Genomic DNA, 72089 nt, shown 5'->3' on the forward strand with positions numbered 1-72089 from the left:
CCCCCGTGCCCCATGACAGCCCCAGCACCCTCCTGCCTGGTGGGAGGGCAGGAGAGCTGTGTGTCCCGGGGCAGGCCTGCCAGCGGGCACAGAGCAAGCGGCGGTGGGTCAAAACTTAGGCTTATCCTCAGCATTTGTGGAAAAGCAGCTGAAAGCCGTGGGTCAAAAAGGCCACCTTCTGCAGACCATATTATGCCTGGTACTCACATACTGACTTCATTGCGGGGGGGGGGGGGCAAGAAAAAACTGAACAAAATGGTGATGATCTGTCCAAGTGATGAGAGATGTAACTGATCTCCCTGAGGCTAATTCTTTATATAAAGTTAAATGTACGCTTAGAAGGTTTCCTGGATACTGTCAGAAAGTTCATTCCCTTGCAAACTTGAGAAATAGTAATTGACAGCTCTTTGGTCTGACTTACTTTCTGACATTGCCAGTTGACTTCATTATAGGAGCAGGGACTAAGGCACAACCCAAGTTCTCAGAAAAGGGACTGTGTTCAGAGTGCTGGATTTTGTGGTGAATTTGTATGATCATAGCCTTAGACAAATCTATTTTTGTAGTTGCCATATGTGACAGCTTTTCATAATTGCCATCTGTGGAATGAAAGGCAATTCAGGCAAAAATGTGCACAGTCGCAAATATTAGAAAATACGGCTATTATAAAAAGTCATAAGAACTTTATGCACATGTTCCATCCACAATGGAAAGGCCAGATTCTAATATCATCTATGATACACAGTAACAGATTTTTCTTAGGTATGCTGAGACGCCTGCGCTGTGTCCGAGATTAGAATCTGTCCCAAAAATGGATTATTGGGATATGAAAGAGCCAATGATGAGGAAAATCAAACTTTACTGTGTTTTTTTCTCGCTCTTACTATGTGAGATTTGCCTTTCAGCATAGTTCTCGATCTTTGTAATTTGTTATGAAAATCGCCAATAAAAATAATGACAAAATGTAAAAAATCATTTTCCTCCTTAAGAAATTCACATCATCAAATTAGGATAAAGAAGTGATCTTTCTACACCCAGTTGCTCTGAGCAACTAGAAAATTTTGACTACATGAAGCATTAGCTGAAGCAAACAAGGACTCCATTACCAGGGGAATTCCCCTGAGGTGGTGTTATCAGGTATTGGTAGCACTTTAGTTCTGGTGTTGTGGAGGTTGTGTGCAGGTTAATTTACTCTGCAAATCCTATAAATAGTGGCAGTATCTTCATTTATTTAAATCCCAAACTTTACTGTCTTTATTTTCCCCATATCCAGATACTGTCTTTTGTTCTTGTCTCTTTATAGAGAAGGTAAATGAAATTTAGATGCGAGCCATAATTATTCTGGGAAAATCACCCTGTGGCATTGATTTATATGCAAAATCTTGCCCTGCAGCAGCTTGACAGCTACACAAGGCTAGGGAGGCAAAGGCTACAGAGCTTCTCTCCTTCTTAAATGATATATTTATGGTCCTTGTCTCTTTTCTTTAATTCACAGTGACCCACGTTTAGCAAAAGAAGTTGGTACAGCTATCCCATTCTCATCTCCAGAGTAACCCAGCGCTGGCCAGGTAAGAAACTCCCCTTGGATAGGGGAGATTTGATTTGGTAATGTCATGGGAAGATAAGGGGTGCAGTGAACGCAGCCCTCGTGCGCCACTCGGGCAGAGCTGAAGAAGCCCTGGCAACACTCCACAGTTAGAAAGCCCCTTGTGACTTTAGACTTCTTCAGTATTGAATAGCAGCTGCAGTAGGGTTTCCATGATTTTGGATTAAGAGAAGTTTCTTGGAATGCTATTTAGAGTGCAAAAGGGTGGCTGATGTTTTGAAGTGCAGTGTTCCTAATGACTTCCATAGAAATCACAGTATCAATTGGTTCTGAAAATGAGACCCCTTGAGACTAAATGGCCAGGTACGAAGAAAAGGACCAAACCCTTCAAAGTAAAGTGTTTTGTTGGATCATTACTGTATACCCATGTTACTATATCTGAACTGAACGGGTTTTCATTCAACAGAGGATTGTTACTTTATTGCAAACAAATGCAGACAAATTCTAATAGCAGATTCAGCATTTTTAGCAAAGACTACAAACACAAAAATGGTCACTGCAAATGTTTTTCTAATCTACAGCTTCTCTGTTTTTTCTGAGAGCAATACCCTTGTGTTAGTGATGCTTCTAACACCAACTGAGAAAAGCTATAAATCTTTATAACTCACAAGTGAAGCAATAAAATTTCAGTGGCAAAATGTTTCTGTCTTCTGGAAAAGTTTCTGTCTTCTTGAATGTGTGGAAAAATATGCCACTGTGTAGGGACAGAGAACTTGTGCAGGAAATATTCGTTAAGACTGACTGTGAGTATTCAATAAATACCCTGAAGTCCACGTAGTTTTAAAATGTTATTTTTAATCAAGATTTTGCTTTTCGAATATTGTTGTAACTAACCATCTATCTTCAAATATTCTGAAAATAGAAGGATTTAATTTGTCATGTGTAAGCTATATAAATGCTAGCTAGATGCTGTAAAATGGGCTACTTTTTTAGGCATACATATTAAGGTATTCCTTTTCACAAGGAGTTCTGAGTATAAAAATTATATATCTGCTCATCTTTATATAATATAAATTCCAAACTATTTTTTTCTTTTAAAAACATAGCAGTTTTTACCAGAAATATCATGGAATGTATCTGTAGCTGTAGATTTTTAAGCTGCAGCGTCAACAAGCAAATAAGAGTTATATAGGATACTACATCAAATGAAACTTCAGTGCCGTGCATCACCAAAACGTATGTTTCACATCTCACTGCATCCTTTCTAGTTGTGTTCTAGTTTCACACAGGGACACCAAGACCCTAAAAAAGTCTTATGCATGCAGATAATTAATATGCTGCCTTGTAACAAGTACCGAGGACACCAAGGGGTCAGTCTGTACTGATACTTTGTTTTCATTCTTTTGCAGTTTCAAATTAGCTGAAAGGTTATTGGTGTCAAGTCGCTAGTTCAAAATCTTCTACTATCCCGGCAGTTTTAGTAAGGTTTTGAAACTGTATGATACTGTTGCTGATGCAGCAAAGGGTTAGAATGAAGGATCTTGTTTGTACAATATTATGAACAATAATTGGACTTCGATAGTGGACATGAGGATCCCAATATCGTCTTTGCTTTTTTGTGACTTCTCTGACCCTTATGTCCTCTGCAGTCACACAAATCTCCATGTGTATGGGATAAATAAATTCCTTCATTGTCATAAAAGAAAATAAGAACAAGGGATTGGAAAACACTGTCATTAATTACAGTTCCCTGCTTCATCAGAACAACATCATGTAGTCACTTCTATGGAAGTTACTCTACACAACTGTAAATGAAAGTAAATTTCTTGTTGCACCATCTCACTTAAAAACGTGTCCCAGGAATATAATGGAGGAATAGCTGAAGTTATTTTTTCTTATATAGCCTTAATGTATGTATGATCAATTCACACACATTTGTCCTTGGAATTATTTCTTCTCTGGTCCTGAAACAGCAGTGCTTCTCCCTCCCTCATGCTTATCGTAGTGTATTTATGGACAGCAATATTTTCCTCTCTTAACTTTGTAAGTCTTGTAAAACTGGCAATGTACAGTAGCTAGACTCCTTTGCTATCACTGGCTTTTCTCTCCTCTAGCTGTCTTCCACTGCACATTAATGCTTAAATTTATTTGCCTTGAATGTGAGGATCAGAACTCTGCAGATTTTTGCAGAATGTGGTTGGCAGTCTGAATTTTGAGCTTCACAACTTCTAGTTTCCATTTTCTCCTTTCCCCTGCCCTCCCCCCTCTTTTTTTTAACCATTGAGTTAAACAAAGTCAAGTCAATCTTAGATTATGTTCTATTAATGTATCATTTTGCTATGTATATTTATTTTAAAATTAGGGCAAACTTTTAAAGAAAAACTCATCTTCTATATTTAGTTAAAATTCTTATAGAAAACAGTATTCAACATAACTCGAACATAGAACATGCTTTGATTTTCAGGTTTTCATTAAATCAAAGAGTATAATTAATAAACGTAATTTCACATCAGTATTAATTTCTCTGACGTAGTTGATGTGCAAGTGTTTTCTAAAAGTAAAGGCAATACATGAAGGAAAAGGATATAACCGCTTCAGAAGTTGTGGCAACTTTGAAAGACAACTGCGTGGGGTTTTTCATATTTTCTAATCTTTCTTTTCTACTTTTTTGTGTTTCATTGGTGTTGATGTCTGCAGAGTGTAGCCTAGCTTTGTATAGAACATGGTAGTTAGCAGCAGCAATCGCTGTGTAAAGTAGTAGAACATGGTTGAGGTCTTCATGTTAGACTGAAGGGGAGAGAACGCTGAGTCATAAAGATCTGCCCATTGCTGCTGAGAGCTTCACTGCACAAGTGGTCTATTGTCCACTTGTGTCTTGGTCTGAAAGCATCTACCTGATGCAGTACTAGCCACCACATGTGGAAAATTGACTTGAATGAGAGGCAAATTAAATCTTCCTGTTGTCTTCTTTTATTTCTCTAAAAGATATACTGAATCATGCAAATGTTACTCTTATGTCTGAGTTACTTCTTTAAAATGTTACAAGTGGCTGTAGAAGTGATTGTACTTCAGAGCTGCAGAAGCTCTTCTGGGGCCCTGTTCCAGCGTGCACCACTTTCTGCTTTCATATTGGAGCCACTTCAGAGAAACTTAAATGAAACTAAATCATGAGCTTCCTCCAAGGAGGGAACAAAATAAGTTTTCTTTTAATGCTGGTTTTGTGCCAAATGCTGCATACCAAATTTGTGGTATAAAATCCAGGGGAAATGGGGAGGAAAAAGGTTGATGTTAGGTGGTACTTTTCTTAAGTTTACTAGGGATAGAAAACATTTATATGGGAGAATATTTGCACTGGATCCTTGTGTCTGACAGCAAAGCAAGCACCCATGCCTTTTTTTCTTCTGACATTCTGCTTGTTGCAAAGTTAGGTGTATGTGTTGCTTAATGCACTACAGCTGGAGTTCTGTCTCTTTCTTACTCATTCTGAAACAGGCAACAGCTTTAACCGAGTCAGAATTTCATCTTTATTTTCACCTCACTAATCTCACATTTTTACCTGGTTATCTGATTTCAAGGTAGGACCACAGCCTAAGAGTAAAGAATGCTATTCACCCCGTCATTGTCCCTTCAGCCAGGACTTTTGGTGCCTAGAGAGCTTCAAACAGAGCTTCCTATGGCAATATGGAAAAATGCGATTGTTACTGAAGCAGCCTAAAAGTAAGGCCTTCCAACCACTACTAAAGATAGAAACTGCTTTTCTGTGGAGGTAATGTTGCTACATGATTCTCCTGTCAATTTCCAAATGCTTTTTCTTCAGTATTTCTCTTAATTTTCCATGCCATTCATCCCTGGTATGTTGTGAAAAATAACTGATACCTAGTTTTGCCTGTGCAAGGCTGGAGCCACACTTCCTCTTAGGGCTGACTGGAGCTGAAAACAGCCAAGCTCCCTCTGGCAGTAGACTTCTAGAAGCAGCAATTAAGTAATCCTTCAGATAATGGCTTTGCCATTGTGAAAATATTTTAAGCCAGTGACAACTTCTGTAGTTGATGGGGGAATGAGGACTGGAACGGTTACTATTTTACTCACCCCAGCAGCAGGATCTTTTCCAGGGTTAAGTTCCTCTTCTGCTCCGTCTGCCCTTCTCTGTGGCCCTGATTTGCCTCTCATCTTCAGAACAGCAGAGCCTGGTTTTCTCTGCACCAGCGGGAAGCATCCAGCTGGCTTTCCCTCCTCTCTCTGCACCTGGGCCCCTTCAGCGGCAGCCCTGAGCCCTCAGTCTCAGCCTCTCGGGTCCTGTGCATGGTGCTGGAGCTGGGGAGTCTCCTGATGTGAGGAAACGTTCCCCATCAGGTCTTGTAGCTTGATGCTGAAGGATGTTCCTGGCAGATGGAATCTGTAGGGAGTTTAGATAAAAAAATTCTATTAAAAAAAAAAGCTTACAAATTGGTTAAAAGCATCTCTCAGATTTGAGTAATCCAAGTATCTGGCCTTCCATGTTTCAAGCTTTTTTGTCTAGATTACGGTGATGTTTGAGTGTCATGTAATTACACCAATTAAATTATTTTTAACAAGAAAAAAATATTTTGTCTTAATTTTATACTTCAAACTGACTAAAACTTTTTTTAAATATTCCATTAAATTCAGGTGTAGGATGTACTTGTGGTAATAAATAGCTAGATACAAGAGTTTATAACAGGAACCATTAGACAGCCTCATTTTATCTGGGGAAATAAGTACTCTTTTTCACTTTAAAAGAAAAAAATAAAACATCACAAAGTGAATTCTGAGCACACTAAGTCATTAGAGAAAAATCCAGTTGAAATCAAACTCTTATGGATTGGCTAAACAGCAAAGGGCATACTCATATCTGTAGAAAAATTATTTCAGGCTAACACAAATTTATTGAAAACATCTGCTCCTCTAATTAGCATACTGGGTACTTATCATCTTAGTTGTTCAAAATGCCAGACTGTTTCATTACAACAGGAGTTGTAATTGTGATGTAGAAAAGTTCAACCAGGACTAAAAAGCAGCTATTGCTATTGATTTTTTTTTTTAAATATTAATATAATTTTTTTGTGTTTTATTGTAACAATAAAAAACAGTAGTACTAGTAGGTCATTTATGTCACGAACAACCTCTGCCAAAGCATGAAGTACAAATCTACAACAAAATTTTCATCTAATAATAAAATTTCCAACTCTTTCCTAATTGTAAATATCCAAAAAGTATCCATTAAACCCTCCAATTCCTATTTCAATGGAATATTTTGAAAATGTTTTGTTTCATCCTGACAATGTTTTTTACACTGCCTGCAAGATACAAATTCCAGAGCCCTGTCTGTTAATCAGCATAATCTGTTTACCATGAAAAAAATGTCATGGTAATCTCTGATTGCAGATAAACACCTTCCTTTGGAGAATTATCATTATTAACATAGCAGGTTCAACTAACATTTGTGGCAGCCACAGAGAGAGTATAGCTGGCTCAATCCCTCTTGCTTTTTCTTGCATCTTCATATTATTTGTTTTTGTTGTCTCAAACCCTAGACTGTGGCTTTTCAGCGTTTCAGCTATTTGCTGCTCTTAAATGTTAGCAAATATTGGATACTTTCGACTGAAGTTGAAAGCAGCTTTGAAAACAGACATGACATTCTAACATTTAGGGCTGCACACCACTTTCTCACTTGGGACAATGTGGAATGAACCAATGGCTACAGATAGAAGAAGAATGTGGCTCTGCTGAACCCAGCCCAAACCTCACCATGGACAAAGTGGGCTGAGCCAGGGTGATCTTGAGATCTGTATCATCTCCACTGAGGACTCATATTATATCTGTAGGCAACTCATTTCACTGTCTCTGGATCAAATTCTTCTTTGTTGTAAATCTATGAAGCTTTGTGCATTTCATGGTATGTGTGTCAGCTGAGGAATTTACCCAAATTCTTTTGCTGGAGTATGTCAAGCTGGTGAATGGACTCAGCATTACTCCTCTAATATTAAAGGTTCATAAGACATTTTGGGCTTTAAAAATTAAAACCAGTCTGGTAAAAAATGGTTGCTTGACTCCCACACTACTGCTTTTAAGAATAACATCAATTTAATTTTGAGTAGGAATATATCAATCTGACCGTAAATGAATGCAAATGAAAAAAGTTTTGTTACCAAACAAGCACAAAGATATGTTTGGCCATTGGTTAAGGTTGTGCTACATTTATGACTGTTTCTTTCCACAGCTCTGTCAGGGATATAGTTTCAGAAACTTTCTATATGCTAGATGTTCAGTTGGTTTATTTTTCTTTCTCTCTAGGCTTGCATAGATTTTAGACTACTTCCCTTAAAAGAAAAAACTCTTTGGAGTGAAATATTATGGTAGATTCAGTCATGTCTATTGTAGTAAGAAAATTTGTACTTGATAGCTCTTCTTGTTATTATCAGTTCTTTCAGCACAATGTGAATTTTTTCTTGACTTTCTTCAGTAATTTTGTTTATTGTGAATTACATTATTCTAAATTATTGTGCTGTCAGGGGGAAGGGCTAAAAAGAACTGTCAGTAAAAGAGAGGTCGACTGTGGTTCTCAGGCATTACATTGGTGTTGCATATGCAAAATCACCTTTGCTAGGGCTATGGGTGACACCGTACAACTCTGAATGTTCTTGAACTATTGCTGTTGTGGTAGGTAATAAGGGTAGATATAAGGCTCTTCTGGGGTGAGGGAAATTTACTTCACTGCCTTTCCCAAAAGTTACTGCTTTTGGAAGTGGAGCATGGTGGAGCCAGAAGGTTGCTTTATTCTCTGATAATAGTATCAATTTAAAAAAAGTCACGTCCAAGCATAAAAAAAAAAAAGCCTAGTTCTTGGACAGTGTAACTGGTAGCAGAAGCACATTGCTAAGACTCCATCTGTAAAACATACCTTCTATGGCTTGCATATAAATCCCATGGCATGGGAAAGCAGAAAACTGAAGACAGTGTCAGACTGCATTTATTTTCTTTTTTTCCTCTGTACAATTAATGCGAGTTAACGGAAGGAGTGACTGCTCCGGCATCCCCTTCCAACTGCAGATTTTTTACTCCCAAAGGTGTCTCTGGAATGTGAGGGAGCAATGCTGCAGGAGCCGGTAAAAGCCACTAATTAGAACTGTAATTAACAGATAAGGATATGTGAGGAATCTTCTCCTCATATGGGATTCCAGTACAGCATTTCAGCTATAGTTTCTGTCAGTGTTAGGTCCAGCATTAGCCTCCTTGGATTTTGCCTAGAAGTAGAACAAATGTTCTCTGTAGAATTAACAGTAAAGCATTTTATGTGCAGCTGCATGGAAGCTTTAAGGCAATTGGCTGATCAGACTCACCTCTATCTGCTGCAGCTAATTCTGCTGTTGGAGGAAATGAAAGTTCAGGGATCATATGGTAGAGCTATGCGATGACGAAGGGCTTTTGAAAGCGGGGAAGTTTGCCTTTCAGGGAGAATAAGATTTGTAACAGGAGAAGGGGAAGAGCCTGAGTGGAAGTTCAGGGAAAGAAATTCTGGGTAGTTTGATGTCATTTAGGGGAGGTAGCCTGTTTCTTCAGCAGCTCCCAAGCCCTTGAACAAAGTTTTAAGGGCATGGAGGCACTCATTCCAGCCCCAAAGAACTGGTAGCAGGAGAGCTGTGCACTCTGAAATATGAGCAATACCTTGACAAGGTGCAACTCCTAGCAAGATGCAATACCTAGATATATAATTTTGGGAGGAGGAGATTGTGATTCTTAACTGGATGGTAGACAGTTCACTGGCAAATTCAGGTAGGAAATAATAACATGCTGCAGGGGAAAAAATAAAATAATTGAGGCCGTATGCTGCATAAGCATTGGCTAAAGTGCTTCCACGGTAGGAAGGGAAAATTGAAGGGGTAATTAACTTAATGCATTACTAAAATGTGTCATTCGTGTTTTCATACATTGCTTTCTCCTTTTCAGCATCCCAAAAAATGCCAATATTGGTAAGTTTAAAAGGGTGATGAAATAGTCACACAATATCTGTATATTCCTAATACTTCAAAATATTCACCTGACTGATACACTAGTTAATTTAGTCAAGACAACAATCAAAGTTTAATGAATGCGGCATTTGTGTGATGTTTGCGATAGCTTGGCTAACAGTTGCCTTGGGAATCAATAATGATGCTTCCCCTTTGAGTACCAAAAAGCCAAAGGATTTGCACTGGACATGCTTGTGACGCTCAAAGCAAGACTGCAGCCTAACAGGGTTGGAGGAGGGGAACTCCAAAAAGATCAATTGAATGGCAAGAAACATTTCTTTCTGCTACTGTGGCAAAGATTCTGTAAACTGTTCTGTATGCTACTGGTTTGCCTTGGTGAGGGCTTGTTAAGCACTAAGGCAGGGTTTGGCAGTGCTCCTGCAGTTCAGCAAGCAGCGCACCGGGTGGGAGACTGTAGCCAGCCCAGGGTAGCTATCAGCTGAGATAAGCAATAGAGCCCCAAATGCCTCATTTTCAGCAGTGAACTAATGCTAATAATATCTGTTACAGGAGTGCTGTCTTCTTGAATTTTTTGCTTCTTATTATTTAGTGGGGAAAAACCCTTGGCTTTGTAGTCTTTCCTAGTGATCGTTCAAATATGCAATAAAACCAGCAGTGGGCTGAGCCTAATTTGTTCCAGTTCACAACTGCAGCCCTTATAGATTCAGAGAGTAACTTTCTTCTTATTTTGAGACCTCTGGTGATAACATTACATCTTTCCTTACTGCTGTCTAAAGGTTTGGATCGGTGCTTTACTGGCCATGGAACAATATAATCTTTCCAAGCTGTGAGGGAGGTTTTGTTCTGTTGCATAAGGGGGTTTTTGATGAAAAAGAAAACTCTTTGTATGTTTTGTGGAGGCATGCTGCTGCCAGTGCCTTGATGAACATCTGCAAATATGAGAGATTTGATAGGTTAAATATTGCAGTGCTAAGAGCCTCTCTCTGTTACAGTTTAAACTTTTACTTACAACCTTAATTAAGAGGCAAAGCTAAAAGTTCCACAACCTAATACTTCTAAAATGGGTGTGCTGGAGTCTGAACCGAAGCTTTGCTGCTTCAGTAACTACACAAAGGTACTTATTAGACTAAAAATACTGTGTTGAACATCAGGAAGTCAAGTTATATCAGCTTAATTTTAAATTATGTTCTTTCATATACATCATTATCTCCTACCATAAGCTGTGCAGCTGTTCATGAAATCTGCACCCAGTCTATGGTTTGTGACATCTTGAACAGATATTTTATCTAAAAAGCCACCATGTCTAACCTTGTAGTCATCAATTTAGAATTTCTTACATTTACCTGTTAATAAATGTATACCTTCCTTTATATATGCATTCCAGCAGTGTCATGTGTATGTTCTAACAATTACCCACATTTAATGCTTCTTCGTGACCTTTATGCATGTAAGGAGCAATGAAAATGCACTTGGGACTTGCACGTGTCATGGTCGAGTTTAATCTTTCATGATTGAAAGAAGCTGAGCATGGAAGATAGAAAATAGTGCAGTAATTGTTTCTTATTCTGGAAAATACTGTTCAGATTGTATGTGCTGGAAATACCATCATTTAGTGCTTTATAGAGGACTATCTTCAGCCCCATCGTTGGAGGTATTGAGGTTTTTCCATCACAGGAAGATGATCACAGTCCTCGAATTAGTAGCACTGCTCCTTGGGTTACTGTATGCCTCTGATTTTTCCAACTTATATGTGCACTGTTTTTTAAAATTAAAATGTTGTCCTTCTGGTAGATTATTGGATGCAGCTCCCTGTTAATGGAATTACTCTTGGCTGAGAACTAGAGAGGAAACAACTGATGAAGATTTGCTGAATTTTCTAGAAAAACGTAGATACGTGACTTCAAGCTGCACAGTTGGTTCCATACTGAAAACAGTATCTTTGAAAACTTAAATAAAGTTTAGATATATTCAGGTATCACATGTGAATATGAGAGAACCATTTTTTCCCTAGGATGCTAAATCCAACAGGTTTTGAAAATTATACCATTCTTTGCCTGAAGACTGGTTACTCTGAAAAGCATACTTAGAGACTAGTTGTAATTCTTGCTCACTGACTGTGAATCATGGCATTTTCTACCAGTAGTCTCATGTTTCCGTCTCTCCAAGAGCTCTAAGGAAAAAGGAAGGCAACATTCATCTGAAGAAATTGCTTTCCCCCCTCTCTGTGTATTAACTTCACTAGTTAGAAATGAGTTAAGAGTTTATTAGTATTCAAAGTTCTTCACTATTCAAAAGGTTTGTTTCTGTTTGCTTTTGGCTTCATTTATAGTAGAAGAATAGTGGAAAGCTCATTTTTAGGGATTACGCTTCCTTGTTCTCCCTGACATGTCATAATTGCATAAGGGTTGAGACATTTTCCTCGTCCTGTTTTTTGGATGGGATCCGCAGCAATGTAACTGGTAAAGAAATGGCATTGACTCTGGCTCTGGAATTAGAGGGACAATTCTTATAAGAAGAAATGGTCATTTATTCAGGGGATGAGCCAGTACCAGCTGTAGTGATGTATTTTTCTGCATAGGTAAATGAACTGTGAAGTAAAGGTTCATTAAGCAAAGAATATCAAGTATGCAGAAAACTGTAGAAGTTATTGAATACAATGTAGACGAGCAGGAACTGAAAGGACTTAGAAAAGTGATGACATCATAGAACTGATAGATTTTCAAAAACAAATATTTGAGCTTTAAAAATAGTTTTTATTGCATTTCTTAAGTCTCCAAGTATTTCTTAGTAACCTCTTACCTATTATAATTGCTTAGTTGCACTGAAATTGTTGCAAGGTTGGCAAGTTTCCAGGGTAGCATCAGCCTGGTTTCCAGAGGGAGGTGGACACCTTTATATTGTTGAGACTTGGGCATTTCAGTGGGACCTGCGAGGAAGGGTAATAGCTAGTGGGAATGAGGATGGTGGAATTTGGCCCTAAATTAATGCCTGTTGTAGCCTTGAGGGTCTGTGTATATTGCCAGCCTAAGCTATTGCTTCTAAGGGCTTGTTTTGTATACTGCTTACAAAGATTTATTTTAAACAAATCTCTGATAGTCATTGTAAATCAGTGCTTTAACTTTTAATTATTTTCTAGGCAGCTGTTTTTCTGAATTATATTCAATGTCACAAGTATTTATTTTTTTTCTTCAGAATTCCAAAAAGTCACTTTTAAATACAAGGTGTCACAGGTTCACTTTATCTGAGAAATGAGAAATCTGAGAGGATATAAGGTGTTTCAGTGATAAGGTGTCAGAGAGAGACTAAGATAAGAGAATTAAGTAATTCAAGTTACATATGGACTGATACATTGACTTCAGATTATGAGCCACAATTTCTTCTTAATTTATTTTTTAACATTTTTTTTCTTCTCAAGGAACACATTTTGCAGGCAACAAAAAAAAAAAAAAAAGGAATGTGGTAGTGCTTTTACTCTGTAATATTAATTTGGTTCAATTAGTATGAGTTTTTAGTATATAAATCTGCATATTAAAAAAGTGAAAAGGCTGGGATTTACATGTTTTTTCCTTAAAAAATCCTTTAAATTCTCCTCTGGTTATTACAAACTAGCCTTGCAGTTAAGGTTTAAAGGTTAGCTAACAGCTTTTTTAGAAGATGGGGAGGGTTTGGGGTCTAACACAGACTTTAATGAAAACATAGATTAATTGTTGAAGGTGTATTTTTACTGATAGAGTACACATTTTTTTCTTTCTCTTTTTAAAAATCGAGCTAGGCTTAGCTAATAGAAACTGTTAAAGTACAAAATTTAACATAAGAGAAACATTCCTTCCTACAATAAAAATGAGAATTATGATTTATCGCTTTTAGCATACTATAATAGTATCTTGAAACAATCTGTATTTGGAGAGTTATGTGAGATAACTTTGCAAGCATTCTGGAATCACACTGTGAGAGTCCAGTGAGCCCAAATGGTCATTGAAGGCAAAATGGCAGGTTGGATGGAATGAATGAGATTGTGTATTTGATACACTTCATATTCAAAAGCTCTATGCACACTGTGCCGTACATAACTTCGCTATGGGCAGATAGGGAACATACCTTATATGCATAGCAAGGAGTTTATTGTTAATCTAATACAAGAATGATTACTAATCCAGATCTACTTATAGAAAAAGAATAAAGAAAATAAAAGAATGCATTTTAAGGAACATGTCCTACAAATGAAACAGTTGCAACTGTTGCATGCTCCTTAGTACCGACACTCTTCTCTCCCGTGTATTACCCTTGCCCTTGCATGGCTTCCGTGAATCACAAGACTGGGTGCTCACCTTCCTCAAGAAAGGGGAGGATGTTACATGAGCCATCTGCAGCCCCTGGTTCTTCATTAAGAGGAGAATTTTGACTTTGGGCATTTCCTCTACCCTGCTCCTGAGTCCAATAAGTTAACTAGTGAGAGTCATTCACTTTTTCTTTCTTTGTGGGTTCCCAATTTCACCTTACGCACAATTCTTTATATATACATATGTACTCCTTGTTCACATTATTATCCATAAGCCAGTTCCGTGGTCACATTCCTTTTGTGACAGTAATTAACTATTCATGATTATATCCCTGGGGCCTCTAGTATCATCCTCTGCCTTTATTTGAAGGCCTCTGCCATCATCTCATAACTGTCAATAATTTTGAGAGCAGTTTGGGATATCTTATGAGTGACCTGGGGATACTTAATCGTAACTTGACGTTAAATTTAGGACATGGCCATAGCACTTAGCATATGGTTCTTTCCTTTACAGTTTGGTACTGATCCTGCATTCTAGAGGCTATTTAATTTTTAACTCTGTGTTTTCTCTACTGAAATTAAATAAGTAATTCTCTCACCTCCGAAACCAGCCGAAAAAATAAATCTAAAAGTACTGGTATAATACTTGAATCAAATAGTACAGAACAGCTGCAAAACTCCCTTATAATTGGTCCTAGTGATTGTCTTTCCTGGAGACTATCTACTTCATACATAAAACATGCATGTGTGTATCTCCATTGCTACCACAAGGTCTTGGCAGGTCTGTTTTTCTGTATATCAAGTTAATGGTCTGAGATTTCTTTCATAACAGTTATTTCAGTAGTTTCTGAATTTTCTTTTATCTGTAATTTTTGTTCCCAATAATTTATTATTTATTATTATTATGAAATAATGTTCATATTCAAAACTTTGGATACAACAGAAGCAAAGTATTGAGCAGCTCATGTTACCTTCTGTTGAATTCCATGTTTACGCAAAATCATGCCGCAGAAACTTAGAGTAGTTGGCAGTAATCAGATATCTACAACACAATGAAATAATGTCTTAATAAATGGAATCTTTCCTTAATTCAAGACAGCAAGTCAGGTCTTAACATTTGCTTCTTCTAAGCTAAAATGTCGGATTGTGGTGTACAATTTTTAACAGGTATCTTTCTTACACCATGAGGAAAAAGTTAGAGAAAACAGCAAACCAGAGAAAATATTTATAAACTTTCATAGGTAAAATGCCTCATGTTTTTATAAAATGAAATGTCTACTTGGAAAGGCATTAATTTAAGAAATACAGTGGAGTATAAAAAATTCTCTTAACATTGGGGGTTGGGTTTAGAATACACTTATGTGCCCACCACACTGCAGACACTGTTATAGAGCTGTACTCTCGGGATTCTCTGAACTGCTGAAAGAGAGGATCGTACTCATTTTAAATCCAGAGTTAAAAAAGCTTACTTCAATAAGATACTGAGTTGTGTCAGTAACCGATGAAACTTTAAACAAGATATACTGGAATGGTATGTTACGGTTTAACCTCAAATCTGTCCCTGAAATTTTTATTTCTTGCATCTGTAAGGAGGGGAGATATTTGTTAGATCAGTGGATTCACTTTGCCCCTGCCTGGGTACACAGTTCTATTTAAAATGTATTCCAAGATTTTTCAGTAGCTGTAATCAAAGTCCCATATCACTTACACAAAGCTTCTGAAGTGGATGCCATGGAAGCTTTGGCCCTTCTGGTCAGTATATTCTAGTGAGTATTGAAGAGAAATTTATTTGAATAAGGTAATCAAACTCATTTTGATCATGATATGATCAGAGATATATTTTTCCAGATGAAAACTGAAATCTGTAATTCTGCATGGCTCTAAAATGAATCCTATTATATCTGTTGATGTAACTGTCTTGCATATAAAAATATTCATTATGAGAAGTAGTAAACAATTGTACTAGTGGTTTTACTAGAAGATAAGTGAATGTAACAGGTACAGCAACACTTAGAAAACCGATGAGTTGTGTATAAGAACATTTATCCCTCCTCCCAGTACTGCTTTCCATTAAGAAATGAATCAAATACCAGAATTCCCCTTTCCAAGCCCCAGTTAACTTTGCATTTCTTTGATTGGATCTCCCTAACTATACAGTTTATAGAGTGGCAGAAAAGCCATTAGAATGGTTGGTTGTTTTCTTGTTGGCTAATGATGCTGTTCTTCCTTTTCCTGAAAGGGCATTTTTTAAATCTCTACATATTCTTATTCCTCCAATCTGGCCTGCTGAATGGCAATCACAGCTAATATCTCCCTTCAGCAAATCATACCTCTGTCTTTAACTTTACCTCTGGAACAAATAGTCAATTTAAGTTTGTACTAAATGTGAGTTTTGGATTGGATTGTACAGTACTCTTCTAACGTGAAAGCTATGACTTTATAGCAGTCTTCATAAAGCATACCTCCATAACTCATCACATGTTCTCCTTTCTCTACATTCCAGGTATATGTATTCTATAAATCACTTTACCTTTTATAGTCTCTATACATCTCAAAATAAATTGAAACCTAAAATTGAAGTGTGAAAGTAATTTATTCCAGAAAAAATCCAATTGGTATTTATTATGTTATCCACTTGGTGCTTCCCCTTTCTTTCCAGCACTCACTGTTTACACTGCCATCCTCCTTGGTCTATTCTTCCAGCTTAATATTTATGTGTCATTATTAAAGAGAACAGTCTTCTTTCAGATGCTTTCCATAGCACCATCTATGCTTGGAATCTGGAGGAAAACTTAAAGGAGTATTAAGGTAATATACCTACTGCTTACGCACAGTATCTTAAGTTTCACATATTAAGAAGTTGTTCAGATTTTCTTCATACAGTCAAGGTCACCATAGGTACTTTATTGTCCACATATCCTGGTTGGAAAGATACGCTTGTGTGTTTTCATTATACAGTATCAGATGGAAAAGTACTTTATTTGATATTTCCACTGCTTCCAGGCTGGGTAAGGACCTTGTCTCCAGTAGTTGGGATTTTTCTGTTTAGAAGCTCACTGAAGGAAGGGGCCATACTGCAACTGTAACCACGTGTTGTGCTCTGCCTTACTAAGTCAGACTCTTCTGGGTGGCAGCTGGCCCTTTTTCTATGGTCTGCATCTTGCATGCTTCCATCTAGTAAGCTGAGAACAAGAGTCTTCTGCAAGTGGTTAGTCGCAATCTGACAGACTTGATCAGCTGGATCCTCTCATGAATCACAGTCTTTTTCACATGGTTACATTTTGTGATTATCTCATTCTTAATGTGGTTTTGCCAATATACCACAAGCAGCTTGTTTCCAAGAGTAGCGGATTTTTGCCAAAAGCCTTCTTTTGAGAATCAGGGTTGATGTTACATATATCATGATCAAACCCATGGAAAATGTGCATAGCTTGAAAAGCCTGAGCATTTTGTGTCCCATAAAAGTTCATACCAGCTTCAGATCATTCAAACTGATTTGCATACCAGCTGTATTTCTCATGATCTATGTGGGAGCAATTTTCTGCCCCTCAAAATGCAAACTCTTATTCTTTTTGTTTAGGACATCAGTGTGTCCGTGAAAATCAGGGGCCCCCGTGCAGTGTGCACTTGCTGCAGGACTGTTGGGCGCCGGGACGTCGTACTCCACACTCTGAAGCTTGATGAGGAGGGTGTTGAGTGATGTTGACTCTCCCTCACTGCTGGTAGTTGCTGTTCTGCAGTACTTATTAGCTCACTGTTGACTGGGATTTCACCTCTTTGTAATTGCTTTTCAGCAGGGTTAGTCATCTGGAAAGCCCACAGTGTATCCTAGCCCAATGTTTTTCTGAAATCAGGCTCATCCTCAGGCACCAGTTGCAGAAGTCATCAGAAAACCTTCTTGTCAACCTTGCAGTTGTCTGTGGTTAGCCTCAGGCATGGGATTTATTACAATGTCTTTCTGTCTCTTCAGAAAGCAGAATAGAAATCTTTTCTTTCTGCATTTTGAATCTTCCCAAGAATAACAAAATTTTTGGCTCAGGCAAGATATTTCTGAAGTCCTCATGATACCTTTTGGGCTATTATCATCAGAATCAACTTCCTCACTTACTGGTGATCTTTATATAGGTATCACTGCATAGCATATGCCTGTGTCAGTCTGTTCAGATCCACTACTCCCTATCCTAGGGCATAGCATATTCCTATATCAGTCTGTTAAGATCCACTACTCCCTATGCTAGGCCCTGCTGATACACCATCAGCTTCCAGTCTTAATTTCTTAAGCATCTGATCAAAGGCACTCTGCCTTTTCCACTGAGATGTCACCATTCTTGCTACCCTGTCTAAGCTAGGTTGTAGTTTTCTGGGTTTACATCACTTCCTTTGGCTTTTGGTCCACCATCCAGCTTTGCCATATTTATTGTCTACTCCACAAGATTCTTGCTCTTTTTTGAAAGTATCAGGATGTATTTTTCTTTTAGTACAGCATCTGAGATAGTCCTTCTGACTGATCTCCCCTTTTACTCTAATTGTGTTTCTCACTTTGGAGACTCCCAGGAATTTCCTGGTACTGCAAGAGTCTTCTGTCAGCTTCTTCATAGCTGCTGGTCCCATCTCCATGTCACTGGCTGAAAAGGTCCTCTTTCCTTTGGCTTTCTGCTTTGAACTAATCAGCAGAATAAGTCTTCTGCCATCTGTGCTTCCTAGCTACCCTCTTGCAGTACCCAGTACAAATGAAACCACCCATTTTTAAAGCTCATGTAATCTACTATTTCAGGAGATCAAATTTACCATTCACCTCATATTTCTTTTTTACTTCAGGCTATTCCAGGACATTGCTTCTGGCTGGACTTCTCAGCAGCTCAAGTAGAGTTGCTTAAATGAAGCCGCGGTATTGCAGGTGACAACTGACGAACTACATGCTTTGTGAAGGCTCTGACATTGAAGTGCTGCAATTCTAGCTAATCTAACAGGACAACATCTATTGTGTTTTTGCAGATACGATAGCAAATTTGAAGGGTGTTCCTTGGTCTTTTAATCTGGTCTGGAAGTTCACACGGTGTATCTGGAGAATATGGGATCCTGCAAATGGTGCCCTTCATGTGTCACAGAGCTTTCTGGTGCTGTACCTGAATTCGTGTAACTTTGTTTCAAATTTTTTAGCAACCATTGGACCACTGAAAATTTCACCAGCTGCTCGCCTTTAGCTGGAGATAAAGCACATCTTTTTTCAGTAATTTTCCCTTAGAGCCATGAATGCTAGTCGCTAATAAGTGAGGAGAACTGAAACAGATGCCAGAAAATTAAAATCAATTGATTTTATGCATAACATTAAGAAGGCATTTTGTCTTGGTGACAAACAGTGCTATCTTAAGTAAGCATTCATTTGACCTAGTGGCTTTGATACCAGTTGCTATTAATATCCATGTAGCACTCATTAACAAGCCTGGAGCTTTCAGGGGTTTAGCCGAATGGTAAGTAAAACTAGATGTGAAAATAAACTGACCTGTAAGCAGTCTTTTTTTTTTTTCTTTTTTTTTTTTTTTTTTAGGAAACAAACTAAACAAAAAACAAAATATATTAAAGGTAGTCCAACAGAATGCAGGAGATTAATAACTGTGGGCATTTAATGAATACTGTCTTATAAATAGAAAATAGATATTAATGATGAAGAGTTTCTAAAATTAAAATTTGTCTCAGATGAGATATTTAGAATAAGTTTATGGAAGTCATGTTATGTGGACATAGGAGCAAATCAAACAATAAATGGCTGACAGGCATAAATGCATAATTAATGCTATGCATCAAAATGAACTGTACCAAAGCAGCCTTCATTTTCCCAGAAAAATTGAAGGAAGCTCTCTAAAAGCAACTAATTTGCAATACAGAGCTGATGAAGTAACATTTGCAAATGTTTCTACTCTGTTGGAAGGCTGAAATGATACTTATAAATTCCCCTGGATTACAAAGTAGGAATTGAAATAATTTCACTGCCTTCCCCCATTTCACCAGCTGCATACCTAACATGACATAAGGCCATAAGCTCTCTGAACTTCTTCCTCTAAAAGTTACTGTAAAACTCTTGTTTGATGGGTCTATATATCAGATTCACAGCTGTATCAGAAGCCTGAGTCAGTATTTATTTACATAACAGGACAGTTCTTTCTTCTTCTTGCAATATCTCTAGTTCAACCTATAATTTTTTTTAAAACTACAGTAAACTTCAATAACTGGATCAACACCAGTGTATGTCAGGTAAACCTACAGTTCAACAAGTTTCTTCGTTTTCATTCTTTATCTTATTATTAGCTTATTATTGTGCTACCTGGACAAGGAAAGTTTTAATTATTGATGCTGTGATCAAATCTGATGGTGCCAGGAAAAGCTAGAGCTTTATTTCTGTTCTTTATAGTGTTCTATATGCAAGTAACTCAGGTGTCGGGATAAGGAATCTGTATTAGGGCTCATTGGAGATCTTTGCAAGTGAACAGAAGCATTTTGTTTTGTTTTGTTTGGTTTGGTTGGTTGGGTTTTTTTGAGGGAATACCATTAGGGAGGTTGAAATCCAACTATTGATTCACAGCCTAATTCTTTTAATGTATTAACAGTCTATGGAGAACTTGATATTAAACAGAGCTGTTCAAACTTATTTAATGAACAGTAAAACAATATTGCATAAAAAAGAAATGCAATTAACCTGGTACCTAATAAAGTTGATGGCATGGTCCTTTCAAAGTAAGTCGCAGACTCCCTTTACTCTGACCAGGGCAGGATTTTTCTGCTTGAAACAGAAAAAGTTTCAATGTACTTAAAACCAGATTTGATCCAGCTCCGTCAAAAGTCAACGTTTGTCAAATTCTGTTTAATCCAATTTCTATTTTGTAGCCACTACTACACTAAAATGGCCATTCTAGTGCTCCTTTAGAGTATAACATGAGTAGCCATTGACATCGGTGGACCGAGATTTCTCCTCTGATGTTTCTCACCAGGTAGTAGCTCTCTGAACAAACTCTCTGTTATGATATGAAATATTAAACATCAGGGAGGCAGGATTGCTGACAGCACTGTAATATTGAAGACATCTGTCTGATTCATAAATATATTATATTTGGTTTCACAAAAGCCAGGGAATGTCAGATCATACAAGAATCAATTTAGACTGGAGAAGTTCAGCACAGTTTTAACTCGAGGGCATCATTATTTACATCACTCGGTGACATAAATATGATCTCTGATCACATCTTTGCTTTGAAGAAGCTGCATATGTTGGTTCTTCTTTGCAGAGTACATCTCCAGAGACATACAAACTGAACCCTGCAGAATTTGCTTAAATTATCAGTTCCTCTTAATGTTTAGATTAGAATAATTTTCAGAGTATTTCTGTGGTCTCTGCTTATGTTTCTGTGGTATTCATGTACGCACATCAGTTAATAGTGGAAGTTTGCCAGTTTCAGACAGTTGAAAAATATCTACCTCTTTTCATACCTTAATCTGACAGGTGTTCCTACCTTACTTCATTTGAAAGAAACAGCAGAAGCATAAGACAAATCAGTGTCTGTTTAACTCATTACTGAGTGTTGGGCTTCCTTGTAGAAAAAAATGTGTAATAAATCCTTTTTGGACCTCATTTTTTTGTAAGAGAAACACTATTTTCCTCTTCAATGACCATCATCATGTCATTGTGTTGCATCTCATCATACAACTATCTCAAAATAACAAAAAAAAATTTTTCTATAGGCCTGCTGACTGAGGGTAGTTTAAGTACTTCTGTGATATTATATAGACAGGGCTACATGCTTGGAAAGTGATTGGTTCTAGACAAACTTAGGTATGTTTTCATTTTAAAGGATATAGTAAAAAATTGTAGAGCTCATAGAATAGATGACCAAAGGTGACAGTGAGAGTGCAGAGTGTAGACATTTTTAAAAAATAAAGGAATTGAAAAATCACTGGATAATTACAGGTCAGAATATTTCCAAAATGTACATTTTTGACAATACTGACATTGGAATTGGTAGTTTTTTCCTACTTTTCTGTGGACAGTGGGGAAAAGGAAGAAGGGGAAGAGGCGAGGATGATTCCTGTATTCTAGTGCAAAGATCTGGGCTCTTAACAGTGCTTTTATGCCAAGCTAACACTTCCATCATGAGAAAAAATACATGGAATCTATTTTTAACAAAGAAATGGAGGCCTTCGATCTGGGGTTTTGTTATCATTTCAGAGAAAGCTTTCTAAAAGCTCTTTCTAGTCAGGATGGAAGAATTTTAAAATTACCATAAAGTGGATCTGTCATCTTTCAATCTGCTTTAGGAGGCACTTTGAGAAAGAGAAGTACTCTGGGAGATTAATTACTTTACATTCTAGTGGATATCCTGAGAAAATCCATCCAATAACAGGAGCTGGAAGAAGCTTGTACAGCTAATTTGTAGCCAGTGTAAATACACCCTGGTGAAACAATGCCCTGGTTTAGGAAGAAGGGTTGACAGTCCCTTTTTAGTAATCACTCGCTAGCTGTGTAGCCACATTTCTTTTCAATGGCTTACTTCCTACATCTGGAAATAGCCTCTCTTCCTCAGCAGTTTGTTGTTTAATGAGATACAAATACCCCTCTGAAATGCTTTAATTATGATAAAATTCTTTTAAATGGCATGATTTTTCATGATGTTTTACATTAGGCTTGTGTGTTCTTTAGAGCACTGGGGGTAAATTAATGTCATGTGATAAGAAAGACTGATGTTATCACCACTGCTGAGTAGACTACTGCAGAATCTGCACAGCGAGCAGAAGAGGATTTCAGGAAGGTAGAAAGCACAGTTTCAGTGTTAAGGCAGTAGAAAGCTGCTCCAGAGAAAAGGACTCTCTCTATATATACTATATCATCCTATGCTACAGCATTCATGTGTAATCTAAAAAAGTAATCTGAGCTGTAATTTTCAGAATTTCTCAACTGCATGCTATTGACTTCTCAGGCAGCCACCTTTAAAGTCACCAAGCAGAGAATGTATAAGATGGACAGTACACCCCAGATACTGGGGCAGTACTGTAAAATATATTCATTAATGACCTGGATGATGAGACAGAATGCCCCCTTGGCAAGCTTGCAGAAGGTACAGAATGCGGAAGACTGGGTGTGCTGCTATTCTGGGGGACCACAACAGGATGGAGAAACGGGTTGACAGAAACCTCATAAAGTTCCACAAAAGGAAATATATTTACAAATAAGTGAAGTCTTGTGAAGTTGAGTAAACAAATCAGTAAAGGGCAGTGTGAAAAACACTGTCAGTAGCCAGCAAACTGCTACCGTTTCTCTCCAAAGGGAAATTCACGGCAACGCTGGTGATTCCTTGAGACCTGTCTGAAAGTTGCACTGCAGTATGTATCCTTGCTTTTCATTTCCCAGGTTTTAGATCACACCTTAAGCATCCAATACCTATAGTCTTTGTGTCCTCTCTTTTCAGGTACGTGTATGAATAATGGTCTTAATTTGATTTCTTTTTATATTTCATTAGTTATTGTTTTTTCAAGATGGACTGGAAAGTTTCACTTTTCAGAGTTCTAATACCAATGGCAATAATCACGTGTGAAACACCTGAGAAGGGGCTGTAGTGATAAGAAGAGGTAGTTGCAGTTCCCCTCTCTCCTAATACTCTTTAAATCTATACTGGTGACCTCCAGGAGAGGCAGACTGCAGAGGGGTTGCAAGGACTTCTTCCACTGAGTAGTTTTAAAGAACTTATCAAAAAGCACTCCTTGGATATAAGCTCCTTCTAGATTGTTTTCATCTAGAAGTAAAATACTAGTGAGTCAGCAAGAAAAAAAAAAATCTTCTACATAATCTAAAATCTTTATATTTTTCAGATCTGCTTCTGGCCAAATAGTCCCATAATACTGGAGGGAAATTAATAGAAAGTGGCCTATTAGTGTCTTTATTTATAGTTCAGGACTCAACAACTCAGTGATTTATATTTTCAATTTAATCACACCAACTGATGTAAGAAATAACTGGGAATGCAGGTATGACCTTGCTCAAGCAGACTATATAAAATTCAATGTAGCAAAGCTTGTATATTGAAAATTGTGCAGTAATAAAATGTTTTTTGCATTGTGTAGCTTGCTAGCTATGTCAATACAAGATAATGGTTTAGGCAAATTACATGACTAAAGAATTAGAAATGTAACTGCAAAAAGGAAACATAATATTGGGTTTGTGGCAAGAACTCATTTTATGTGATAAAACTAATTTGTAATTTGATCTTTAAAGCAGAACGCAAAAAGAGTACCAAAGCAATTGAAATGCAAGGTCTATTATAGAATAAAGGAAGTGTGAAGACAAAGAAATAGTATGACAGTAGCCTAGACAAGGGCAAAGGAACTCTTACTGGGCATAGCTAAACATTGTATTCTTAAGAAAATAATTTGGTTATTTGAAATAAGGAGCTGATGAAGTTCATGGGAGGGAGAACAAGAAAAATAGTTTAAGCATGCAAAGTTCAGGTTTAGAAATTTTATTTAATTGACTGTATTTTTGTTCACTTAAATCTTCCTTAATATACTCAGGCAAGAGAAGAAAGTTACTGAACTAGTGGAGGGAGGGAAATTCAGCTTGGAAAATACAGTTCCTTATAGAGTTTCCCAGAATCCATGTGCTTATGCTGAAAAGAGAAACAAAGGAGTGTGAGTGACTTCATGCAGTAACGCAGGTCAGGAAAATGGGCCCAGAGAATACCCTCTTTGGAACAAACTTCCTGTCTCAGGTGGAACGTGTGCATAGTCTTCTGTAGGGAAATGAGGCTTTGTTCGGCCTGTGCCCTCCACCACATTAGTACAAACCAACTCTGGGCTGAAGTCATGCAAATGAGTGCTTCAGGTACAGCCTTACGATAAGCAAGGTTCAGAGCAGGCTTACGTCCAACTGGCTTGAAGCCCAAGCAGGTTGTTCTTGTTTGCAGAGTACTGCATGGATGACACCTGTATTGCAAAGATGTTAGGTGTTTCCATTGCAATTTCCTTAATTTCTCTTTTTCCATCCATGTATAGCCTCCAAAAGTATTAAGCAGAATGGCTTGGAGTGATGTTGTAGCTTATTCTAGTGATCGTGAAGACTGAAGTAGGTGGGGAGCAGGTTGTGATCAGCAGGTCTGTTGAATTATGTTCTCTCTTGGTGAAAGTGTAGCTGCTTTTCAGACCCAGCTTGTTGGCCCAGGATGTCTATATGAGGCTTTTGTCTCTTTAACTCTTGATGAAAGGACTTCTGGAAGGATATTAAGGATGTTGCATTAAGTAGAACCAAGTAAAACCTGCTCATTCCCTGGAACACGTGAGGTGTATAGTCATATCCAAATAACTAACTGAAAGGAAATTCTCTAAGTAACCAAATGTTTCCACTGATGTTGGGTACTCTATTAGAAAATGACCTCAGGGATCAAAGAAATGTTAATTGCAATGGTTCAAGGTATTTCTCACTAGCAACAGTGATTTTTTGTCAATGTCCTCCTCATTTATGCCTCCATGTTGGGAAGAAGAGGACCTAAGCCATTCAGTGCAAATATCTTTCATACAAGTTAGATGTATTTTTTCCAAAGGCTAATTCCTCTCCTGGTACAGCTCCTCATAAAAATATAAATTCATTAATTTGTTAAAATACCCTAATGGCCTGGCACAAGTGCAAGAGGGTGTGATTATTTCTGAGTTATTAAGGGAAGGATCATTTAGATGCAGAAGTTCACATTGCTTCATTGAAAGACTGTGTAAAACGGTTGTTGAAATAGGTTTTTGGTCTATTAGGCTTCTCACTAATCTTTTGGGGGAACTCATTAACATGCTTGAACGATAAAAGGCATAAGGATAGCTTTCATCAAGTGAAAATTGTTAGTTGTGCATATCATGCATGAGATGCATTATAAGTCACATTTATGATGTGAGAAACCTCGTAATAGCATCTGATACACTGCATAAATCATTGCATTCTTGGGACATGATAAATGCAGAGAAATTTAATTCTGGGACAGTTCTTAAGAGATATCAACGGATTGTATAAAAATTTGCCCTTGTACTATTTTTTAGCTTTCTGCTTCTGAAGTATGAATGATGTACTCCCTCCCCTTTTCCCACACTACAGATCTTTAAGTACAGGGCTTGAGTGGAGAGCAGCAATGCTGAAATGCTTTGGCCTGTGTCCTTTGAGTCAGGTAGAAATAGTTAATCACATGTCAGAAGCAAGCTTTGGGCTATGATTAATCCCACATGTTGAGAATTACCTTTCAAGAAATTGTTTAAGAGAGGGCATGAGTCTTTTGGAAAGAAAATGAGACAGCTTGCCAGAGAAGAATATTTTAAACATCCTGGTTGTTGAATAGATACCTGGCGAGAGAACTCAGCTGAATACGTTTGAAGCAATTATTATTCAGCAAATGAAAACCTTTCAGATGACTGTTATCCCAGTTTGAAATCCGATAATGTATCTTGGAAAGCTGAAGAGCACTTGGGAGTGTTAAAAGTGGCAGGGAATATAGGACATCACAAATTTTTATTCAAGCATATTTTTCTATATTTACCATATTTCACTTGTGCTTTCATAATGAGCTGACAATTTTATCAGATTTTTGCTTGTCAGCATTTATTTGGAATTAAATTGCTGAGGAGAAACCTCTAATAGCAGAGTTCTCAATTTATTTTTTTTATGCAGGCAAGTGTGCCTACAAACCCAGGGCTTGGTCTTAGAGCCTTTATTTACAGTTCTTGTCAATCTAATGAGTAGTCCATGTGTAAGTTCAGCCATGAAATGTCTGTAGAAGACATGCAGGAAGAGATCTACACAAGCTGCAGAAAAATATTTTAAGAGACTTAATGAAATACATGAGTTTGATAAAGCTGTGCAATGTGCTTGACTCATCTGCTTGGACAGAAGTACTCCACGTATTTATTCAAGGACTTGCAATTGCTTAAACCTGTTTCATCTCAAAGATAAAACTGCTAATAATACTTATTAGCAGCATCCCCTGCAATTGAAAGTTCAATGCATAATTCTCATCTGATCTTGTATGTTCATTGATACAGAGAGATTATGTTACATTGTGGATTTACGTTGCCAAGATTTAGAAAGAGAGAGGCAACATATAAAAGGAAATGCTTTGCTGCTGGAATAAGTAGGGAAGGCATGCTTTCTAAGTTAGAGTCTAAAGGGAATTTTTTGCCTTAAATATAAATTTCCCCAGTGTCGGGAAATTCCATTTTTTCATACGAAGAATAATTTTGGTGACTATCGATAACACTGCTCTGAAGATAGATGAAATGAAAGTGGGGAGTTAGGTTGTATTATCTGCTTGGGGATGATGTTACAAACAGGTACAAAGTTCTTCATCCCCAGTGAAAAGGCCACAGAGCAAGTAGGATAGTTCAGGAGGGAAGAAGGTTGGGCAGTTTCCAGTGGTTTTGGTAGTTGTGAAGCGTTTTTCTCATGGGCAAAGCTCACAGAGTAGTTTATTTGAAAGTATTTGTTATGGTTACAGATTGTACTGTGCTGGTTAACACGCTTTGGTCCCACATCTTCCTCAAGACTGAGATAGTTTTGTTCATTGTTCCATTCAGTGAAGGGGAGAAGATGTTTCTTAATTGCTTGTGATGCAATCAACAGGCATCTTTTGCTTATGTCATGGGTAAAACTAAAGAAATAAAAATGTACCTATTTTCTCAGTGTGGCAATACCCAAAATTGTTCGGAGATTGCTTTATAAATGGTACTTTGCTTTACAAATGGTACTGGTTTGATTTTTTAAATTTTTTTTTTATTTACTTTACAACAGGTTTTTTTTTCTTTGTCCACTATTTCTGGCCTGCCAGGGCGTGTTTGAAACCATTGTGTAAATAATATACAGTTGTTAATAATGAAACTTATGCACCTTTTACTACTGATAGTATAAAGCTTGCACAGAGGAAACATGAATCAGATGCTGCCTTCCTCTTTCAGCAATAGCAAGGTCAAAACTATACTATAGCCTTTGAACTCTTGGAGTCCATCAAACCATTTATGGTTTTACATTCCCAAAATAGAAAAGAGACAAGCAGCAGGGAAGTGCAAGATGACCTCCATCTTCAGTTCAGCACAAGTGTAATTTATGGTCTCCTTTAGCAACTATTTCAAAAATAGCAAACCATCTACTTAATTATGTCAAAAAAAAAAAAAAATAGCCTTGGTTCAGCATTTCACTCTGTAGATGGAAAAGGACAGATATTGAAATACCACATATGAAAACCCTTAAGAGTCTATTTTCAGTACCTTCTTTTGACAACTCCTACCACTTTTACCCTTGTTTATTTGCTATATCAGCTCACATCTCATTGCTGATTTTCGCTTTATCATGTTGCTCTAAAAACTCCCTAGCTTTATATCTCTCAATAGTTTGAAACAGAAGCAAACATGCTAAATTGAGGTAACATGTTGCAGTTCAGTAAAATGAGAGTATTGCCCTAATTTCATGCTCTTTAGTCTCTTTTATGTTACTAACTCTCAGAAATATTTTAATAGCCAAGGGGACCATGTCTTTTGATCTCAAATTCATAAAGCTCCATTTATTCCAAGAATGGCAAATAGAAAAAGGAAGACTGTGAATGGACATTTAGACTGTTAGAGAAGGTGAAATGCAAGTTCCAATCCATCAATAAAATAGAGCAAATTGATATGAACATTAAAAGAAATTATAGATACTTTAGTAACAAAAGCTGCACTATTAAAATTAATTTGAGAAACTGTAAAGAATGGTCCCTGCTTCATATTGATCACTGGATGCATTCCATTACAATGTAAAAAAATAGGAGGATTTATACTCACCAGTGTAATAAGGTAAAGCCTTAACATCTGAGCGCAGTGAATAAATGCTTTAATGAAAATGAATAAGAAGCAAGTCTTTCTTTGGTGTGTTGCATATTTTATGTTGTCAGAGTTTTAAATGTGCTTAAGATACTCAGATATTTGTTCAAAGAGAGACAGTCCTTGCCTAAAGAGCATATTTGACTGGGTAGAGGAGAAAAAGAATGCTTTTGCTGTGTAAGTTCACTGGTGAGAAGTACGTCCTAGTTCTGACAGAAGTGGTACATTTCAGAACCCAATAGCATTATATGTTTTTTTTTAATTTAAAATTTACACTAGGAGCTAGAACAACAAAAATATTTTGAAACAAAGAACCCAAATGCTCAAAACAAAGCAAAATCTGTGTTATTGAAAATAAAGAAATTGTCTTTTATTATTGTTGAATTCAATTTAATTTATAGACATTTATATTCTTTTGTCTGACTGGAAAGTGTTACCTCAGAAGAGGCTGAGAGCTGGAAGCAAAGCAAGAGCGAGCAATGGCTGGAAGTGATGGGCCCAATAGAGAAAACGCTAAATCTTCCAGTTGAACAATGAGGAGGCTATTAGATGGCACTGTCTTTTCTTGGGGCAAGATTCATATTCTCAGGTGAAAAACAAAGATTCAGAGGTAACACTTAGGAAGTCCAAGTTAAAAAAGGCCACAAAAAAAAGGTGTGGAGGCAGTTGCTGGCTATAACTGAAGACTTTTTGACAGAGAAGCTGTAGCAAGGCAGTTTCTCTAGCAGTTTCACTGTCCCAGAGACTGATCTTGTATGTTCTGGAAGTGGCAGGGAAAGATTGAGGTAATTGGTTTTCTTGTTTAATCCTTTTTCTGTGTGCTCTGTATCTTTTTGGGGAATAAATAATGTTTTACTGTTTGCTGGTTTTGGGCCGCAGTAATCCAGTGTTGTGACAGGATCCTGGGGAAGAGCTCTGGTAAAATCAAGTGCTTCAGTGTTAACCACTGAAGATTTAGGGATGCAGAGTCCCTGTTGAAGACAGCAAGTGACAGCAAGTAGTTCCAGGTGGAGGGAGAGAGAGAGAGAGAGAGAAGGCCAATCTGTTTCCAAAAGGTTGTATCCAAGAGAAAAAATATGTATACAGCGCTGGTAGCAGAACATCAAAACATGTAGCTATAGATTTGATATTGATATCATAACCTGTGCCATCAATGGCATTCTTGCCTGGCTGCGAGATGCATCGTCAGACCCAGGAGGTTTATAGGTTACTACAGGTTAGGAAAATGCAGAAGACTACAGCGTATCTCCTTTAATATAAATTATAAAAGAGTACTGAGGTTTTCTGTGGAATATATGATGATGAAATGTGACTGTGTTCTGGGGGGGGCTTGGTCTTGTTATTAGAGCTCTGTAGGACTACAGCCATTTTGTTTTCTTGAGTTTCTGAGGTGTTAATAAGACATAAATATTTTGTGCTACATCCCTTTGTTCTGTTTTCTTTAAGTTAAAAGAAATAACTGTAGACTGAAGATGGCTCCCCATTGCTTATGGCAATCACAGCTTGAAGAGAAACTTCTTAATGCTCCTCTTGTTGACATTTCTGTTCACAGTACTGGAGCAGGGAAAAGAATATATACAAAAAACCAACTATAACCTCAAAAGTGCTTGCAGAGATTTTTGGGGTTTTATGCTTGAATGCTCAAGCCAGTATTAGTTGGCTAAGACTTTGACATGTGTCAGTGGAGTCATGGAGAACAATCATCTATCTGGCTGTTTTTCTCTTGGTCTGCATTTCAGGTGTGAGTCTGGTTGGCTGGTGGAGTATGGTTCCTGTATCCTGATATTAGCTTTTCTTAACCTGTCAGATTAGGAAGATCAAGCCTTGTTGAAACCAGACACTTGCACTTGACTTGGATATATTTCAGCTGAGCTCTGAGAGGCATTTGGAAAAATCCACGTTCAATTTGAAAAAGCAGCTTCTTCTAACTTCTGCATAGAGCTCAATCTGACAAGCAGTGGCACTGTACGTTTCTTGCCTTCAAAAATCCATGGGGAATGCTATAATTTTGATTTTATATCTGTCTTGACGTAGGTATCTCCTAGTTTTGCCAGGGGAAATATATTTATTTCATGATTGATATCAAAGTTTCCTTGTGTGTTATCTGCCTGAGGCTGACATGATATTATTCTTGGGCAGAGACCTACATGTTAAGGCTTGTAGGACTGCTCTCCGGAGTTTCTTGACTTAGTGCCTGAAAATTGATTTGCCCTGTGGTATTAGCCGCCTCTCATAGCATGTCAACTTTGTCTTAAAAACCAGAAAAGATCAGACCTAGGAGCAATAGCAGTAGTAAAAGCACTGCGTGTTACTGTTACCAAAGGGCAACAGAGGGTCAAGACAGGGTCCTGTAACTTTCTTACTGTAAGGAACAGTTAGAAGCAGCTACTCATAAAGCTTTCATTAACTTTGCAAACTGAACAAAGTAGTCTCAACCTTCAGCGATTCCATGTAGATCCCTCTTAAAATCTGCTGGAGCTGTTCAAGATCTTGTTAAGTATCGAGTATTTGCTGAAACAGCAAACAAAAATGCCTGTGAGGTGTGGGCAGTCACCTAGGAGCAGGACCCATGCAGTTCAGGTTGGGCTTTTTGTCAGTGTTTGTTCGTGTATTCACAGTGAATAGCAGTCAGGCCTTCTCTGACAGACTGGAGCTGGCAAATCCCTGGCAGCGTTCATCTAAGACCTAACTTAGGTTCCAGCTGGACAATTTTCCATATGCAGTTCTCACTACTTTACAAAGCTGGTCCAGCGGCCTAAGTACTTTCTTAACTTCTCTCTGAGCACACTGTTACCATCATGTTAATATGCGGCAGGCAGGTTTAATTTTTTACGTTTATGCATTTTGACTGTTCAAAAAAATACCAATTTTAACTGTTCCCTTTAGTCATTATTTAGTTATCGTCATTCCCCTTCCTCCTGAAAGAGCAATTAAGCTAAGGCTAACTACTTTGGATTTGATGTGTCTACGAGCAGACACATGGCCAGCTATTACAGCTCACTTGACACAGAGTAACTTTGTATCCTCGCCATTTTTTGGAGTTTCCCCTGCCAACAGGACAGTTCTAGGTCTTATTGCTTACTGGGCAATGAACAGCTCAGAGGAAGAAGAACAATCCCCATTTGTGTTAAGCAGCGGCTGACTGCTTCCTCAAACACAAGATCACACGCATTTTATAAGTGTGAGTGCAATCACTGAGATGTATAATCCGTTTTTAATCTCTTACTCTTCTCCTGCAATGAATTGTCCTGCTTAATTTTATGTTGTATTAAAATATCCTGTTAATCAGTTTTAAATGTATTTAAATGTAGCCTTGTGATTTCATTAACTGTATCTTCTTCTTTGTATTATGAGAGAGTACTTGATCTGCCATGCCTATACACTTCATTGTTTTGGGTGGTTCTGGCATATCCTAAATTAATTAATCATTAATGTGAACTGTGCTAGTCTTAATTTTTGTTCACACAGGACTCTCCATTTCCCTAACAATACTTGTTGTATTCCTCTTAGACTCCTGCTGTTTCTGCTTTTATGGTTTTAGAAGAATACTTCTGGTTTTATAATATCATTGTAATTATCTCTGTATTCTATTCTAGTCTCCAGCATTTGTCTGCATTCTGAATAGCTCTGCACATGCATCATTGATTTTGTAAGATTCTGTTACGTTAATACAGCTCTGCAAGTAAACTATTCTGCTTCAGTTCTGCAGGGTAGTGGGTGTAGATCTGAATGCTGTCACAACACTGGTGATTGAGTTCTGTATTTAGTCTCTGGTTTAGTCTCGAGTTTCCATAGTTACTTCATACATTATTTCATTGACTGGAATGGAAGCTGAACTGAGCCTTTTAATGGAATTATTAGTAAGGATAAAGTAGTTCATACAAGCAGCCTTGTTGAATCCATATTGTCTTGATTTATGATTAATAATCTGGGTTCAGTAATTTAGATGGGATGTTTAAAACTATTTGGAGTTATTGACAAAGTTCTGACAAACGGTTCTCTACACTGATAGAGACTTCTGAAAATAATGAAATAGTAATTGGTTTTAAAATATGGTGGTTTTTAAACTCTTGAGTAAATAATACAAAAGGATCAGTAGAAATTGCAGCAAAGTACTCTGTATTTCTTTTTCTGTTTGTGGAGTGTGTGGTGGTTTGGGCCAAAATAATAGTATTATTTAAAGACACATGGATTTAAAAACCAATTGACCATGTGACTTTATATGATAAATTCAGTCTAAGTTGTCTAAATTCTGAATATATTAGCATTATGACAGTCCTATGCCGATCTAATAGAAGACATGAAACAAGCACAGTAAAAATTGTTTTTTAAAAAAAGGTTAAAATCTGTAAATTGCTCCCACTGTACTGAGGAGAATTGGGGAAGGCAGTATTTTGTTATCACATATAAATAAATATGCAATATGTTAAATATGTAAATAATAGTAATTATTTTGCTGCTGGATGCTGCTTTCTTTTACTATTGGCTAAATTAACAATTTTTTGTTATAAGTCAGTTAATTAACATTTAGAATCAGTTGTTCTCTGCTTTTAAAGGCAGAGGTCAAGGAGGGTATGTAATACTGGTGTAGCTTTTGTTTGAACTCTTGACAGCTGAGAAACTCATTGCACTTCAGCCTGGTTGCCTAGTATTTTGTATTTGGTATTTCACAGCATCGCTTTTGAGCCCCAACTGATTCGTTTGCAGTCCTTTGGATGAGGACATCCTTGCAGAGGAAGAACAGCCACAAAGCATCTCTGTATCACAGCCTGAGCTATGCCATTGCAGTTGTGTTTGCATGTCTGCAGCCAGGCACTATGGTGTGAATTTTCATCTTTCTTTCACAGTATTTATGGCAGCTAACAGAAGTGTTGGGAAATGGGATGTCCTCTGTATAAAACCCTGTAACACACTGCTGGGGATAACAGATTAAGGTCCCAGACTTCTGTACCGGATGCCCACTCAACTTTGGAATCCTGTTTTCATTTCACCCCAGTGGTTTTGTCTGCAATTGGAAACACTACTATAAGTTACACTCCAGTGACATTGGAGAAAATAGGCTTTACTTGCAGTTTACTGTTCCCAAAACTCTTTGACTGTTTTCCCCTTCTTGTTACCTATTTCTGTCTTTCCCTGACAGCACACATGTACTGTTTTTCAGACAATTTTTCTTCCTTTTTTTTTTAGTTATTAGTGCTAACTCTTGTTTTTCTCTTACAGTTTTTCTGCACCATGTTCTGTACCGCTTCATCAGCTGAATTCCATGGACAGCAAAAGAATATGTTCCTGTGCCCCCTATAACGTGGCCCCGGGCAGCAGAAAGGTTCATACATCCCATATGGAGCTTTATGACTTCAGGTGAGAAAGAAGTAATTGAAGCAGATGAATTTTAAAAGAGAACTGTTTATATGCAAATGTATTAGTGGAAGTCTGTGATTCAAATGTCTGTGGGCTAAAGTATGGAAAAAGCATTTCTCAGTTAAAAATTCATCATAAAGAACTTTACAATACATTATGAAATAAGAACTGGTAAAATAAATCTCAAACTACTGTAAAGCAATTTGAAATATAACACTATATATTTTTTCCTTACTACTATTGTTTCTAATTTTAATTATTTATTGATTTATATTATGAATTATTTTTTTTGTCTTCAGGTCAGTTGTTTTTACTATCTCCCTCCTTAGCTTTTGCACCAGCTCTTCTAAGGTGTTCTTTTTAAATATCCTAAAGCTCATAGGGTTATTGCCATGTTAAATTACCAAGAGTTTCTACTTGATTGGCAATGGATGCAGTGTTTTGACTGCCCTAGCAGAGAGGTTACTTTTCCAATTCACTCGTCTGGTCACGTGATTCAGACTGGATGTTATTGATAAGCTGAGATTAATATATTGCTGTAACAATGTATGTGGGCTCGCTATTAAGTAAAGCCAACTTGAGCTTATTTTGCACAGTGGCTATAGTAATCATGAAATATACCTATCTTTCAAAAATGAAAGAATTTTAAATTAATACAGCCCAGCCAATGTGCTTGTGCACATTTCTTAACGACTTGCATCTAAATGAAAAGGTACACAGCTAATGAGTTCAGTAATGATTCCTGACCTCCATGGTTTGTTTTGGGGTTTTTTGTTTTGGTTTTATTTTTTTTTTCAACCATGGAGCTTCATGTCTTGATTATTGTGCTGGTGTTTTCCACAGTGGTTTTGAAAATTAGGTTAACTCTTCAGCTGATTATGTTGCTAAGTTTTTTTTTTGTTGTTTTTTTTTTTTGTTTTTTTTAGATTTGTTTTTATCACTGCTTGAGAATTACCACAAAAAATTTTGGACAACTTGACATGTTTTGTTTTTTTTTTTTTTTTCTTTATATACTGTAACACTTGGAAATAGTATTGCACATGGGACTAGATTAGAATGATAACAAGAACGTAGTATAAAAAATTTTGATGGACTGCTTTTACCTTAAGGTTTTGGTGAATCAACATGTAGTATACAAATTATGACATTTCCAAAGTAGTTCTTGTTCTGAGCAGTCCATCCTACCCTTCTCCAGAGGTCTTTTCATTGGTTTGAAAAGATGGGAATCTGTATCTGCTCCAGTATCCACATACTCTCTCTGTATGCGTATGTATATGTCTGTATGTGTTTACCTGTTTTAGTTAAATCTGCACTATTTTGGTCTCATCATACTCAAATCTGCTTCACAGCTTTGCCCAAAGTCATGTATGTGTAGACTAGCCGTAGAGTTGTTTCTCCTACATGTGTTGGTCAAAAGATTCCCCAGTACTGAGGAGCTTCTAGCTGATTTGAGGTTAGCAGATATTTTGCAAAATGCACTTATTTCTTCAACTGTTGTCTGTAAGCCTTTCTTTGTGGGGACATCATGAAACCATATGAATTTCAGGGCAAAGACTGCACAAGGGAAGTTCTTGACTAACTTTTAAGAAGACACTGTGATACAATTAAGTGGTAAAAGACTGCAATTTAAGAAAAGAAGCACAAAATGTACGTATCGTATTTGTAGACATCACAGCAGTTTGGTTTTGGTCCATTCTGCATTCTGATTCAGTTCAGGTAGAACCTAGAAGACTGGTAGACTAGAAGCGCTTATAAGAAAGCTGTAAATTGATAGAAATAGCAATGACTTTAAAGGATGACTCTGATAAATTCTTATCGCAAATATAGAACATCTTTGAATACTCTTCTCAATTATAAAGCATTCAAACTTATGTGGTTACTTTCCAGTAAAAGTCCAACTGGAAGAATGAGTTCACTAGTTTAGTATTTACTGCTGTCATTCTACTTTTCCATAACTAAGGCCCCAAAGTACAACTCACTGAAATCAATGAATATATATATCCATTAACTTTGAGGTTACAAATCAGTCTCTGAAACAGTTTTAACACAATTTGTTTTATATGCTCTATCACTTATTCAAGAGTTACAGATTTCTGCAAGATTTTGTGGTGTGACATCTGCCTCTACTGTTCTAGATACACCCTGTCAGTACAGTAGTGGATGGTGACAACTGTCACAATATTTCTAGATCCTTTTTAGAAAATGATTGATGTAAATTCTTACAGAAGATAATATACCCCCTTAAGCAGCCACCAATATTTCAAAACTTATTAAAGCCTTTGCACTCATCAGGAAAGCACAAAATGTAAGGGTAAGTTTATCAGTTAAATCCAAGAATGAATGAGATATGCACAATCCTAATAGGTAAAGCGCAGTTCTATGTAAGCTTCAAAGGTCACTCTCCAAATCTGTTCTCATTGTTAAAGCAGCTTTTGCTGTTCTAAAGCCTAAATCAGCCTGAGTAGCATCCAGTAAACTGAATGCAATGGCTTCAGTTGCCTTTTCTTGTGTACAATTGGGTAGTTGGATCATCGGTCAGCTGCTGCCTGGTGCTAGTTCCTGGCAAACCAGGAGAGCAGTTGAGACAGCAGATGGACTTACATGTAAGTGCATGCCCCTTCTGTGGCACTTAGGGGAATAAATTTTAAGGAAATTAGTTTAAAAATTGTTCTTGAAGTTACATCACTCCATAAGTCACTGGTGGACTCTTAAGATGCAGAGTTGGTATGTCACTGCTGAATTCTTGATAGGAAGGTTTTAAGAAGTGTGACAAGAATTTCACATTTTATCCTGACGGTCATGATGGTTGCAATGCCTCTTTCTGTGCATTTCAGTTCAATTTAACCCCGTGGCCTGACCAGAATTCAGTCGCTTATTTGCTGTGAGGCATCTAATGCTTAGAGCGTGTGGAAGCACAGTAAAGCCAACCTCAGAGAAGTGTTTTGTAGAGGAGCAGAACATTTTAATAATGCCAAAATTCAGTTTCATGGCAGTTTAGGATAAAAACTTTGAAATTCTTCTGTGAAAGAGAGTGAGGCTTCAGTGCAGTCTTTGCTGCAGCAAATGGAACTAAAGATATGAAAAAGAAAATGAGACTGCTGGGAAGAAATTCTGGCAAGGTGAATTGTAGCTGCAAGATGCTTCTTCGCAGAGGATTAGGTTGCTAACCCTGTTAAGGTATGGAGCCACAATCCTGAAGGACTCCTAAGAAGGGGCAGTCCTAGGGCTGATAACATATGTGCTCTTCCAGGGGGTAGGCTGATAAGAAGGTAACTTATAAACTCTTCCCTAAAGGCACAGGGGTGGGGTGGTGGCAGCAGCTGGTGAGCTGTTAGAAGTCTCTAGAGGCCAAGAAATTCAGTTTCTGTTTTGAACATTAGCTACCAGGTCCTAGGGAGAATCTTATAACAATTTGGTAGAGAAATCTCTAAGAAGTACTGTCTTGATTTTGACTTTGCTCTGAAAACAGCTGCTTTTTATTTTATTTATTCCTTGCACTTACACTTGGGACTCTTCCAATAGTTTCATTAAGAATAATCTGTTTTCCCTTGAGAAATAAAATCCACAGAGGGATACTCTCCCCGCCCCCCCCCCCCCCCCCAATCAAATCTCTGTTTATGACTAATGTCTCGATTGCTTTAAAAAAATTTAAAGATCACTGTCTCTAGTCATCTAACATACTTTCTTATTGAACATCTCATTTTAAAAAAAATCAACGTCCTGAAAAACAAAACTCCTATGTGCGATTTCATTGACAGCAAATATGAAAATGTAGTTAGATATTCTAAACCAGGCTTTCGGTTACAAAATTCCAGACAGAAGAGAAAAATATTCAAGCTGGAAATAAATATACCTGATTTTATATCCTTATTATATATCCTTAGTTCACCTACTACAAAAATTCTTTTTATTGATGTCATTATTCAAAGAAAGATTGCGGTTTAGAACAAAATTTGGCATCAATATATCTCTGTTACAAAACTTCTCCACTGGCACTGGCATTGCAATGCAATTTCTCGTGTTGGTGGCACCCGTACACACAGTATAAGGAAACTTGTGCATCATCAGTGAAACATGAAAGATAGTGGTCAAATACATGCAGAGTTAATTGATTAATGAACATCTACACAGAGCAAATAACACTTTGTATAATCTATTTGTATCCAAGTTAGTTGCTTTTCCCTCCCTCCTGTATCTCTGACTTCCCTGCAATTTCTCTCTGTTGTTACAATTTAGATAATCTCTTGCTACTCTGTCCTCTTTAATAAGCATTCTTTCCTTGTCAGCTTCCTTTCGCTGATACCATCTAGAGCCTTGCTCTACACCATATGTGCACGTTATACCTGAGCCAATTTCTCTATTTCCAATCTTCTCTACATTTCACGGGAAAGTGAAAATGAATGAGTTTTTCACTCTTTAAATAAACATCTTGAGTTCTTGTTAAGCAATATCTGCCTTCTACTGAAGCTGCATTGCTTGCAAATCCACTTGGCATTTATGTGCAGCATATATGTGCTGCTTTGGTGTAGGGATAACTGCAAACCTGTTTGGAGGCAATAGCTTTCATTCAAAAGGAGATGACCAGCAGTGCTCATGACTTTTGAAATTTGACAGAATATTTGGATTACTCTTATGCAACTTCTGCTCCTGCTCTGGGTGTTTGTTTTGTAACATTTCAGTATTAGTATGGTATATCTCTGGTCAAAGTCCATCAGCAAAGTAGCGCATTAATTTCTAGGCAGTTTGTGTTCATTGTCATCCTGCATAAGCAGGACACAAGTAGCAATCTTAGTGTCCCTGGCTTCCCTTGACTAGTGGTGATGGTTTTTGTTTACTCTCTATTCACAGACACAGATTTGGGTTTGGATTTCTTACAAATACATAACTTTTAGCAAAACCAGAGCTCTTCTGCTTAGACATCTGACTCCAGCATAAACAGACAGTGGTGCAAGATGAGATCCAAATACTTCAGAGAATTATTGGTGGTGTTCTGAACTTCAAAAATAAAAATAATGAGTTAAGCCCTATAAATCGAGGACCTTTCAGAAAATATAAAAGTAATGAATGCCAGGTTCTTTCTTTATAGTTTTTTTCTTTTTCTGGTCCTCTAACACAAGGCTACAAATTCTTTTCTTAAGAAGATTTGATAGGTAGTTTTAACAAGATCATCTCGGATGGAAAGCGTGCATGAAATCCAACCAGGCCAGCCAGCTGACCGGGAAAAGAGCAAGAAATACAGGATTTTCCACAGGAATATTGGCTAGATATATTATATACCTAGGAAATTGAGATCTTGACAAAATATATGCTTAGCCTTGAGCCATTTCAGTAACTCTGACTTGCAGTATGGTTTGAATAGTTTTCCAAGCATCTGATTTCTCCACTTTTTCTGTATTTTGAAAATTACGTTCTCACTCTTACCAGACTACTGTCTCCAACAACTACATTTCTAAGAAGTAGCATATGTATCATTAAGCTTGTAGCATTGAACACTGAGATTTTACTATTGTTTCCTTGCTACATGCATACAGGTATGATCTTTTGAAAGGTCAAGGCCAACAAGAATATTTACATACTTGTGGATGCTAAAATTTTACATAGACTAAAACCAATATATGGACAAGTTAATGGAAGAAAAATTCTCTGAGAGCAGTTTAAGGAAGACCGCATGCAAATGCTGCCAGTCTCCTGCACCATGCATGTACTGACCATTTCTGCCTTAGTTTACTGAGCACTCAGTTACCACTTCTGTGTTTTAATCTGGTAACAGCCTGTCAGTCTGCCTACACTGGTTCTGGTTTTCACATTGAACTAGGTATTTGCTGTGAAGATATTTGGGAGAGTTCTTTAGTAGTAGCCATTAAAAAAATATAAACTTCAAAAAAATATTGTAATTGCTATGATGAAAATAAATACTAAATTGCTTGTAAATCAAAATTTCATGCAACACTATGATCAAAAACTCATCAATGGATATTAGAATTAAAATGTAATGCAAATGGTAAACAACTACATATGTAAAAATCAAGATGAAAATGCCCAGTTAATATAAACTGCAATGCATGAAGGAGAATGAAGATGATTACAGTAGCTCTGTTTCATAGTTTGAAATAACAACCTCTTGGGTAGTACATTACTGCTGTTTGTAAAAGGAAAAAAAAAAAAAATCACAAAATTGTTAGCAACCCCCTACTCACTTGGAAGTAAAAAAAAACATTCAAAATACATTTCAACATTAGTATGGTATATCTCTGGTCAAATTCTATCAGCAAAGTAGCACATGAATTTCTAGGCAGTTTGTGTTCATCATCATCCTGCGTAAGCAGGATACAAGTAGCGATCTTAGTGTCCCTGGCTTCCCTTGACTAGTGGTGATAGAAGCGTTTTCTGGATGTGGGGCATAGTTCCACCAGCTGTCAGCATCCTTCTAGATTTCCTCTACGTGTATTAAATTGTGTGCTTAGTGATTGAGATTGTGAAAAGACATGGGCTGCTTTCCATCCCAAAAGAATAAGTTTGAGGGGAGGGCAAAGGCAGCAGAGTTCTGTGGATGTGTTTTAATGAATGGGATGTTATAAATATCACAGATACCTCACGGAAGAAAGAAGGAAAGGGAGGGGAAAGGGAAGGAACAGAAAACTGAAGTGATCAGGAAAACTGCAAATACCCAGCACTTGAAATCTAAACAAAACTGGAAAAGAATGGAATAGGTCAGGATTTTTGAATTAGTAGAACTGTATGTGTGGTAAGTTTTCATATTAAAATATATTAGTTCATTTAAACCAAAACTATTTAATGTAAAAAAATTAAAAGGGGGGGGGGGGGGGGCATTGAGACCATTTACCTACCAAAAATTTTGGAACTTTTAAAAGGAACCTGAGCTGATGCTTTGAAATTATGGTGCCCGTAATTTTACTATAATAACTCTTTTTGTAACAAAACTGGCTGATTTGTTTTGTTTCCTGGCAAGGAATTTAGAAGAAATGTTCTGTTAATATACTGGAATAGAAGAGGCATCAAAAAAAAAGTAGTTTTACATTAAGACCATATTTAAATATGCTGTATTACTAATACATTATATTATTAACATAGCAATATATTACTATAGAGGATATTGAAAAGGGACAAAAATGCTTATTATTGAATACAGTCCAGCACTTCATATGATGTTCAAGTCATATAATATCTGCCAATAAGTTACGAACTTTTGATTTCACCATCTCCCTGTTTCTGGATGAGAATCGGGGCTTACTATAGGAAATATTTCATGAACCAGCATTTAGAAATATGTCTCTATCCTTGTTTATGACTTGTTTACACTATTTCAGGGCAAAAGAAATTATCTGGGAGGCCCGAGCTTTAAAACAATGACAAAAAAGAAAAAGTTGTAAGCATTGACTGATGGGATAGGAGAAGAAAGCTAAGCTGTTAATTTGATCATTGGGAGATAGCTGGGGAGGGGTTATGAACAAGATGGTTAAACATGTTCTAAACACCTTAAGAAGGTGAATGAGACTTTTCCTCAAACCTGATCACTTGCCCCTCCACTTCTTTCCTCATCTACATACTTCCACAACTACTGTGAGTATTGGCCGTTAACAAAAGTTTCCCTTAGTAAATCTTCACATTGTGTTTCTGCCTTCTCTTGCAAACAAGCTCAAAAGGATTCACCTTTCCCCTGGTACTGCTGAAGCAGGAACCCAGCTGTTAACCTCTGCATTGTAAGCAGAGAGTTTCCTGGAGCAGCCAAAACCTTTCAGCTTTCCGATTACTCCCTTTTGCAATTGCACACTTGAAAGCTCAGGTCTAAACCTCAACGTGTGGCCTGGATTAAAGCAGTTGCTGACAAAAAGTAATCAGCTGAAAGACTTGTTTGGTGCAGATCTCTTATGTTCAGGTTTCTTGCTATTAAGAAAAGGCAAGTAAAGTCCACAGGTGTGCTGAACTAAAAGGATAGTCAAACAGCTTGCAGGGATCCTGAGTGGATACACAGTGAAGGAAATATCAAGGACTTAAACCGAGTCTGTGAAATTGCCAACCTTGGACGTTGCCAGCACCGAAACCACTGTCCTTGAGGCTGACTAGTCGCTAATGTAAAATTCTGGTAGTGCTTCCCAAATAAACTGTTGAATCTGTAGATGTTTGTAGCTACAAAAGCCTGAGAAAAATTAAAGCTTTATGTGTGGGCATGTTTGCATCTCTGCATGCCTGTGTCTGTAAAGTATGTTTTATTCTGATAGCTCTCAAGTAAAAGAGCAATAAAAATTTTAAGCAGCTGCCCTTTCTGATAGCTGCTACCTTGGGGCTCATTCCGATCCTCATTGAAAGTCAATGACAAAGATCCCATTACCTTTAATCATGCAGGATCAGGGCCTTATATGACATGGTCAATCCTGCTGAGCATTTTTTCAATGAATATTCTCCTGAATTAGACCATGATTATGCTTTTGACTGCACTAACTCATTTCTGTATTAGCTCTTTGTAAATATTCTGCTTCAGGCACATCGATAACCAGGGATGTCCATGGAAACAGAAGTAGTTGAATAAACGTTAGAACAGAGTCTTGAAAACAGGTTTTTAATTTATAAGTATGACTGTTCATACAAAAAAACCTGAACCTGCTGCAGAGATACTGCCTAGCAAATCAAAACCCAGAAGTGGGTCATGAAATTCATGGGTTCAGTGATAGCCAGAAAAGTCTGACGTTTAAACCTCAAATACTTCCAAATAATAAACTGCTCACATGCAGGCCACAGACAGGGAATGATCTACCAATATTGTTTGAACAAAATTAATTCAGTTAAGCTATTTGCTTACTTGTACTGTCCTGCCCTTTACAGCAAACAGAAAAAATAATATCTAACTTTCTAGGAGATAACATCTTTACTTTCTCACTGTGAACGTGTATTTTTGGGGTACAGCCTTTGTTCATGGAGGTGGCAGGGTCATGCTTTGTCTTAGCAGAGTCTGCTGCTTTTAACTGATTTTGATGTAACCCTTCTTAAAACAGCTAAATTTATTCAGACAAAATGTCTCTCCAGGAATTCTACTTATGTCATACACATTATGTTATTTCAGGAGGGAGTAGGAAAGAAAAGAAAATTCTCAGTAGAATTACTGCAGAAAACAATTCTTGTTCTTGGCTTTGTTGTTTTATCTCCTCTACTTCATTGTGGCAGTAGAACTGAATGCAAATGAGAAAAACAGCCCAATCCCAGACACCAATTTTGTGGGATTTAATTTAAGAACTGAATCTCCAGTTTGAATTTTTTCTAGGCAATTTGCAAGTCAGATTATTTGAAAAATCTAGACAGTCTATTTTTTTTTTTTCCTAGGCAGACGGGCATTTCAGCTTTATCTCATTATATTTTTTGCAGAAGCTGGTGATAAAAGGTCTCTTGCTTTGGGACTGTTTGTGCGGATGTGACATTATCTCTTTTTGTGTCTCCCCTGTGTAGCTGTCTCTCTAGGTTCTAGCAAGGTGCCTTATAGTTCTGGGGATGTCTTCTCTGTTCTTTTGATAACTTGTTTTCCTTCTCTGCTTTGGCAGAATCTGCCATACAAATATGTTAGTGCACAGATGAAGGGCATCTTTTGAAATCTGTGCCAATATTTGTACCTTTTGTAATTAACTTAAGAAAAATAATGCTTTCTTTTAGGAGAACATTTTTTCACCCTATATTGCTAACATTTTACGCTTTAATCAAAACCAACAAAATATTTTATGAGGAATTATTCTGTGCCATTACCTGTGTTTGATCATTTCTTCAAGGTGATACTCTACATGAGTGTGCATATGCAGCTGTTTCATCTGAAGGGCCCATTAAAATCTTTGCTCATTTTTCAGCTCTGGGACTGGATGAATTTTTATTCAGGTCTGCTGAGCTGGGAAAGCTGGGAGGAAGGTGTTTGCATTTTAACCAGCTTTCACTGGTAAAGTTGATATAGCACTGAGCTCTGAAAGTATAGAAGAGAGATTATCTTCATTTTGTCTAAGTCGTCTCCATCATGCAAGTTGATAGTCACTTTTCTTTGTAGCTATTTCTGTGTACTGGAAACTAGTTTCTGGGGTGTGAAAAGCCAGGCTTTCTCATCTACTGCTTGACAGTAGGCCTGTTCCCAATTCCCATAGCCCTGCTCTTAATTCCCCATGCACTCATTTATTTCTCTGTTTTAATGTAAGACCATAATTTTTCCCTCCAGCAATAATATCGGAACTTCTGCTTGATCCACACCCACTAGTTTTAATAATTTTGTTACAGCACCCTCCAGCCAATAATTCATGCAAACATAACATGCAGATTGGATTGTTTTTCATAGAATAAAAACCAATTCTAGTCTCCGTTAAGTGTGAGATTAGGATTATTATAAGGTTACATACTAGGAAAAGGTGTTAAGGTTTTCCGCAGGGATGAACAAGCACTGAAATAAACTGCCTCGAGTTGGGCGAGTCCCATGGAAGCCTGTAAGAACAGGCGAGACAAACACTTCTCGGGAGCAGTTGTTCCCACCTTTCTGCACAGGGATGGACTAAATGACCTCTGAAGGTCCCTGACAGCTCCTAAGCTCTGTTTATTTGATGTTGACTGTATTTTCATTCATCAGCTTGTGGGTTTGCTTATAGGTAAAAGCAAAACACGCTGAGGTAACACAGCTAAGAGAGGGGATAAACTTCCTTCCCTTTTTACCCTCTCAGGATGACCTTTCTTTTCCCCATTCATACCTACTACCTGTACTAGCTATGCTCCAGACAGGACACTCTCTTTCCCTGCTTCATATGCGTTTCATTCTTCATGGGCCACAGCCATGTGTGAGCCTGTCCAATTCTGCCCTAGGAGAAAAGAGTTTACTGCTGCACCTGCCCTGCTTGTTTCAGCCTCCTTTGGAGCTCTCAGCTGCTGAGGCTTTTAATCTACTTCAGAAGAGGGAGTGGGGTTTTTCTGGACCGATGCTTCACATGGCTTGTGCGCTGCCCTCAGCTGGCTTATATATAAATCCCCAAAGGTTGCTTATTCTACCCAGAGTACCTGCAAGAAAACAGTCGTCTTAGTATAAAGACATCATGAATAGGTTGGCAAGTATCCTAAAAATACAGCTGCATTATTAAAATGTTGTCTTGCTCAGTCACCAAATGTGGAAATGTACCCTGTGTTTTTTTTATTCTTTCTGAACATTTTTGGGGGTTAAGCTCTCTGGGATCATCACTTAGACTTTCTTCGCACCTCCCAGACACAGCGTGTATTAGTGTTAGAGTGTTATTAGTATAGCAGTGGTTCACACAAAGTCCTGAAAATCTCCGACTAAAAATAGTCTTAGCTGCTGTAGTGATCCCTTTCTGAGCAAAATGCAACTTCAGTTTGCTTATCTAAATTAGACTGCATGCTTATGATATAGGCCTAATTGATAGGAATCTGTGCCTATGGAAGAAGTCTTATGAAAATGGTCTGGAGAAAGGAAGACTCCGAAATTGTATTCTCTTTTAGGTTCTTCATGATGTAGTATCCTCATGTTTTAAGGCAAGTTAGTGGTGGTACTTTAAATTTTAGTGTTTAAACTAATCCATTGAGGAAAGCCAGAGCCAAATTGTTAATATAATAAATACTGAAAGCAGATTATTTTACTCTTTGAATCTATTCCTACAGTGCTATACAAAGACTTCTCCTTTGGTTATTAAAGAATTTAGGGCATGGATGAATGTCAGCAGGAGTCCGTGGAAATAATGCCATTGACTTCAATTGGATTAGTATCAGCTTCTTATGAATAATTGTAGGAAATCACTGTAGGAACTGCTGCTGAAATGCCTGACTCTCAGAAATATCAGACTAAAAGGAATAAATATCAAGGCCAGTTCCTTCTTGTCATAGACAGGCAGGTTAGATAGCTTCCACAAGCTGATAGAGAAATAGCTCTTTTTTTAGTACATTCATAAAATGTTCCACATATGCAATGTTAATAAAATTAATGTTAATTTGGAGCTTAGCTGTACTGAATCAGGACTTGGTAAATTTCTCTGGATTATGCAGATCTGCCGTCACACAGAAAACCTGTCTGTTACTGCATTTGAGATAGGAATTCACATAATAATTTGCAGAAACTTTATAGCATTATGAGAAACAGGATTTAATGATAGAGTATCAGATTATTTCCAGATGCGTGAGCAAAAATTTGTTGAATCTCTGAGAAAATGGTGTCCCTCATATTAATAGTCCATATCTAAGTATCTGTCAAATTACTTAATGCTTAGGTATTCTTTAAAAATTCCCTTCTTTTCATAAAAAAAAATGATTGATCCAGATTAAAGTAATACTTTTCCTGGGGGGGGGGAAATGTCAGGTGTTTGAGAGCCAGTGTAATGACCGAATTAAATCTGATTCCATTTTTTGCTTTTCCATGTTCCATATTTGTACAAATTACATGTATCACCAAAGAATTAAATTATAAATTATTTGTCTCAATTGACACAACAGGAAATGCTTATGTCATATAGTTCAATATATACTATATTGATTTCTTTTAATTTTTGATCTCTGGTAGAAATATATACAATATTCAGCTACTAAAAGTACTTCTGCATCATCCTTATTTCCTCTCTACCCCCACTGAACTTAAAAATAGGCACTGGGCAGTCCTCAACTGAGGAAAAGATTGATTTCTAATAGCTAGAAATATTTTTTTATTTTCAACTGAAAAATATATAAGTAACCATTTTTCAGGGACGTTGCATAACATTTCCATATAATTGAGTTTCAAAAACATTTAAAATTTCTCCTGTAATTTTGAAACACGATTGGGAGAAGAAGAAAACTTATCTAGAACATGTTATAGAAGATGAAATGAAGACTCATCTGTAGCTTTCTTTAGCATTATATTAACTATACAATTAGGTGAAAGCAGATAGTCATTTTCCTTTCCACTTGTTTCTTTGGCAGAACGGAATCTTCTGAATTGATGATAGCATTATGCAAAAGAATACGTGTCAGAATTCAAACCATTTTAGTTTAATGCACGTTTTTAAATATATTTGCATTTTTAATGTATTTTCAAATATTCCTTATGCAGCTTCATTGCTATTTTGAAAGTCATAATGAAGACGATGATCATTCTTCCTTCACATCAATGGCAATGAACAGCTATCAGAAACATTTTTGGTATTTGAGGCAAAGCTGGCCACAAAGAAAAAAAAAAGTGTGTTTTTCAGGCGATCCCTTCTATTTTCTCAATGTTAAAAGGAGCTACTGTACTGTTAGCATAATTTCAGACAGTGAGGTGGCTTAGGGAAGAGAATGTCATCAAAAGTCCTGGGGAACAAGTCATCACATTTTTTTTCTCTCTGCTATTCCTTGATGTTTGCCTCCCTCTGGAGAGGTTCTTCCATCTCCATGTAGAATCTGGTGGAACAAGGCCTCCAAGGAGAGGACTTTCCCCCAGTTTCACAGAACCGATGCCCTCAACCTACAATATCTTCACCAGCTCAGAGCAAATAGTGTCTGTATGCTGAAGCATCATTTTGGTTAAAATCCTTCTCTCCTTATAGTCTTCAGAATCCATATAGAAATTTTCGAAAGTTTGTTGTAAAGCTCCTGCTTGGAAATACCCAGACCTTTCAGAAGGATTTGTTTTCTCAGATGTCTCAAAGCATCGCTGTGTATACAGTACTTGCTGAACTTTTGCAATGGCCCCCAGTGTCCGCTGTCCATGTGGCAAGATTTCACTGATTGCTTAGAGTTAATGAACCTTGCACAACATTCTTCTCTTTGGATTTTAAGCAGTACATTTCAGGCACAAGTAGTACAATTTTGTAACAAGGTAAGCAGCAAGTGTCTGTGATGATTTCATGTATGCAATTCAATGCTGGTTTAAAACAATTAAAAAAGGAGAATAAGGAGTGGGGTTTTTTGTTTGATGGTTATGGTTAAACTTCTATTAAGAGGCCAGGTTTCTTCAGGACGAGTTCTATACTAAAAGCAAGGTTTAATCAATAAAACAGCTCTGCACAGGTCTGATTGATTGATTCAGCCTTTCATGCACTCAGGAGATGGAGGAACAAAATAAATGTTCCCTGGAGTAAGCAGTGGATGGTCCTTTAACGTAAACGGCTGTTCTCTCTCCGTGGGGCTAAGCCCCAGGATGCTTATTCGTATCATGGTTTATTATTCTACTGCACACTATATGGTCTCATAAGACAGGCTCTCACTTCTCCACATCACCCCAGTGATCATTGACTTAATCTGTTCCAACCTCAATTCCTCTATATTGAATAGGAGAAATGTGAATGACACCTTCTATTTTTAAGTGAGTTTTCCTCTGGGTTGTGGACAATGACCTCATCTTTACAAGCAAAATCTCAGCAACAAAGTTTTGCAGAGTTTCTGCACAGTAAAACTCTTGAAACTCAGGCAGGTTTAGTATCAACCCAGCCCTGGATACTGCTTCCTGTACCAGATAGAAGTCTTTTAAGATTGACTTCAGTTTTTCTACAGGAAACTGAATTTAACTATGCTTACGCAACCAGTTTTTGCTGAAATATATACGTAAACACAGTACAGGAGGGCTTTTGAAGATGTGTATAAATTGGTAAGGGCACCCTGAAGATGATACGCACATTATATAAAAGCAAACTACTACTCTCCATAACTTTGTATAAAAAGAAATGTTGTCAATGGTTATACAATAACTTATTGATAGTATATTTTATAATACTCCTTCAATGCTGGTGACAAAGACTCTTCTAAGTCCCATATGTGCGCTAGGATGCAACTTCAGTTTGGTTCTTTTAATGTTTACTGGTATTTCAGTTACGCTCTCCTCTGCCAATAGTTAATTAAACACTTCCATAATACTTGGCTACCAATGAAATAATGTAGCTCAGTGGATAAAAGTTCCACTTCTACAAAAGTTGTGATATTTTTATTCAGAATGTTCCTTTGCACTTTTTCTCCTCTATGTAGTAATTGGTGACTATATTTTTTATCTCTGTCAGCCTTAAACATTCTAAATTTTATTTGATATGACAAGAATATTGCAAGATTTTAAAAAAGAAAATCAGTGAAAACCCAAGGAAGTACGGCTTGCATGCAGAATTTGACAAATACATTTTTATTTTACTATTCTGAATATTTCTGTTCTTATTACTTTTCCGTTCTTTTGAATGACCTCTTCTTTTAGTTTAATGTCATGATATATTAGGTATGTTCAGCAATGCATAAAGTATTTGAGAGGTTTCTGAACATACTTTAGATTTTAATTAACTGGTTAGCTTTTCTGCCAATGTCAGTATGTTTCTGTATTCTTGGAGCAAGGTAATCATCTCTGGTGAGTAATTCACTAAGAAGATTTTGGTTTAGGCTTTAAAATACAGTTATTAGAAAATGGCCTTGCAAATAGAAATAGGTGTCTGTGAAGTTAAATTCATTTTAGCTACATTATTCATTTATCTACATTAAAAATGTCAACTATATGAATCAGTGTATCTGCTTAACTGGGTTTTATTTCAAATAAGAGAGTAACATTTAAACAAAAAAATACTTCACCAGTGCAGACTATTGACAAAACACTAGTCATGTTAATGAGAGAGTATTCTCAGAAACGGACCAAATCAGAAATAAGTTAACCATGATAATGGTGTATTTCACAAAGCAAAACTGGAACTAATTTTACTTCTGTTCCCCTGGATTTCTGTCTTGGATGTATAGAGTTCTGCATCTTAGGAAGAGGAGATAGAGCTTCTACATTTTGTTCATCTTAACTAGAGAAATACCTGATCTTTATTCCTTAAAATGTCCTGATTATGCCCATGTGTGGCCTTGTTTGCATAGCGGATAAGTTCTCTGCTTTGCCAGTGCTTCTCTGACAATGGGGAAAATTCAGTGCAGTTCCCAAGTGCCAACAGACAGTGGTTTATTTGCACTGCCTACACCAAAACAAATCGTGGCTGGTTGTAGCAGGTTGGCATGGAGCCTTGGGTGGGCACAGATTCCCCCTAAAGAGGTTACTAATATCCTTGAATTAAAATACTTATTTTAATGTCTTTACAGGGGTGAGAAAATAAGATTATCTCTCGAAAAGGTAAGTTTCTTTTCTAAGCATTTGTTGAGTTATCACTGCATACCAAGTATCTCTTGTTAATTGACAAAGCTGCGTTTGTATATGTGTCAGAGATACTCTGCTGCAGCAGAACCTTGATGTGTATGCATAAGGTTCAAAGGTCTGATCAAGGATGAAAGTTACTTAGTCAGTAAGCCCAGGGATGCTTTCTGTCATCTTATTCCTGGCTATTTGTAGAACCTGCAGACGTTTTTTTCATATGCCAAAGTTATTCTTTAATAATTTTCTCCTGTATGATACTTTTCTGCAATCTCAAATGTCAGCTACAGAACATCAGATTCATTTATAAATTGAATTTTAATGTCTAACTCTTCCTTCTCCTTCTATTTATAGTCTACTGTCTCCAGCACAGAGCCTACAGACACAAGGTATTATACAAATCCTACTTTTTAATCTGTTTGTGTTTATGTTCATAGTGTCCAATAACATTAAGAAACTCTACATGAGTTTAAAAATACACTTTACATAATCACTAAATATATTAAGTTGTTTCTGGGACATTGTTAAACCTTTACTTTTTAGAAGCAAACACCATATCCCCCCCCCCCTCCTCCCCCCCCAAGAATATAGAGAGGTTGATTATTTCAAATTAAGATATAGACAAGACTGTGTACATGTGTGTACATAAATATATATACACACACACTCTTCCTCTTGTCGGAGTATATTCATAACCCTTTCAGTTTCTCCTAACTGCAAATTTACTTGGTGGGCTGGGATTTGTTGGTTGATAGATACTTCTTTTTTTTTAAAATATTTCAGCCAATTTCACATATTTTTCATAAATCAGATGAAGGAAAAATAACTCTTCAGAAAAAAGAAAAGACAGCTAAAAATAGGTTCAAGATAATTTACTAATTTTTAACATTCTCATGTTTTCAAGAAGACACATGAAATTTAGGAGGGTTTCAGTTTGCCATACTCATGAACATATCTGCTCCATTACGGCCAAATTATCTTTACAAAAACCAGAGCTTTGCATGTATGTCAGGGCAGATTGAAAGCTCTGAGGACTTTGCCTTTGCTGATGCTCCGTTCCGCTTGTGCTTGCCGTGCTGGCCAGCTTGTGTGCACTTAACCTACCAAGCAGTACAGCAAGCACCATCTTCTCATAACTCCTGTGTCTGACTAGATGGCACATATGCCATCCCCGTGGAGTAAATCAAACTTTTCTTGTAATTGCTGTCCCCAGCTGCTCTCGAGTATGTCTTATATGCTTTCAGCAACACCCATGCTGGTAATCAAGCTGAGTGGATCTGAAGATGGCATGTCTAATTTGAATGTAGAATGGCCTGGAGCCAGACCAAGGACAAAGAAGGAATATTTTGGAATAATATTGGCGATGCTAGAACTGAGGGGCAGGCACAAGGGAGAAGAAACAGTGACTAGTTTGGCAAGTGAGTTTGGCAACTTTGAGCTGGGGTTATAGGAGTGGCAGGCAAAGAAAGAGCTTTTTGTGTGTTAGAGGAGCTTGGGATGTGGTAAAAGCAGTGAAACTGTGGCCAATGACAAAATCTGGGAGCCAGTGACATGTAGTGCAAACACACGCATTGAACATGACAGCAAGAGGCAACTTTAACTTGGTCAGTAGTGTGTAAAGGCTAGAGGTGAAAGTAAACAGATTAATGCAGACATGAGCTTGAGAGAGAGGCTGTGATAAGGTGTTACTAAAAAAACCCAAACAAACGGGGAGAAGGAGCCGGAGTAGAAGGAAGGAGGCTGGTATTTTACAGGAGCCAAGAATGGGGAGTGGAGACAGGCAGCCTTCCTCTTCCTCTGCTCTTAACTTCTGCAGCTCACCAGTATGGCAGCTGCCCTGGCATCTCTCTGGGAAAAGGGAAAAGTTGTTCATAGCTCTTTAGCCAGCCAGTCTTAATGGTGCTCAATACTGTGGCTTTGAAGTGGGATTTTTTTCCTTTTTTTTTTTTTTTTTTTTTTAATTTTTTTAAATTCTAGCTTGAAGTGCTTGGGTTTAATGTTTTTAATATCACATTCTGAAGAACAGAAATTCAAAATCAGTCCAAGAAAGAGGTGAATCTATTGAGTAGAAAACAATGTTAGATATTTAATGTAATAACTTTGGTATGTTTGGGTAGTAGTAAAAGATAGCCAGTCAATGTGTAATAATTATTTTCCTGTTTGTGTTAGCAGAGCCTTGTGCTCTCACAGTTATAATTCATGTTACTATTGAGGTGGAATTCTGAGGAGGCTGTGCCAGCCAATTAAAATGGTAATATGACTTCAGGATCTGTTTGTGATCATATTGATTTCTTTAACGGAAAGCTTCCCTGTGACCTTTTCAAAGCACATACTGTACTTTTTACACTTTTATAGATTAAACTTGTAAAACATTATTTTGAATTGTCACACAGTAGGCTTGCAGAATTTTATAAATTGCCTAAAAGATGATAAAAGCTACTGTGATTTCGTGATAAAGAGCATTAGAGCACTGCCAGCAGATCACAAAAAGTGCCTCTGAAAGTCTACTGGGAATCCCCCACGGCAGAATGAAAATTGCAGTAGAGCAATTAGGGAAAGGAAGATGTCTTTTATTAAGACACAGGTATTTGTTGTGGTGGAAAACTTGTTTTAAGAATGTAATATAGCTATCAAAGAAGATTTAGAATATGAACAATTCATAGTTCATGAAGTATAAAAGGGTGAGTAAAAAGATCTTTCTGAGATTTGCAAGAAAGCAAGCACTACAGCCGAGTCCGTTAAATCAGAAAACATCAGGCATGGACTTCATTCTTCAGATATTCAGATGTGAGAGATGAACCTAAAGCAAAATTCCAGACTGGAGTCCAACTCCTCTCAAGCTTTACAAATCTGAACCTTCAGATAGAAACCAATGAGTAAGATGTAACGGGATTTGAATTTTCTGGAGGGAGAATCCATTGTGTGAATGGATTTTAATTGTGATGAAAAAAGGCTATTAAATCTCATCAGGGCAGGAAATGAATGTGCTGCCAACTTTCCTGAATTGTGAGAGATTCCTTGGCACTGAAAAATAATGGGAAAATGTTAAATCATACTCTACAATTGTTGATGATGATTTAGAAATTATGTTTGATTCAGCCCGTTTCAACAGATAGTTTCCAAACATGTTTGTGTTAGCCTCCATATTACATGCTAAATTACTTGCGTAGGGTTGGTGTTATGCTGAACCTCATCAGCTTATTAAGATGAGGAGCAAGCAAAAATGGGCATTGATCTCACTGTTCATTATTAGGGGCAAGCACTGGATCGTATAACGTTTCTCAACATATTTGGTATGTTTAGACTTGCATATCTTCGTAATCCTTTTGCAATTTAATCAAAATCTGTAATGCTGCTGTTCAGAACTCTGTTTATATATGTGTGGTGTAGCATATAATTTACAAGTGAGGTCAGCTGTTATGCACCAGGCACTGAGACCCTTGTTACTGGCACCGAGAAGCAAAAGAAGCTAGGAATAGTGCTACCCTCTGTTTATAGACATAGAAGAGAGGTAAACACAGATGCAGTGCTTGTTAACTACTTGCTTATTTGAGCCAGCTCTGCCCTTTTGCAGAAAATAAGAAGAACGTGCACTAATTCCTAAGTCTTTCTTAATAGCTGATGTGCCTTGTCTTATGCTACCAAGATGGTATCTAGGTTTCTTGGCCTTTAGACTACCCACACTGCTACGCATGCTCTTTAACTGTGCGATTCGCACTCAGAACCTGGATGCTCCTTGAGGCCAAACCAAGGTCACATCTCTTCAGGGCTCCCTTAGCAGCTGTTTCTTGAAGCAGCTTTTGCTAGTACTTAAACACTGAGTCTCTCCTTCCCATCCCAGTGTCATGATCAGTCACCCCATCCTGGATGGCATATGGGTAATATAAACCCAAAGCTAAATTCTACTAATCGAGGCCTGTGGGTTTATGTGGGTTTTGTATTACTTGTTCACTGGGATGTCTGCAAATTTGATCAAATTCTAAGCAATCTTAACCATCACAGCCTGCTCAGTCTTTCTGGTTTTTCTTTGTATTGCCTTAACTCCCTGATTATCTTCCTATCATCAAATTTATTTATGTGAAATACGTTGATACTATATCAGTTAGGGCTAGACCTTCCAGTTCACCACCTTATTGATTTTTTTCTTACACTTTGAGTGTTTCTTTCATGCTGCAATTGTCGTGCCTGCATGCAGGGGAATAAATGGATACTTCAGTGGGCAGTATCTGCTGTGAGATTTGTTCACCCTAGCGTTTCTGCTGCAGGTGCATGGTGTGCGCTCAGTGGATGGCAGTAAGAGCTGTAGGGTAGCTGGCTGTTATTTGGAAATGTACTCTGTGCATTGCTGTACTGTCAGTTGGAGTGGCTATGGGAGACTGGTGGTAACAGAGGTGGCTTTTCCCTCTGCAGCGCAGTTTTCTGTCATGTCCGAGTTGCACAGACACCAGGCATGTTTTCATACACATTTCCTTTGCAGCAAGGGTGACAAAAACCTGACCAGAAGGCCTAAACTTTGCCTTGTTCCCCATGGTGAGTGTTTTTGGGGGAGACCTCATCAGAGGCAACCGTTTCCTATACTCTCCTCTTCCCATACTAGGCAGAGGCGGACGAAGAAGCGGTGGTAGGTGCCAGGCTGCTTTATCCACCCTCTCTCCTAAACAGTACTGCACCTATCTGGTGCAGCATGGCATTGTGAAAGCACATTTTCTGTGGGCCGTGAATGCCTCAAGGTACACTCTTTGAGCTTTTTAAATGTCAGCTGGCATTGTCAGGCAGCCTGTGGTGGCCTGAGAGGCCACTATGCTTCTGGCCTAGCTCCGAACAGATAGACGTGGGAGTACACTGGTCTTCTCTGGTCTTGCTGTAAGATCATATGGGCCTGAGTCAGTGCCCTGTCGAAGGTCAATTTAATTTGCTTTTGGGCGTTCTCGTATATCATATAAAATAATGATCATGCTCTGTGTCTCAGCAAAAGTGGTCTTACAGCTTTGTCAAGGTATGTTTCACTTGCTGGTGCAGGAAGATGTGTGTGGACATACTGGAATGCAGGGATTATTGGGGTAGTGTTGGAGTTTGGTGGGCCCAGAGGTTTATCCTTACCACCCCAGCATAAACTAATGGCTCTGTGGGTTTTGTCACAGGTGGGACTGCGGGGAGTGTGGATGATAAGACCAGAGCCTAGGAGCAAAGAGTAAAACTGAATTAAGCTGATACGGTAGGCACACCCAAATTTTGAAAAATTTCAGAAATATTGGTTCAGTCCAATGTAAATAAATCCCTTTTAATTGAATATACTGCTGAGCTACCTTGCATTTTATTTAGCTTTAAGTCTGAATTTTTGCTGAGAAGTCCAAGATTTTTGGGTGGGATCAATTTCCCATGATAAATTGTCTGATTTATATACAATTGTGCTACATTCTGGGGTTTGCACCCTTCATCAGTGTGGATCTTGGATCTGATGACTCTGCCCTGTTAAGGTGGTATTAGAGACACCTTTCAAAGACGCCCTCAGATCCACCATTGAAGCCTTTCTGTTCCTACTGCTTTCCACCTTCTACTGATCAATTCCAACTGATTAAACACATAGGTAACACGCAGTAGCAACAGGCACTACTTCCATACCCTTGCTTTGCATCCCCATGGAAAGCCTGGGGAAAGCTAATGAGCTGCACAATATTCTCTAGCAGCTCTGCACCTGTTTGTGTGCCCTCTTTATGGTTCTTTCTACATCAGTGGTCATTAACGGTAGACAGTTTACAGCAGGAATGAAGTACTCCAGAGTATGCTGAGTGGACAGCTAGTGCATTTCCTGTGGGAGATGGGGGGGGGCTTTGACTCGGTGACTTATCATTTCCAGAGGCACACACCGATGCTCAGCTCACCAAATCTGTTTGAGGCTATCTGAAAGAATTTCTAGCTGCGCACTCTTGTTTTCTTGTGTATGCAATTCCTCACTGAAATTTTATGGCAACTTTGTGTAATAACTGAAGCGCAAGTTGGCCAGTCACCAGTCTGGTGAGCCACTCTGTCAGTCAAGTAGAACTCCAGTAAACTCTCGGCTTCTGTTTTGAGTATTCCTATATGAAAACAGATTTTTCTCTCCAATATTCACAGGTTTGACAGAGAGCAAAATATTTCCATTTCCCCCAGCAAACAGCTTGTCCTCATGTAATGACAGTTTTCCATCTGCAAGAACTGCCTTTTTGATACCACAAACCACCTGAGGTGAAAATCTAACTGACTTGCTTTTCTGTAAACCTGCCAAAAGTAAAATTATTCTGCCTGTAGCAAGAAATGTTTTCATGCCAGTGTATTCTCCAACTTTGCTAAAAGTTACATAGTTCTGATTTTATCAGAACAGAAGAGTAGCTGTAGTGTATCTCTTGGCAAATCAACCTATTCTATTGTGAATCAAGACAGCAGTTTTATTTGTGAGTTCAAGTTTCATATTCACTGAAGAAAGCTGTGGTGTGTCAAATTATGCCTTGTCAGTACCTAAATTTGAGCTTCTAAATCGCAGGTACGTGACTGAAAAGCAGACCCATTTCTAGAAATAAAGGGAAATGGAAATAAAGGGAACGGCAAAGATGCATATTCAGATCCTTTTGAAGTCAAGGTATTCTTTTTTCAGATTTACAATGATAGATTTAAGTGCCTAACTATGCATTCAAGTTTGAAAATATTTTGACCTGAAGAGCCGTATATTAATTACAGATGTTCCAATTAGAGAGAGAGAGAGATTTCCAGAGGAGGGAAAGGTGACATGGGAGAAAAAAAAATAAAAAAATAATTTGTTTCTTAAGAGAAGAAATAAATCTGCTTTGTAATGTTTTGGCTGACATCATCCTCTGACAAACTGAGGCCGATCTCAAGTATAATTATTTATTTTAAAGTAATACAGTTTCATAAGGTAGTTAAAATTGACTTAAACACAAGGACTTCTCTTTTCCACACACTGTGATTGTCCTTATGTAGGAAGGTATTTAATAAAAAACATTACTTGCCCTGACCTTGCCAACATCGCAAAGGATTTGACAAGTTGTATCATGTTTTTAATCTAGTGCAGCAGAATTCTGAATCCTAAAGAAGTTACCCATTGCGTGTCTGTGCTAACTTTGGATAGCAAGGGGACTCGCAGACTAGAGTACAAGCCACAGAAACCTGCAAGCTCCTTCCTACTATGTGACCTAAGCTGACGGCACTGCTAGAGAGTTTTCCTTCCCAACAGCTTGCAGGTTTTGGAATACATTGATGTTAGGCATAGCTTCTTCCTTGGTGTGCATCTTATCTATGCAAAAATACTTCTGCTATGATTTCTTTATGCCAAGCAACCCTCGCCTTTTTCTCCTGCTATCCCATGACAGCATCTCAAGTGTTTCTGCTTATGTTATTCCCCAGGAAGGTTATTCCCCTTCAGAAGGCAAAGAGCAATGGCTTTATCCTTTCTGCTGCTGCAGTCCTGGCTGTGCCCTTCTTAAGCATACTGAATCTGATTGTGCTTATGATGGGGAAGGTGAGAAGCGCATTCTTTAGTCCTGCCTTTTTGGATAGTCCCCAACCTCCTTCATGATCACAGAGGCATTGGTAGGAGAAATGGACTTGAAAGAATATTTTGCCTAGTTCTTTACTGCTGGAAGGATGGAGATTTCTTTAATGAAGTTTTATGCAGTGTGAAATATAAAGTGAGAAAAAGATGAATACAAGATACCCATGTATTCATCACAGTTGCTTTCTAGGAGAAAAAAAAATGTTTGTCCCAGTGAAATCAATATCAATAGGAGTGTCTGTTGATTTTTGCAGGTCTGGGAAAAATTTCAGCATGAAATAATAAACCTTGGCTGCCTATTTTGCTAGTTCTATTTGCATTTCATCAAGTAATGGATGCAAGCTACAGCACATTAGAAAAGCCAATCTATATTCTGACCAGCTATGGACTCAGTAATTTGACAGCTCTTTAAGTCAACATAATTTTAAAATATTTTTAATCACAACAACATGAAAAATAGGGTGGATTATTACTCCACTAGCAAATTAATGTAAGAATGTACAAAAGTGGGAGACGGTTAAAAAAAATAAATCTCTGCTGGAAGAGACTCTCTTTAACAATATGCAATAAAGCTTAACACTTTGACAGTCTAAAAATTGACAATTGAATCATCATAAAATAATACAGTAAGAGCTGTCCAAATATAGTCCATGAACAACTGTTTGATACGAAGAGCCCTAGAAAAAGCATTGCAATAACCCAAGTTATAACAGGCATTCTGAATTTCAAGATAAATCAGTGCAGTAGTGTTTACATGATAAACATGTAGAACAATGTTAAATCATGCCTTGACTTCTATTGAACCAACTAAAATGTTCTCAAAATTAAAATATTTACAAGAGGATATTGTTTCTCAAGAAATTAAAGAGTCACATTCTACATATTAATGTGTATTATGTACATAAATCATCTTGAATGTATTTTGAGTGCCACATTGGATGTAAACAAAGAGACATTACATCTTCTGTGTGAAAGAATTATTAGGCTGCAGCTCCAGATTGGGGTTGTGAATTTTTTGATTCTGACAGTAAATCATTTCAATAGAGATGGAATATAAAATGTTTCAAACCAAACCTTTAGGGAAATGTATAGGGACTGTCATCATATCCTTAAATATTCTAGAAAAAAACCCAAGAAAATTAAAAATCGAAAAGGTTCATCATGAAAAGAAGGACAATCTCAATCTAGAATTTCTGCTGGAAATAAAATCGCTAAGACTGCTACCAAATTATAAAGTTCACAAGGTTGCTTCATTGGAACTCTAGGTCTAAATGACAGAATAACAATAATGATGCATTTGCTTTTGAAGTCAGCAATACATAGAAATTAGATTAAATAAATTTAGTCAAGCATCCTTAAAAATTCAGTTGTTTTGACGTAATATTATACCAAATGAATTGATGCAGTTCATATCTCAGTACACAGTGCTTATATCACTTGTAGCAGTTGCTTCTCTGCTTGCTCAGGTTTATGTTACAAAGGCTATGTGCGTTCCAGAATCAGTATTCAGAGGAATATCTGTGTAGCTGTCTGTGAGTTGGAGGGGGTGTGTATATGTGTATATTTTCATAATATCGGGTGAAGACAATACAATAAGCCTCTTCTGTTTAAAATAAAATCTTAGTTTGTAGTAAGGGCAATATCCAAGTAGCACCTGTTCACCATCAATCACAAGGTCTTACTCTGTCAAGCTGCAATACTTAGGTAGCAACAGAAATGTAATGCATTTATCACAGATCTATTCCAGTCAATTCTTAATAATAAAAATTCTTCACAAATAGTTATAATATGCAGTTCTAAATACATGTAGCCGATCTATTGAGTAGCTTTCCAGCAATACTTAGCCAGTTTTGGAAGTGCCTTATAGAGACATTCTAATTTGTAAAACCCCCTTAAAGTATCAGCACTGCAGTTGTATAATGGAAGTCCACTTGCTCAGTCCCTTTTCATTTGAGGCAAAATGACAAACTCATCCCTTATCTCCCTCCCTCTGGAAGCAGAAAAAGTATCGTTCAAGTATTCATAAATGCACACCCTGCTGGGGGACAATCCCCAGCCTCTTGGGAGAGCTCTGGACGAAGTTAGTGTTTGGAACCATGGATCATGTTCACAGACTCATGGCATCTTTTGAAACTCTTTTTCTCCTTTACCATTCTCTATCCATATATGCTGCTGCAAATCCTTAAATTCTTGAGCAGCAAAATAACGTCTGAAAGCATTTTTGCTTTCTTTTTACTATTTTGCAATTTGCAGGGTAAAGTATCAAGGGTCAGAATCACTCTTCTTTTGTCATTAAGAACTTCCATATTTCAATCCTTTTTTAGCTAAATTCGTAGATTAGAAATAATGAGAACTATGTGCTACAACATCTAAATGCAGACTTCACTGCAGGCAGCCTGTGCTCCACTCTCTAGGCTCCACAGATGCAATGTCAGTTATATCATGCCTAGCAAAAATCAATTTGATCTTCATAATCTTTTGTTCAGCAGGGGTATCCTGCCACTGTCAGTGACCTAAGAATTGAAGTCTGTTATGGGTATGTAATTTTCTTCCAGTCATTTTAAATAAACCAATGCCATACTAGTTCTAGGGGATGAATTTTTTTGATCATCAGCACATGATCAATTGTTTCACTAGACCTCACTTTTATGGCATATACCACAAACCTGAAGAAATATTTAGTATTGTCTCTCCAAGATTTTTCAGTCCAAAAATGGTATTCATTTTTCTGACTTATTCTCTCTATCATGCCCCCCCCCACAATGTCTTAAAAGCCTTTTTTACTATAGCTGAATAAAAAAAGAAACTGGAACTGAATGCTTACTCCCAAATTGTTGGGGGGGGGGGGGGGGCGGGGCAAAAAAACCTGGAAAATTTCTGTTAGAAATACCTTCTTCATGTTTTGCAGATCTCATCCTGCATTGTAGATGTGGCAGTCACAGTTCATACTTTCATTTGCAGCCAAAGGATTTTAGCATTCATGTAAACCATTGTTGTCATTACCAACCATAGCACTAGAAGGATACATATTCTTGAAAGGATCCTTTCACAGGTAGCTTTGTTTTGTGCTTGTTTTTCCTCGTACCTCAAGACCATGTTTCTTTGATTCAGTTCTTTATTTTCTCAGAACATTTTATTCAGATGTATTTCCAATATACCCTAGCATAGCAAAGTTTTTAGACTTCTCATTTGTAAAGCTGTCCTGGATCTGTTCTCCTGGGAATCAATTCATTTTTTCCCCCTGTAGATAACAGTCACATTAATATCTGGTGTCTTGTGGAACCATGTTTATTTTTTTCAACTTTTTCTGAGTGTCCACATCTTACATTCTATTTCCTCAAAAGCTTGTGTTTTTGGATGACAGATCTCTGCCAAGACAACCTACCCCATGGTTCTGGTGTCTTGCCATAACTAATTTTCTGGCTGTCTCTAGATGACTTCAGAGGTAATTGCTTTTGTCCCTTCTTGCTGCCTTGTCTTCTCTCCTCTTTCCCCTCGCCTCCTCATACCCCATTGTAATGAACTTACTCCTCAGTTAATTTCTCCTGCGTTAGCTTGTCTCTTTTTCTGTTTTGTCCTTGTGTGCACATGCACATTCTGGCCCGGATTGTGTGCTTTTTCTCAACTCGTCCATATTCTGGATTCATCACCCTTAAATACAGAAATTATGTAAATTCACAGTAAATCCAGAGTCAATATGTCTTGCAGTGTAGCCTGTATGATTCACAATTCATGATCTGGTGGAAGAGATTGTGAGAAGAAGAAAGAATGGTGAAGTCAGAGATGAAGCCTGCTGCTTTCACATCATTTTGCTAGCTTGCTGGCTGGGCTTAATGAGGGCAAATGTTTACTGACTTCCACTAGTCAGGACATGATTTGATTTGAACAAAGTCAGGAGAATCTACCTTTCATCCAGAAGAAAAAGTTGTGCTATCTTATTCAAGCCATTTCTAGCTGTTCATGCTAGTTCTCACTTCTTGTAGTAACTATTGCATTTGGCTAACAGCTTCTAGGCACGACGTGCTGCCTTACTGACCGATAATAAGATGGGGATGGTTGTATTGCTGATCACTGAAGGAAACTATTGCAATCAAATTAATGGATTAGAGTTAATGAGTGTATCTATCTGCTTGGAAGAGTGCTGGGTTTTGCTTGCTTATTTGTTTTCCGTGATAGAATTAATGTAGACAAATGTTCATTTTAGCAATATTAATAAGTTCATTATCATATAATCAGTCTAACAAATGGTGGGTTTAAAAGCTTAATCTTAAAGAGCTGCAAATAGAAGATAATTAGCTATGTAGGGCTACACCAATCACTGCTTAGTGGTAATTGATTGAAGAACTGGTAGGAGTTTTCAGAAGGGGTTTCAAAATGTTTAAGTGGTTATTAGTGCAAAAGCCTATCAGTGGCCTAAAAGGTGTATTAAAGGTTACCAGATGGCTTTTACTGTCTCATTCTCATGTCGATTACAATTGGGGATTTTTTGTAGATACTAGAGAAATATTTCAGTCTTGCTGTTTTTCTTGTAATTAGCAGATTGGTGTGGGAAGATTTCACTGGGATATAGTGATGTTTCCTGATGTGCAGGAGGTAACGTTGCTGAGTGTAATCAGCAGCTTTTAAAAATGGATTTTGCAGCCATGAGGTGGCAAGATATTAAAGTAAAGCATTTCAGTAATTTATTGTAGTTTATTTCATGTAGCTTTCATATATTATAGAAGGAACATCCTTAACTCGATAGTCAATAGAAGGGTTTAAAAGAAAATGTACATATTCAACAAAGTATATATTCTTTTTACTTAGTATTGAAGAGTAGGTAAAGGTTTTCCTACATGCAAGTAAGTTTAATATCCTAATAAGTAAATTAATTTTATTTTAGCATACATCTTACAATTTCTGTATTGGACAAACTGCAAATATATAGGGCCATCTTCTCAACTGGTAAAAAAAAGTATAATTTGCAGGGAGTTCACATCCATTAATTAGTATGTCCTAGCTAACTATCTGCCCATTCTCCCAGAAATCTCAAGATCCAGATAAAAATACTTTCACTGATGTCAATTTGTGTACGTAACAGGAGGCTCTCAAAAATGGAGTAATCATCTGCAAAACAGGTGCCTAAATGTTTCAGGGCCAGGTTGAAGAATAATAATAGGGAACGTGAGTTCTTAGGGACCCTAAATATGAGGATCTATTTTCATCCTAGTAAAACTGAAGCTCCTGAAGAGACAATTGGAGAAACCTAATTATTTATTTAGGATCTAATAAGAGCCTTCAAAGAAGGAATGCCACCAGTGGTGGAGTGGGATGTCATAACCATAAGTCTTCAGACATTCTATAAAAAAGAGCCAAACTCTCTCTTATTTGTGAGACCTCTTCACTTTTTTCTGTAGGCAGATGCTCAACCCTTGTTATAGCCGTGTATCTATCACTTAAGACATCTCCCAAATGGTTTCCATTGTATTCATGGGCAAATGAATTTATCCAATATCCAAAACTGAATTGGAAATATAGAGCATACTGGGGAGCTCAGTTTTTGCTAAAAAAATGAAAAGATGAAAAAAGGAAGAAAGGGATGAGGGAAGACATACCCATGCCATCATTTCAGAACTTCTCATCCCGCACGGACAAACTGGAAGATGTCTGGAGGATTCAAAAACATATGGTGAGGCTGCTGAGAAGGACAAAGAAGATGCTTTATGACTCTCCTACTACAAGAAACTGAACAAGAGGTGAATGAATAAAAGCCCCAAGACAGAAAACCGTACCACTAACAAGAAAAGCAGAACCGCAGCTGTCTCATCTCAGGCAATAGAAAAATGAGGTGTAAGGAGCAGTGCTGATGGTACTGTGAGCCGGAGGTGTTCCCAGTCCAAAAACTAATGAGAACCAGAGAATGCGGTCTTGAAGTAGAGCCAATGCACTGTACCAAAGGGATTCAGTGGAAACAGAAGTAGCAGCTGTCATCAGGCAGCAAGGAGAGCTTCATTTGTAATGAAGCTAATGAAAAGTTCAGGGAACATGTTAATTTGACTAAAAAACTTTAAAAATGCTGAATGAATCAGAACAGACCCTGTAGTTCTAAGGGATATTAAGGTACATTATGGGGACAGGAGTCTTGAATTCTGGGCAGAGACAGCTTGCATGGAGTTTAAGCTTAAACTTACTGTGAGTGAAGCATCCATGTGTAGCAGGGTGGCCCTTTGAGGGCCAGTCTGTTCCCACTGCATGTGCTGTCTGCTGGATTGAAGACAAAGAAGCTGTCTAGGTGCTAGAGAATCTCATCTAGGCTGCCTTTTCTGTGAAATATTCGATCAGATGATCTTTCTAGGTCCCTTCGAACCTGAGCTGTGTAACTGAGGTCCATGTAGGTGGGAAGAGGACAGAGGTGGGTTATTCTCTGAGAACAGGCAGTGTGCTGCAGTAAGAGCTGCCTGCAAATGGGAGAGCCTACAGAGGAGCCAAACCCAAGGGATCATGTTGACAAGAATTTGGGACCAAGAGGGGATACTGCTGAGAGGCCTTGCTGGCAGAGAAATACGGGAGGCTTTAGGAGAGTGGCCAGAAAAGAAGCAGTAGAGGACTAAGAAAAAATGACCTCATGAACCACAGACAGAATCAGAATCCATAGGCGTGACTATGAACTCTCATTCCCTTACTAGCCCCCAAGAAGGATGTCCTAAGAAAGAGTGGTTGGTGCTACCCTGAGAGGGGAGATGCTGCTAAAAAGCCATTTCCTGAGCTGGGTTCAATAACCAAATTAGCAGGTCGGACCTAGAAGGCAGCAGTCAGCTGTTGCTTACGTATGCCACTAAGCATATTCATTTCCATAAGAATCAAAGGGATTTTTTTCCCTTCATTTAATACCTGTGTACCTGTAATGGACCCGTTTTTTTAGGGTAGGTAATGAGCCCCCAAAACAAGCTGTTTGAGCCATGCTTGTATCAGTTTAGAGGCAAAGGAATTGAGGTTCTTTGTGTGTCCTACATCTTACAAGAATTTCTACTGAATTTTTGCAGTTCACAAAAACAATCAAGCTTTTTGGCATTTTAACATGCATCCGTGTACGTGCCCTGCAAAGCAATTGAGGAAATAGAGAAAATAGCTGTGTTGCAATTCACACTGGGTCTTCAGTGTGCTTTCACCCTACTCTTACCCCAGGACTCAAAGGGACCACAGGAGTATTCAGAGCATGTTCTCTGATGCTATGAGATCATTTACATTTTCTTTGTTACTTTAAGTGAAAATGTTTTTCTGTAATGGTAGGATTGATACATCTATGACCATAACAGTTCACGTTTGATGGTGAACATCGGGGCGACAGCAAGTTCTACTAAATACAGATTTCCTCTAAAAAGGTTCAGCCTTGACTCTTGTCTGTTAAAAGAGAAAAAAGCATGTTACAGGAACAGATGGTGTAGCTTTTTTTTTTTTTCTTTTCTTTCTTGTTGCTTGAGTGGAAGGTTCAGAAACTATTTCTTTTTTGAAGAACTGTACTTTTTGGTGGGAGTGATAGGTAAGTTTGTGCTCTGTGCTTGGTTTTTAATATGTGATATATGACATGGTAGTGGAAAAAAAATAGAGCTATTAGGTAAATATCAAGTCCTTTAGGAGTCTGTCCTTTCATATCATCTTTTTATTCTTTTTCTACAAAAATAATAAGAAGCAACTGTTTATGATTGTTTTGCTAAGTATTTAACTGTTTCTCTAAAGTATACTTGGTATGATTTAATATGAATGCCAACATCCTGGCCTGATTTTAGTATAGGTTGAATTATTGCTTGCTACTTATGTTTTCTGGGAGCTATGATGTCAATTGTGGATGAATTCAATAATAGGTGCTGTTTGATAGGAATTGCAAGAATCTACATGAAGTACAAAAAATCCCTATTATCATGAGAAATAGCAGTGTCTGCTAACATACTAGAAATTGTGCTTTTAAGAAATAAATATGAAACACCTTTAAATGAATCTCTGTGTGAAACACTGGGTGTATGCTTCCCTGCAGGAGTCAACTTCAGAGAAAGAGAAGGGGTAATGGGATCCCTATTGGGCTGAAGTATGCAGTGAGAACAGGTACATTCCTGAATTAGCATATCTGTATGAATATTTGAATACTGCCACTGAGTTGCAGGGCTGACATCCAGAGAGACCTTGACAGGCTTGAGAGGTGGGAACCTCATGAAGCTCAACAAGGCCAAGTGCAAGGTCCTGCACATGGGTCGGGGCAATCCTAAGCACAAATAGATGCTGGGCGATGAGTGGATTGAGAGCAGCCCTGAGGAGAAGGGCTTGGGGGTATTAGTGGATGAAAAACGGAATGTGAGCCAGCAATATGTGCTATAGACAGAAGTGTGGCTAGCAGGTGGAGGGACGTGATTCCCCCCCTCTACTCCGCTCTCGTGAGACCCCACCTGGAGTACTGTGTTCAGCTATGGAGCCGCCAGCGTAAGAAGGGCATGGACCTGTTGGAGCAAGTCCACAAGAGGGCCACAAAGATGATCAGAGGGCTGGAGCACCTCTCCTGTGAAGACAGGCTGAGAGAGTTGGGGTTGTTCAGCCTGGAGAAGAGAAGGCTCTGGGGAGACCTTAGAGCAGCCTGCCAGTACCTAAAGGGGACCTACAGGACAGGCGGAGAGGGACGTTTTACAAGGGCATGTAGCGATAGGACAAGGGGTAATGGCTTTAAACTGCGAGAGGGTAGATGTAGATTAGATGTAAGGCAGAAGCTCTTCACTGTGAGGGTGGTGAGGCACTGGAACAGGTTGCCCAGAGAAACTGTGGATGCCCCATCCTCGCTGGATGTGTTCAAGGCCAGGTTGGATGGGGCTTTGAGCAACCTGGTCTGGTGGAAGGTGTCCCTGTCCATGGCGGGGGGGTTGGAACTAGGTGATCTTTAAGGTCCCTTCCAATGCAAACCATTCTATGATTCTAGGATTAAGCTATGTTCCTGTGCTATCCTGTGCTATTTAACCTGCTTACTGATTAGACTCAGCATACAGTTTGAATTGCAGTGTGCTCCAGTTTAGGAATGGTTTTTATGCATGTTTTAAATCAGTCCTTGTTTAGGAGATTTAAATCCCATTCGTTTCAGTGAGAATAAAATGCATGTTTTAGTATTCTTAAAGCCTACAGTTGTAATTATTGGAAATGGTTATTAAAGGAGGTTGCATTCCTTATGTTAACATTATCTTGTGATAAAATATAATTATAGTCAAGAATTATTAGGAGAAATTATTACACTTTGGTACTACAAGTGAAAGACGTGGTAATGAGGAAGTGTGTTAGCTGAAATTACAAGAGAAAAATGGTAAGTGAAAACAGCAAAGTATTTTCATTTTTAAATAGAATTATTCATAACAGGCTGTGTTTCTCTTATACTTGTTAACTACCTGCTTGGAGGGAGGATATATTTTTTTAAACGGTTTTACAGAGACAGGTGAAGCAACTAATTTTTTCTTCCAAGATTGGCTAGATAGTGTTTTAAGTACGAAAACATGATTTCTATCTCAGTTTTCAAATTTTTCTGTTGAAACTGCTTCAGAATAAGGTATTATTCTAAGCTAAGAAGCAAAAGTTGTTTTTTTTAAATTAGTATTAATAACATACAAAAATATGAGTAAAATGAAAGAGATAATATGTGATAATTTATAAAATGCAGTCTGTAGTAGTTTGGTTTCCTGGAAAAGCATTTGCATCTAAGAAGTTTTCCATGGGAGAGGGGCAGGAGGACTGTTGTGCTGTTTCCATCATTAATGGAGCAACAAGGTGCATTTAAACACACAAAGAATGTTATTATTTCTCATGTCTAGATATTAAATCAAATTGAATTTATGTACATTTAAAAATATGCATGCACTGGAAAAGTTTTCTCCCATACACATGCATCCAGTTTTAGGTTCTATTTCTTTCTTTATTGCTTTTAGTGAGCGCTATTCCATGAAGGAAGTTCCAGGTGCATTATAATTTAGTTACAAATTTTTGTTTTGATTTCATGGCTCAAATGTTTCCATACGTAGTATGATAGGAAAGCTTTGTTCTTCTACCCTAACTGCATGTATTCCAAAACAGCAAAGCGGTCCTCAGAATGGATGGTGTTACATTGCTATTTCAGTGGAAGAGGTATCTTATTGCAAAGTGGATGTAATGTGGTATTTTTTGCTGAGGTTTCAGTTAAGTGGTAAATATGGGATGTTTCATTCTGTTCTTAATTATACGGATTTAACCCCGGTGTGTGAATATCATGTACATGCATGCAATACAGGTCCAGAATAGTAGTGCTTTATTTTTTTCCAACAGTCTTCAGCTTTGTATACTAATGGACTATTTAAATTATGTCCCATAGCTATACATACAAAAAGAGAGAAAACTGTCTTTGTATTTTTAATGGCATTTTGGACAAGGAAAGAAAATAAACAGTAGGAATATTTTTCATGGTCCATCCATCTTTTGTGTTCATCCTGGTATACGTGAGAAGTGGCACTGTATTTGAGAAAAAAAAAAAAAATGCTTTCTCCCATGACTTCCCATGCAGCAATGTTTCATGGTGTGTAGCGAACTAAAACTAGTGTTTCACGGAAATCTGTGTGCATGTTTGATTCAGGTCCCTCTGTATTTACATATTATGGTGAAGTTTCATCCCATTTTCCCCAGTTAAAGCACAATTCTGAGTCAAAGCTTTTCTGCTATAAGGAAGGTAAACAAGTCTATCATAGACTGAAAATTTCAAAAAGGAAAAAAAAAATTGTTAATTAACTTTTTTTGGACACTTGACCAGTTGTCTTGAAATTTTACAGGAAATTTGTCCTTACTCTTCAAAGAGAAGTTAGGGCTTTACAAATACAAAACCAGTCTAAAGGTAATGCTGGGAGAAAAAGGGGAAATTAAAACGTCAGATGCATTTAGCAATCTCTCCATAAGAAGTCCACTCTCTGATTAAATTCTGAGCAAAGCTTTGTGTGTTCAACATGCTTTTAGGCCAGATTTATGATATAATGAGAAAAGGACCTGCTTAAGAGCCAAACCGAAGATAGTGTTGTTAGCTGTATTTTAATTGGTATTTCTTTCTTGAAAGGTCTTAAGTTATGGCTAAGTGCTTAAATATTCTCAAGCCACTCTATATCTGTAAAACAGAGGCACTGAAGAGAAAAACTAGGAACCTTTAATGGTCTTTAAAACATTATCGAAGTCGCCAAGCTCTTAACTGACTGTGAAATATTTTTAAGATGCTTGAAGTCTGATGCTGACATTTTAATAACAAAAGTGAGTGGCAATATCTATTTCAAGAGAGCTCTGGAGCACTGAGCAGTCACTTTGCTGGTGTATAGGGTTGACTAACCTGAAGCAAAGCTAGGAAGTTCTTATTTTCTCTTGATTGCTCAGTATTTACAACCTGGGTTTGGTTTTCCCAGTGATCTTTAATGGTTGATCAAAAGACAAGAAATGTGGATCATGATATTAAACTGGCTACATCTGAATAACTCTTTTTTCATGAATGCTAGATAAAATCCTGTTCCGTGGTAGCTCCTTAATCCCATTTACTTCATTGAAGTAAAGGTGGATATTGCAACATCGGCAGTTTTTGAACATGAATGACAGCATCATCAAAAAAAACCTAACAAGACCTAACATTACAAGGTTTTTTTTCCATTTGATTTGTGAAAGGAAAGATGAATAGCTTACATTCCTCTTTTTTTTTTTTTTTAACATCCATACCACTGAATTGTCGTTTTACTTTTGCTTAGTTTTTGTTGTATATGCACTACAGTTAAATTCTTATATTTCTAGCTGTGAGAAGAAAAAACAAAACAGGCTTTCTAATGGTATTTTCTTTCCACTTGTTCCGTAAAAAAAATATTTTTGCATGTATAGATCTTTGCTATTTCTACGCCACTGTACTTGTCAATAAGTTATGATCACCAAAAGAATATTTCCATTGCTAATAAGATGAGAAATACCTTTGCTGTCAGATATGAATTATTCATTGCTTTTCATGTCATCTGCTTTTAAGCTGAGAAACTTGTGTCTTTTTAATTCTTGTAATAGCTAACAAAACTCCCTATATGTGAATTCTTTTTCTTTGAAATGTTTTCGTCCACCGATTGATTTTTTGGGTTTTTTTGGGTTTTTGAACTCTAGTTATTTTTGTGTTTGGGGTGTTGTTGGGTTTCGGGAGGGTTTATGTGGGTGGGTTTTTTTTTTTTTTTTTTTTTTTGTGTGTGGCTTGGTTTGGGGTTTTTTTTGTGTTTTGTTTTTTTTTAAAGCACCTGAACTCACTATATGGTATTATATGTGATACTCCATCACACCTGATTTGCTACAATATGTGTAGTAAAGACTACCTTTCCACTATATGCTTCTGCTGCCTAATGTAACAAGGCTCTGAGACATTCAGAGCTCACAGACATGATGGCAATAAAGCATAATAATATTAATAATAACTTAGAAGAGAAAAGTGACAGTGGATCGAATATAGAATTGACATAAAATCACTAGTTTTAAATAACAATGCCTATTGCTCTAAAATACTACTCAAAGCTTTTATAAACACCCTTTTACTGCATTTACTAAGCATATAAGAATAGAAACCCACTGAAATCCAGTGATAGGAGTTGACAAAGGCAAATGGCAAAGGTTAGGTTGCACCAGCTCTGTAGTGAAATTATAGAGCTTCTGCAGATGGGAATAAGCATGTAATGTAACATAGTATTAAAAAAGTCACAAAGATAGGGGATCTATTTGCAGCATCAAATGTTTGCCACACTTTGTCATATTTTTTTTTTTTTACTACTCTTCTCCTTCCCCATAAGATACCTTTCCCTTTTTTCTCCTTTTTCACAGAGTGGATTTTCAGCATTTTCTTGATGATGTACTTTCTGATTTTCTTAGTGGGAACTTCCACATTCTTTGAAATTTTTCTCAGACTCGCAAGACTTGAGTTGTATTTAGTTCTGTTTTCTTTCCTTTGTGTTTCAAATACTTCTGTATGCTGTAAAGTACCTGTCTATGAGTTTCTCCGTAGTCTCTGGTTTATAGTCATCAGATAATTAATGACTGTTTTGGCAGACCATTGGGATATTGTGGTTCTTTAAGCATAGACACCACCTATTTTCCAAATTAATGGCCACCTATGTAGGTGCAACTCTTGGACAAGTATTTATTGGAATGGTTTAGATATAGACTTTAATTTCTCAAAAAAAAAACCCCAACAAAAAAGCTATTGACTGCACAGACAAGGAATAATCTTAAAAATCTTACTGGTTTTGATAAACTAGTATCTTCTGAGGTCTTAATTCAAAGTCTTTATTTTTGGTGATGCTAAAACCAAAACAGAACAGTGACTTAGTGGCTTGATTCGAATTTCTTAGAATAGAGCATAAATATATTGTATAGCATTCTCTTGTAAATCAGGGTAGAACAAATCTTTTGTGGATTATAACCTAATTCCAAGACTTTATTCCTATAACATGACTAGTAGGCTGAATTATGTTTCCTTCCTTATGTTGAAGCTTATGATTTATTTCAGTTTCAACTTTGTGGAATAATAGAATTTCTCACTGGTGCTGCTTGTGTATAAATCTTTACAACCCAGAAGTTAGTGTTCGTATTCATTCATATTCATTTTTGCAAACAACAGGATGGTATCAGACAGCATGTGCTAAACTAGTACAGAGGAGGGGATTAAGTGATTCCATGGCTTTGGAAAATTGGACATATATGGTTTAAAGGATCACTAGTATTTAGAGGAATGTGTTTTGACTGCAGAATACTTTGCTTCCAACTCTTCCAGCTGAGCATCCTGTAAAATTCAATTACAGGAGCAATAAAGTGTATTGCAATAAAAACACTTCATACTTTCCCCTTTATGTACAGTAGACATGGATCATATTGACTGGACAATTGATTGCAGTGAATAAAAGCTGATCTGTAAAGCCCAGGCAAATCAGAATAGTTATTCATGCTGTCTAGCAGTTCCAAACTTGATTTCAGTAACACTACTATATGCAGCTGCTAATTAATATTCTGAGAATTAAAAGAGATAAGCTTGTAGCATGAAGACACCGCAGAGAGTCCTTTAAATCAGTTTATTAGAACCTTCAAAGAAATAAATTAAAACATTTTGTTGTGAAATATAGCTAAAACAATATCCTATTGAAGTAAACATGGGTCAAATAACCTTCTGTTGCAGCCATTTGATCACTGATATTAGAACTGATAGCCATAAAAGGGGGTCTTGGAACACACCAGGCTTTCCTGACTTGCACATTTTTTTTCTCTTTCCTCCCAGTTACTTTTCTCTGCTTTGTATGCTGCTTCTGTCAAGTGTCTCCATTTGTGGGACTTCTTAAATGACTGTTACAGCTATGCCTGTACTGGCTAGATCTTGCCAAAATACTTTTTGCAAGTGAATCTCCAAAGGTAGTCCT

Source organism: Accipiter gentilis, chromosome 9 (assembly GCF_929443795.1).
Source record: "Accipiter gentilis chromosome 9, bAccGen1.1, whole genome shotgun sequence".
In the NCBI taxonomy this organism is placed as follows: domain Eukaryota; kingdom Metazoa; phylum Chordata; class Aves; order Accipitriformes; family Accipitridae; genus Astur; species Astur gentilis.